This window comes from Tasmannia lanceolata, unplaced genomic scaffold, assembly GCF_043159265.1.
Source record: "Tasmannia lanceolata isolate RefF3 unplaced genomic scaffold, GAP_Taslan_0.1 ptg000044l, whole genome shotgun sequence".
NCBI lineage: Eukaryota > Viridiplantae > Streptophyta > Magnoliopsida > Canellales > Winteraceae > Tasmannia > Tasmannia lanceolata.
The window spans coordinates 20,478,341-20,545,308 of record NW_027518721.1 but is presented as its reverse complement, the minus strand read 5'-3'; the positions used below and the strand labels follow the sequence as shown (position 1 = coordinate 20,545,308).

The 66,968-nt window shown below is 38.3% G+C and overlaps 3 protein-coding genes, 1 long non-coding RNA gene and 1 pseudogene across 4 annotated transcripts; 4 read left to right on the top strand and 1 right to left on the bottom strand.

Moving 5' to 3' along the window:
* The first annotated feature begins 7,160 nt into the window (after positions 1-7,160).
* LOC143863962 (NDR1/HIN1-like protein 1 pseudogene) lies at positions 7,161-8,028 on the top strand (annotated as a pseudogene).
* A 13,097-nt stretch (positions 8,029-21,125) lies between these two features.
* On the bottom strand, positions 21,126-28,195 carry LOC143863291 (uncharacterized). Its single transcript, XR_013240862.1, has 3 exons — positions 27,981-28,195; positions 21,630-21,761; positions 21,126-21,513 (listed from the first exon to the last, which is right to left on the bottom strand). It is a non-coding gene; the product is annotated as an uncharacterized LOC143863291 (long non-coding RNA).
* A 7,056-nt stretch (positions 28,196-35,251) lies between these two features.
* LOC143863788 (NDR1/HIN1-like protein 10) lies at positions 35,252-36,145 on the top strand. The gene has a single exon (XM_077374551.1). The coding sequence runs from the start codon at positions 35,366-35,368 to the stop codon at positions 36,023-36,025; it is 660 nt and encodes a 219-aa protein (XP_077230666.1). The 5' UTR covers positions 35,252-35,365; the 3' UTR covers positions 36,026-36,145.
* Positions 36,146-40,974: 4,829 nt separating this feature from the next.
* On the top strand, positions 40,975-50,664 carry LOC143863238 (uncharacterized). Its single transcript, XM_077373908.1, has 7 exons — positions 40,975-41,298; positions 41,440-41,542; positions 42,443-42,526; positions 42,660-42,699; positions 46,148-46,216; positions 46,318-46,427; positions 50,269-50,664. The coding sequence occupies exons 1-7, from the start codon at positions 41,157-41,159 to the stop codon at positions 50,402-50,404; spliced, it is 684 nt and encodes a 227-aa protein (XP_077230023.1). The 5' UTR covers positions 40,975-41,156; the 3' UTR covers positions 50,405-50,664.
* A 5,499-nt stretch (positions 50,665-56,163) lies between these two features.
* On the top strand, positions 56,164-66,254 carry LOC143863239 (uncharacterized). Its single transcript, XM_077373909.1, has 4 exons — positions 56,164-56,756; positions 61,799-61,867; positions 61,970-62,079; positions 65,859-66,254. The coding sequence occupies exons 1-4, from the start codon at positions 56,724-56,726 to the stop codon at positions 65,992-65,994; spliced, it is 348 nt and encodes a 115-aa protein (XP_077230024.1). The 5' UTR covers positions 56,164-56,723; the 3' UTR covers positions 65,995-66,254.
* The last annotated feature ends 714 nt before the right edge of the window (positions 66,255-66,968 follow it).

Below are 66,968 nucleotides of genomic sequence, written 5' to 3'. Positions count from 1 at the left end.
TTAGCTTCTGTGGTTTGCCAACAGCCTGGCAACCTTTCTCAAAGGTTATGTATTGATGTAGAGGGTGCTGGTATAGACAGCTTTAAAATTAGGTATGGCACCCATTTCAGTCTGTCCTATATGTAAAACTTAAAAAAGGCTACAATAAATCCACCCTCTTATTTGCTTGGGCCACCCCTTTCAAAAGATTTTATAACTAGTAGTGACCATTGTTAGAACGGGAAGGATTTATCATCACCGAAAAACAAAGCAAATCAAATAAGGCAAATAGACATAGGGTGCAAAATACCTAAAATTTATAGGTGTGAATGCCAATTTCCCTTAAATAAGATTACAGATAATGGTGATTACGATAAGCATAAAAAATAGGGTTTCGTATAGACGCCCTTGAAATTAGGAATGACACCCGTGTCGGCTTGTCCTATACGAAATTTAAATTAAAAAAAAAAAAAAAAACAGAAAATCAAATAAGACAAATGGGCATGTTGACAAGTGTTTAAATTTATGGGTGTCATACTAAGAAACAAGAGCTTTATAATCCGTGTGACCCTTACATTCTAAATAATTTCTAGGACATGAGGCTTAAACTAGAAGAAACAACATATTTTTATAGAAACAATATATTTTTATACAATGCTTGCATACCTTTGCAGTAGCAGACAAATTTATTTATAATAAGTGGGAGTTGCAACAACCCTATAACCGCCCACAAAAAATATGTCACAAGTGAGTGTTATATACAACATGGATACATACAAAATTTTAAAAACAAAAAATGTGACGTTCAACATGGATGAATGGTTCATGCATGTCAATACCAAATGCTAGGTACCTTTTCAATACGCCAAAAGCCCAAGAACTTGTGGAACATGATATAGGCCCTTAAACCACTTAGGACCTTAACATTCCACCCAACAGCTCACTCTGTGATGGCTTTCCCTCTTGTTGCTCTCGTAGTCCTTTCCACGGGTCGCCTCTTCTGTGACTCAAAATTAAGATGTGGTGTTGGCTTTGATACCAAATTTGGTGCAAATGGGTTTTTGATCTTCAAGTTAATCGCGTCGATCACAATTTGACCCGCCGGAGCAAATTGGTCTCCTATAACACTGGTTATTATCAATGATCACGTTGATCACAAGTTGAGCATGTCCCTTGATATGCAAGTTTACAATATTAACTTGCAAGTTGAAGAAAATGCTTAGTGCTGACTAGCATGCCCAAGTAGTTTTGCCTGTGAAAATACACACTAAAACATGTAATAAAGTTCTATGTATTATACGTTTAGTAGTTCTGAGTTCTAGCATGTACTCATAATTTCATAAATTACACATCTTAAGCTTAGGCCTTGTTAGTTTTGGATTCTGGGAATTAATTTTGAGTCCAAAACTGATTATTGACTCAAATAGTGTTTAATTTTGAGTCCAATAATCAGTTTGGGACTCAGTTAAATCTCAAAATCCAAAGCAAACAGTGGGCTTAGAAAATGTGATCTTGACCTCCCTAAATAGGTTATAAAATTCTAGGTATATTACACGTTTAATAGTTCTAAAGCTCTAGCATATACTCAAAAGGGACGGACAATTGCTAGGCAATTTCACAGAAAACTATTTTGCGGGACAGGTTTTCAGGAGAGAACAGCCACCTCGTGGCAGAGTTTGCCTTATTCCTTTAATTCATCTGAGGTGGCTGAGCGGCCAAATGGCCCTAGCAAATCGCTACTCATAAATTACACATCTTATGATTAGAAAACATGATCTAGAGGTCCTTGTTTTGATAGCATACATCCTAACTCTTTATTTTTGAATTTTTTCATGCTGTTATGATTTAGAACGATTAAGAAAACTAAAAGACATAAGGGTGATTAGAGAGCAAGAAAGGAAAGGGTTAGTGAAACCGTGTGGAAAAGCACTAGAAGAAACTTACGTAGGTTATGAAATAATAGAGGTTAGAAAGGGGTTTTGCTTTCCGAAGTCCACAAAATCAATGGCCTCAACTTTAATTTCTAAAAGGCAAGGCATATAAAAAAGCAAAGGTTACTGTCACGCCCCATCCCTCACCACCCCAAAACCAACATTTCTACTTTCCCATCCATAATTAAACTAATGCTTAGGAAAATTACATAATCGTTTCCCCAATGACCTACCCTTTTCAAATTGTGACGAAACTGAATGGGAAAGACAACATAAGCTAACAACACATGAGGTCAAATTCTCCTACTGCTCCACCTAACACTACCTAGCAAATGCAACTTGTATATGGGCTCTCTTTCTCCCTTTGTTTATAAACCATCTCAACGATCCTAGATTGCCTAAAAAGCTAGCTAATGGGACTATTCTTCCGAGTGATAGATATCCTTGGCTACGATGTTTCTAGGATAGGTTACTCTACTTGGATAATTTTTTCTTCAATAAACCCAATTATTGTATATCCATTGGGGCTGTTCTCGACGTATTGTATATCCCTCCACGTAAACATAAGAAGACTAACCAATGATAAAATAAAGTCATGCTTGTTGTCCTCGTACTAGTTGATGGTCTAATAATTAATATTGCTGATGGCTGCATTTTATAGGTTTAAAATGTTTGATATTTATAGTTGAATACATTTTGAAGAAAGGGAGGGCTCTAGCCCGAGAAATTAATAGGGTTAAAATCCTCTAGAAAATAGAAGTCGACCGTTTGACCACATTCTTAAAAGTGTGAGTGTTCCTTTCTTTCAATATAGCACTGACAGTGGCCAACAGAACTAGCTTTCAAAGAATCATACCATTCATGTGATAGGGCACAAAGAACCAGAAGTCGAGGGATTCAGTAAGATGGGCTTGAAAGACCCAAGAAACCCTGTACATGCTAAAGATTTTAGCCCACACTGATTTAGAGTACTTTCAATGGAGAAGTATATAGTCCACCGATTCACCCGCTTCCACACAGAGGACTCAATGATATATGATGAATATGTGATGGCGGTGGGGATGGTCGACAATTTAGATTTTGTCCCGGAAAGCTATACATCCGAACGTGGAGACTCTATAGGGTCTGAATTACTCCCAACTTTAGATATTTGTTATGGAAGTTCTTTCGTCCAACTTCTCGTCCTAGCCCTGCTCATGTTTATGGTGCACCAGGTTCTATACATGTTTGTCTGGCAAATAAAAAATCCAACAACATCCTACTGCCACTGGAAGGCAGGAGTTGAGGGTGCTGCCCTACCTGCATCTGCTATTAATGTCGTTGTCGCTGGCAAGCGAGATTCCATGATTGTTGTAACTATCACAACGAATTCGATTAAAGAGACAGAAGATCAATGTTTTCTATATAACTATGCGTATTGTATGTGCTTTGAAAAGTAATATTGTTCACCAATATGTACTTTGAACAACTTTTCTTTATTAGGTACTCTTATATCATTGGATATTTTATTAAGTACATAAAAATATGAGAATATAAATTACGGATTTGCTGGTGACCATCACAGAAGGCATTTCGCAGATGGGTGTTGTATTTGAGATCAGCCACCTCAGACAAATTAAATGAATAAGACAAAATCGGAGCCTTTGTGGGTGCTCTCACATGCAACAGGCCATCCGCGAAATGCTCTACGATGGTCCCAAGGAAATCCCTATAAATTATCCTTATTTGAGCCTATGTCTAAGGTAACATGGTCAATGCATTCAATTTGGTTGAAGCCCTTCCAGCGAGTATAGAAATGTCAAAACGATGCAATCTCGATGCAGTTGGCGAAAATGAGCGGTCCAGATTTCATCGACATGCACCAACTGTACAGTTTATCATTGAGGAGTACCAATTGGTATCCCTAGAATTGAAAGCTCTGTCTCTGACTCGTAAAACACGTGGGTAATGATAATTTAAGCGAAAGTGATATTTGCACCATCACATTTTTGTATTTTCCTGAAAATGAGAAGGCAGAAAAAAGGGGTGGGGACATCAGACATATTTAAATCCCCAAAAACAAAGTAGCTGGGGGAACACTGCAATCGGTCTCTCTTTGTATATTCTCGAACCCACAAGGAGCTGTGGGTCCCACATGGCTATTAACGTATCGGCTACGATCTCTCTCTTTTCTTGCTTTCCATGACACTGGCTGGCTAGTGAAAAACAATTAATTAAAGGAAAGTTACTAATTTTAAGCATGGTTTTAAATTTCGACCAAAATATACCGAAATCGAAATAGGTAATACCCGAAACGTTATTTCGACTGAAATTTCGAAATTTCGTTTTTCCGAATTTTCGGTCCAAAATTTAAGGGAATTTCACCAAAAATCTGGCTTTTATTCAATACTATATTTGGGTAATTTCGGCTGAAATTTTGTACAAGATAAAATATTAGTTTTTTTTTTTAATTTCGTTGGATTTCGGCTGCAATTTCGGTTTCAATGAGAATCGAAACACATTCTGAAACCGAAAATTGAAGCCATGATTATAAGAGGCATGTGATATATTCGCCCCGCCTTTTTTTACTTCCGATCCCCCTTCTAGTGTATTATGAGTAATTTTTTACACTGGTGGAAGGTGTCCAAGTAGAAAAAGGGAGAATATATCATTTCCTTTCTAAGATTCAATTTTGAAAGACATCATAAAATCTCAAGAAGAAAAGCATTTTCAGCTTACCTACCAAGAAAAAAGAGAAAGCATTACGTTTTTTGACGCTTTTCACGACTAACTAAACTTTATTTATTTTTATTTTTTTGTAACGAAGGGCGTCCCCACCCCCTTCACGACTAGGACTATTTCCCTACGGATGCGCGAAATCACCCGGAAACCACGCGCATCGGGTAAGCAAGGGGGGATTCGAACACTCGTCACTGGGGAGCAAACCCATGACTTTACGCCAAAGAGCCACACACTAAATTTGCCTTTGATTAAAGTGAAAAACGGTTAAAAAGAAGATCACCCTCATATAATAATATAACAAAAACAAAATGCTAAGAAAGTTTAACTTTGTATTACGAATATAAAATATTATAGAAGCCCAGATATTGCATAAGGGTAATTCCATCTTTTTCTACTACCAACTTCTGTTGGGCTATTGATGTTCCCACTAGCATGTTTTGATAATTGCACTAACTCCCCTTGTTTTCACTATTTAACCAGCTATCTAAGGTTATCCCAATTTCCGAAAAAGCTCTGCAAGCAGATTAAGAAAAAAAGACAAGGGGAGTTAGTGGAATTATCATAACATACTAGTGCCAACATCAGTAGCCATTCTGTTGCTTATTTGAATGGATTGAAAAAGAAAAACTAAACGCCACATCATTTAGAAACTTACAATTTTTTTTTGAGTAATACATATACATTGAAGAGCTGAATCCATTGAATGATCCTGACCGTCTAATCAAAAGCATCATCTATGTAGCAATTGGATGGTTGAGATGAAAATTCAATGAGTTCCATTTCATTTTTATATGTAGCTATTTTAACAAAATGGAGTGTGTCAAAGTACCAGTTACATGTAGCTATTTTAACAGAATGGAGTGTGTCAAACTAGTTACTCCAAAAGCTTAAGCTGTTGGAGAAGGCGTTATTCAATCTTTTATACTTTAACACTCTCCCTCTCACGTGTGGTGTGGCCCGCCCCTCTTTCTAAGGTTGGCATACACGTGTCACATGTGGCCCCTCTTTTGGGTTTGGCCATTGCATGTGGATTTTTACTATCAAGGAGGTCTGAGCTCTGGACCTTCGGCTTTGTTACCATGTGAAACTACTAGTTACTCCAAAAGCTTAAGCTGTTTGAGAAGGCGTTATTTAATCTTTTTTACTTTAACATAGAGGATTATGAGATGGCACTATTAAGGATTCTAATCCGGACCATCCATTTTTGTGGGGTCCATCTGATGATGGATGATCTTTTACTGTGCAAACCGAATCCTAAAAAAACAAAGGAGCAGCCTAGGTTCAGAGAAAATTCATTTATTAATAACCTAAAACTGTCTATTCCCGTAATCTGTGGACATGGAGTCAACCACATGAACGGCCAAGATCTTCACGGGGGTACCATTATTTGAAATAGCAGAAATCATTCTCCATCGAAGACAAACACTGTTTCTTTCTTATTCTTTTTTATTATTTTTTTAAAAATATTTATTTCTGCAGGAGTTTATATAGTTTAAGCCGGTATAGCACAATATTTTTCAAGAAGTACCTATGGCTTACACCACAAGATATCCAATGATCGGCCTAAATAGGTTGTGCCCAAAAAATCATTTCTATAGGAAGGTCCTAGCCCTCTGATCTATTCAGAAATTGCATATTATAGAAACCTCCATAGATCAGAGGGTTTGGATCATCCTTGTGTTTTTTTAGGGCATAACCTACGTATTGTGGCCCATCAAATGGACGGTTTGGATCATCTAATGGTGTAAGCCATACATTACATTTTGAAAATACTGGACTGTATGGGCATATACCATATAAAAACTCTTATTTATACAGCATAATTAAATCCCTCCAATTTTAACTTGTTAACTGCATTTCATTAAAATCACCTAGAGAAAAAAACAATACGAGCGACTCCAACTGGCAGTCGCGAAAAATAACACAGGCGTGTCTTCCTAGCAGCTCAAAAAGTCACTTACAAATTGACATAAAACCGAAATACGTTATTTAATCCACCCCACTTCCCATCAACACATTATCATTACACGATTACATCTTATTATAAGCCATTAAATAATGAGGAATGATAGAATGAAGAACTCTCTTGCAAAAACTCAGCTTCAAGGGTGCCCCTATTGGTTGATTTGTGCAAAGTCAATACTGTTTTTACTTTTTTAACCGGCCATCCACTTTTTTCGGCACCATTCTCCAATAAATCAACCAATAGGGGCGCCCTTGAAGGTGGTTATTGCATGGGTACCCTTTATTCTATCATTTCTCTAGATTACAATATAACACAAGCATATATATATATTTACATTGGGATTTGCAAAGCTCCATCGTAAAAGGCTTTTTGCGGCTGGTGTGTTGCACGTCATACCAGCCACCTCGTGAATGGAGACAAAAGTCGTTGTTTTCATTAACGACGTGCATGGTCTGATGTGCGACAGGCCAATCGCGAAAACCCTTTTGCGATGGACGCTAGCAATTCCCATTTACATTATTTTTTCTGCACTACAATGCCTCTCCAATACAATATAACTCCACCATCCATCTCCTCTATGTTTCAAATTTTCAACCCCCCTCTCTCTCCCAAACCACTCTCTCTTCCTCTCCCTCGCCTCCGGCAACTGCCATGTCTACCAAAGATTGCCGACACCACGACGATGATCGCCGGAGACTCTACCGGAGACTCTTCGCCATCTTCCTCACCTTCATATTCCTCGTCCTCCTCGCGATCTTCATAATATGGCTAGTCCTCCGCCCTACAAAACCTCGTTTCACCCTCCTAGACGCCATCATCTACCAATTCAACCTCACCACCCCAACTCTCCTCACCACCGTACTCCAAGTCACCATCAATTCCCATGACCCTAACAGTCGAATCGGCATTTACTATGACCAACTCGATATCTATGCCTCGTACTATAACGAACAAATAACCCTTGCTACTGTTATACCTCCTAACTATCAGGGTCATAACGGCGTTACCATTTGGTCTCCGTTTCTTAACGGCTTTAACGTTCCTGTCTCTCCCTATCTCTCTGCTACGTTAAACCAAGATCAGGCTTTGGGTTTTTTTCTGGTCAACGTTAAGATTAACGGTCGTCTCCGTTGGCAAGTTGGGTCATGGACTTCAGGTCATTACGATATCTATGTTAATTGTCCTGCTTATATTAGGGTCGATGGACCGAACGGTAACGGCCTCCGTTTGCAGTTTCCGTCAGGTTGCTCAACCGACGTTTGACGGTGACGTTTTCGGTTTTTTTTCCCCTACTGTGCTCTTTTTTTCTCCCGTCTATGTTTTTCTCTCTCCTTGACGCCGTTAGTTTTTTTTTTCTCTCTCTAAGAAAATAGTTATGTTTGTACATTTTATTTACAGAATAAAGAAGGGAAGAACAAGAGTAGGAGTGGAGCTTATGGAGTCATATTTTTCCATTTATTATTAGTATATCCGTTTACCGATATTGGCACTACCGTGTTTTGATAATTGCACAAAGTCATCTTGTCTTTTAGGGATTTGCTATGCAATTTTGCCTAAAGCCATTTTGCAGGCACAGGCACGCACCCTTTTTATGGATATTGTATTATTTATTTAATTCATTTTGAGGTGGCTGTTCTCTCCTGCAAAAGTGCGAAATGGCTTTCTATTAGCAAAATCGGGTTTTTTATTATTTAAACAGCGGTCAAAGGTTATGATGGTTCTCAGAAAGCTGTTAGCCAATTAAAAAGAAAAGACAATCTAAGTTTGTGCAATTATTAAAACAGCGTAGTGCCAGTAGCCTTATTATTTAGGAGTAATTGATGATCATTTTCATTTTCCTTTAATTAAACATAGATAATATAATCTTTGAGTGGAGAAAGGAGAAGTGGGTAGGGATTGTTGAGGCCTCTTCGTAGAGTCATACGCCCCCATCTGCACCGAGATGACCGACGTTTGTCACCCAATAAGCAACGATACTCCAGGGTTAGTTATGTACAACGATACTCCAGGGTTGAAAGGTTCCTACATTTCCCTTTCTATGTTTATTGATGATGATGATAAGCCAAAGGCTTGGGTTATTGTCAATCTCCATCTCTCTTAGTCAGAGAAGGAAATGTTATTAAAATTGCCAATGGAGGCTTACACTGAGTATTGAATGGTTCTAAAACCATTTTTTAGTTAATCAAGTGGTAGAGGTGTACATCAACCTGCCTATCACTTTCTCCACTACACATGGCACATGCATATGGGACATCACAGAGCAAACAGTCACATCCTTCAACGAATTGCAAGGGAATTTGGCCTAGTTTCCAGCCAAAGATTAGCATGATGAAACTTCTTTGTTTTCGGTATTTTGTTTTTTGTTTTTTGTTTTATTCTTATCCATATCTTTGGCTAGGATTAGTTAGTGATTAGAGATCATAGGTTATCTTGAGTTTTACTTTTGTGAGTCATTTATTAAGAGGAGTCTACTTTTGCTTTTGTTTGGAGTCTTTTATTCTGAGGTTGCTCATGTACAAATATATAAGTGGATGGTTGATAAGAAAAAATGAACTTTTGGATTTTAGAAAATTTGGATATCACGTATTGTGAGAATAATAGGCCCTGAGCCTTCTTCTTCTCTTCTTATGCTATGGTTTTGTGAAAACCATAGAACAAAGGTAAGAAATTATATTTGGCTTTGGGTTTTGCAATTTCTTATTTAATCCACCGCATTAATTTGATATCTGAGCACAAGGTTGTTAATTAGTGGCGTTCGTCGGGAAGAGGCGACTATCATGTGAAGCAATTGTGGGCGTGATCGAGGTGTATGTGCTCCTCATCAAGATCATTAAATAGACGAAGTTGAAGATTTACGGAGGCAAATATATTCATCAACTTACGAAATGTGTAGCGCGTCTTGAAATTCGTAGAGGCTATAAAAATAGTCTCGTCTCGAAAGATTTTAACCCTTTTGATCATCGTGCTCCGCAGGGAGAGCCGGGTGAAAGGCAAGTTCAAGATCAGATGGATCCTAATCAACCCAACGAAGAATTTGACGAGTGGGTTGAATAGAAGGTTCTAGATGAACAACTACAACTAGATTTGGTCAAAGAGTTTAACGAGTTGGTCAAATCAAAGGTTCTAAATGAACAACCATGTTTTTGACAACTACAATGATGATGAAGGTGGCGCGATCACTTGGAATGATCTAGGCAAGGCAGTGGTTACTTGTACTACGAATAGTCTTATGGTTGGTAGTGGGGATTATGAGGATGTGATGGCGTAAGATATATTGTGTATTATGAAACAACGAACGAAAAAGTAAAAGAAATTATATCTAACGGCATGGAAATCGAAGTGGAAGGTAAATGAAAAAATACTAATTTGATTTCTTCATCGATTTTTTCCGATTCATTTTTATTAGATTATACATTGAAGCCTACACTGGATATTTATAAATTCAAGCCAGATCAAGAAAAATTATCTTTTCGTTCTAGAGATTATGTAGAAGAGTTTGATGCTCTAGAGTTTCAGATGATTATCGTTCTTCGATACTTCAAATTTTGAGGAAGAATTTTTCTTAATCATGGGAAAATGATGCCTACAAATATTAGTGAGAAAGTGCACTCTTTGGCAGATACTTCAACGAATTGCAAGGAAATTTGGCCTAGTTTCTAGCCAAAGATTAGCATGATGAAACTTCTTTGTTTTAGGTATTTTGTTTTTTTTTATTCTTATCCTTATCTTTTAGCTAGGATTAGTTAGTGATTAGAGATCATAGGTTATCTTGAGTTTTACTTTTTGTGAGTCATTTATTAAGAGGAGTCTACTCTTGCTTCTGTTTGGAGTCTTTTATTATGACCAGTGGCGGAGCCAGGATTTATACATAAGGGGGGCAGGCTTATACATAAGAGGGTAGGCTTCAAATTTTAAAGGGGGCTGGGCCCAACTGAGTTGGGCCTATTAAGGAGTTTGGCCCAACTCAACAGTGGCAGCTGCCCTACTTATGCTACATGTAGCTCCACCCCTGATTACGAGGACTCTTTGCTCATGTACAAATATATAAGTGGACGGTTGATAAGAAGAAAACGAACTTTTGGATTTTAGAAAATTTGAATATCACGTTTTGAGAAAAAAAAGAAGGCCGTGATGGGGTATAAAAACAGTAGCCTATTAGCTGTCGACACGTGGCCAGAGGATGGCCCACCGCAGACCCTGCGTCAGCAGGGGTAGTTTGGTAATTACCGCAGAGTAGGTGAATTCGAACCTATAGCTGGCCGACACCTGTCCTGGGGCAATAACTCCCCAACTATCCCAGGTTTCCTTCTATAAAAGGGCTTCCAAAGCTCATAAACAAGGGTAATAACTTCTTACCCACCACTCTTAAACTAGCTCTGCACGCCTGCTCATACTGACTTGAGTGTCGAAGGGCCTGTCCGGAGTAAAACTTCGGGTTGGTCTTCTGACCTCGTTCGCTCCTTGTGTAGGACTCAGCCCCTTCACTTTTGTTCCTCAAGATTTAACTCATCCACTTCGGCTCCTCGGGTCCTCCAGCTCGGCTCTTACGTCGCTGTTGTATCTGTTACCGATTTTAGGCCTAACAGGCCGTGAGCCTTCTTCTTCTCTTCTTGTGTTATGGTTTTGTGAAAACTGTAGAACAAAGATGAGAAATTATATTTGGTTTTGGGTTTTGCAATTTCTTATTTCTTCTGCCGCATTAAAACCATTGGGCCCAGGTCCGGTGCCGAATGAAGATCTCATTGGCAAGATTAGATGTGGGCAAAAATTAAGTGCTTAATGATATTTTAAACACCATATTTTTTAAATAATGATCACAATGATGTTTGGTCAGTGGCCATTAACGTGGTGGCCCACCTGATCAATGATCTCAATCTCTATGGTGGAGACGGTGGGGAGGACGAGATATATCAAATTGTTGAATTCTAACTTCAAGTTAGAAGAAAATCAGCTGATAAACACTCTTAAATTACAGCTCCTGTTAATTACAAGAAATCAACCACGAAGAAAGTCACTTTTATGATCAAAGGTAAAAGACAATTTTTGAGACTTAAAGATTGCATAGGTGAGGTGTGAAACCACGACTGACGATCTTGTAGAACCACGACTGATGACTTTGCAGAAACCAACCAATAAGGGCGCCCTTGATGCTGATTTTTGCAAGCGCATCCTTCATTCTATCATTCCTCTTGTTTTGATTGGTTTTTAATAAAACTGGATGTTCAATTGGTTGAACTGGGTCAGACCGGCTGGTTCGATCCGGTTGGTATTGTAGCTCTCACTAATCCTTTTTTTTTCTTTATTTGCTTCCTCTCCGTGGAATTGATAGCGAAAAAGGACACATTAAGCGTCTTTGTTTTTTTTCCATAATTTTTCCCATTTTACATTTTACATTAAGCGTCTTTGCTTCCTTTCACGATGCCCGTGTGATTTCATCAAATTTCTTTGAGTTTTGCCTTAGTAAAGGTCATGTTTTCCTAATCACTTCTAGCTATGCTATGTTTTAACTATTTTTCCTCATCTCTGACCTCTAGGAGGTTATGTTAGGAGCGATCTGACCGTTATTTCCAGAATAAAAAAAACTCGAGATATCATCACCCCATCCGGTATTGAAAGTTTGAGTTTCCTCAAACATTCTTTACCTGTTTTGTAATCCGGTATCGAAAGTTTGAGTCTTCTCAAACATTCTTTACCCGTTTTGAAATCCGGTATTGAAAATTTGAGTCTTCTCAAATATTCTTTACCCGCTTTGTAATTCGGTATCGAAAGTTTGAGTCTTCTCAAATATTCTTTACCCGTTTTGAAATCCGGTATTGAAAGTTTGAGTCTTCTCAAACATTTTTTTTACTCATTTTGAAATTCGGTATTGAAAATTTGACTCTTCTCAAATATTCTCTACCCGTCTTGTATTCCGGTATTGAAAGTTTGAGTCTTCTCAAACATTCTTTACCCGTATTGAAATTCGGTATTGAAAGTTTGAGTCTTCTCAAACATTCTTTACCCGTTTTGAATGATCTGGCCCTCGATTCCAGGATAAAAACTCGATGTATCATCATCCTATCCGGTATTGAAAGTTTGAGTCTTCTCAAACATTTCTTTTACCCGTTTTGAAATCCGGTATTAAAAATTTGAGTCTTCTCAAATATTCTCTACCCGTCTTATATTCCGGTATTGAAAGTTTGAGTCTTCTCAAACATTCTTTACCCGTTTAGTAATCTGGTATCAAAAGTTTGAGTCTTCTCAAATATTCTTTACCCGTTTTGAATGATCTGGCTCTCGATTCTAGGATAAAAACTCGATGTATCATCATCCTATCCGGTATTGAAAGTTTGAGTCTTCTCAAACATTTTTTGTACCCATTTTGAAATCTGGTATTGAAAATTTGAGTCTTCTCAAATATTCTCTACCCGTCTTGTATTCCGGTATTGAAAGTTTGAGTCTTCTCAAACATTCTCTACTCGTTTAGTAATCCGGTATCAAAAGTTTGAGTCTTCTCAAATATTCTTTACCCGTTTTGAATGAGCTAGCTCTCGATTCCAGAATAAAAACTCGATGTATCATCATCCTATCCGGTATTGAAAGTTTGAGTCTTCTCAAACATTCTCTACCCGTTTTGTAATCCTGTATTGAAAGTTTGAGTCTTCTCAAACATTCTCTACCCGTCTTGTATTCCGGTATTGAAAGTTTGAGTCTTCTCAAACATTCTCTACCCGTCTTGTAATCCGGTATTGAAAGTTTGAGTCTCCTCAAACATTCTCTACCCATTTTGTAATCCGGTATTGAAAGTTTGAGTCTTCTCAAACATTCTCTACCCGTTTTGTAATCCGGTAATGAAAGTTTGAGTCTTCTCAAACATTCTCTACCCGTTTTGTAATCCGGTATTGAAAGTTTGAGTCTTCTCAAATATTCTCTACCCGTTTTGAAATCAAGTATTGAAAACTTGAGTCTTCTCAAATATTCTCTACCCGTTTTGTAATCCGGTATTGAAAGTTTGAGTCTTCTCAAACATTCTCTACCCGTTTTGTAATCCGGTATTGAAAGTTTGAGTCTTCTCAAACATTCTCTACCCGTTTTGAAATCCGGTATTGAAAACTTAAGTCTTCTCAAATATTCTCTACCCGTCTTGTATTCCGGTATTGATAGTTTGAGTCTCCTCGAACGCTCTCTTCCCGTCTTATATTCCGGTATTGATAGTTTGAGTCTCCTCAAACATTCTCTATCCGTCTTGTATTCCGGCATTGATAGTTTGAGTCTCCTCAAACATTCTCTACCCGTCTTGTATTCCGGCATTGATAGTTTGAGTCTCCTCAAACATTCTCTACCCGTCTTATTCCAGTATTGATAGTTTGAGTCTCATCAAACATTCTCTACCCGTCTTGTATTCCGGTATTGATAGTTTGAGTCTTCTCAAACGTTCTCTACCCGTCTTGTAGTCCGGTATTGATAGTTTGAGCCTTCTCAAACATTCTCTACCCGTCTTGTAGTTCGGTATTGAAAGTTTGAGTTTTCTCAAATACTTCTTTACCCGTTTTGGTAATTTAATAATCCGGTTTTGAGTCTTCTCAAGTATTCTTTACCCGTTTTAGCTCCCGATAATTAGCCAAGTGATTGTTGGTTTAAATTGTCAGTCAAAATCTTCATTCTTCAAAACGAGCACCGAGTTAAGTCGGTGAGGGGCTTTCACTCCAATGTTTGCCGAGTTTGAGTGTTGTTGAAAAGCCATATTACTGTTTCACCTTTGTGACTACCATTCTTAGAACCAAAAACCCAAAAATTTGTTTTGTTTTGATAATCGGGTCGGCCAAAATGTGTTGTCTTGTTAGCTTTGCCATTCGTGTGACAAGCACACTCTGCCAAAGAGGGGCATCTGTAGACACCTCATTTTGACCTGACCCAATTTCTCAATATCAAATAAAATCTTGAAATCCAGGTCCCGAAACCGAAGTCGAAGTCTACCAGAATCAATTTCCATGTTCCTGGAACCGATTCCTGAAGTGTTTGAAACCGAGTCCCGAAATTTCCAAAAAAACCGAGATCTAATTGTGAAAGAACCTGAAAAATTCGAAAATGCCCATCTGGAGCCCATTTTTTGAAATATTCTGAAAGCCCAAGTGTTCCCCGAATCACGCTAATATTCTCCATCAATTGTCCCGACCTTCTCTTTCATTTGTGCAAAATTTACAAAATTTACAAAATCTCCCAGAGTTTTGTTATTAGCACTCCTCGAGCTCCAATTCTTACCCATGACCCTATTTTGATATGTTCACTAACCCATCTTCTCTCAATACTTAAGTGCTATCAAAGGGTTATTCCATTATCTAAATACCCCTGTGAGACATTTAAAAAAGGAAAAGACAAGCGGGGTTTGTGCCCATATCAAAATGTAGTGGTGTTAATATCATTACCTTTTTAACACAAAAATTAAATAACTAGGTTATTCATCCCTTCTCTGGCTTAGATCACCTCCTCTAGAGCAAAAAGTTATTATAAATACACCATGGGTGGTCTGTCTAGGGGAGTACAAGGGGTTTTGAATATATCATTTTCCACTGGGGTTGTTTTAACTTGGGCCCCATCCTTGTGTAAAAAAAAAGTAGTTATGAGATACACTAAAGGGTGCTGTCCAAACGAAAAGAGGGGTAAAAATATCATTTCCTTCTAAACCACCGAATTAGGACATAAAAGGGAGGGGGTTTTCTTCATGAGGAAGAAAAAGAAAAAAAGGAGGGAGGAGCCTCATTGAGGACAACCACCAAGGGAGAGAGAGAGAGAGAGGGAGACCACCATCTTCTTCTTCATTTTCTTCTCCCCAACAAGTGTTTTCATTTTTGCAGCCACAAGACGGAGGAGAATATTTGCAGAGGAGGGAGCTCATGCCCATCATCATCACCACCATTCAACCACCTGCTACCACCTCTCCATCTTCTCCAAATCCCACCTTCCCATCTTCACATCTTCACAGTCACTAAATCCCTTCCATCTCTCCCATCTCTTTCTCTTCCATGGCTACCATTTTTTTAATTTTATTTTATCTTATTTTTTACCCAAAATCCACATCTACTCCCCATCGCCACCGGCGAGCCATTGACCTCATCTTCATCACCACCTCCACCATATTCATTCCACTACCATCATAGCAGCCCCTACATTTACTATCAGCCACCATCACTAAGGCCATCTACTCCATCTTCTCCGATCACCCTAAAACCATCACCAAGACCACACAAACCCCCAAATTCATCACATTCACAACCCAGATCTGATCATCTCCGGCCCCTTCCTCGCAATTTCGACCATAATCACCTCAAACCCCCTCCATGTTACGAGCCACCATCTCCCTAATCATTTTCCCAAGCCCAAACCCATCTTGTCTTCACTTGAGAAACCCAAAATCCATCGCCCATTTCATCTCCTTCTCACCCTCGATTCTCTCTGGTTTGAGGCTTCTCATTTTGCAAAAAAAGGGAAAAAAATTAGAGAGGGAAATAGAGAGCAAAAGGAAAGGGGGCTGCTCTCATTTCGTAAAAGAGAAAAACAGGGGAGAGAGGGGCGAGAAACAGTAAGGGGCGAGAGAGAAGGAGAAATTGAGGGAGGGAAGAAAAGATGGGGAGCTCGAGCTTCACCCACCATCATCTTCAACAAGCCTCGTTCCATGCCCACTTTGCCATGTCCATCACCTCCATCCACACCACCCTCTTCCATCTCAGCCATCTTGTTCTTCATCATTTTCTCCTTTGATTTCTCACCACTACCACTATCCCCACCACTATCATCTTTCCCTCTACAGCCATCTCTAACCCCTACTCCTCCCATTGCAGCCACAATCAAACCCTCTTACCTCCATTGTTGCCACTTTCTTCATTCCCCACTTCCTAAAACATTAATAGCATTTGAAAATTTAAAGCATTTTGTGACTAGTTAGGAAAGTTTGCTTTCGAACTACGTTGGCTTGATCCTCTTTCACGAGGTACGTAGTGCAGCTTGGGGTCTTTATCCGAAGTCCACCCAAACTTTGTAAATAGACTTTTTAAATCTTTCAAAAAATCATTCAAATAACTTTAAAACCTTGTTTTCAAAAGGATCTTCCTCTAGAGTTAGGAGTTTGTCATAGATAGAGAGTTTTAGAGTTAGGAGTTTGTCTTTTGTTGTGTGCTTGTTGTGTGTTTGTGTTAGAGTTAGGAGTTTGTCCTAAGTAGGAGCGCCTCCGTCCGGTCAGTTGGCGATTCACATCGCCGACTGATGACTAGGTCTTGGATACGTTAGTGATCCCATTATTTTCCTTAGGACGCGCAGCCTAGTTATACATAGGTTGTAGGAACCATCTGCATTAGTTTAAGGCTAACCTTCATTTAGTTAGGGCATATAGAGTGTCCTAAAATCCACAATCCACTGGAATTTAAATAATCGCACAAGAAGCTTTAAAAACTAGTCTGGTATTTTAGGTCGAGTCTAGGATAGAGGTCCAGGTGTCTTAGGCATCATAGCTTAGCATAGGTGCGAAGAACTACGTTGCCTTAATTCTCGTGGAGACGGGGATACGTAGGCTTCTTTGGATGAACATCAGACCATCCAAGGACTCGGGCGAAATCGTTAGTCTTAGGGTCTGTTATTAGCACTTGAGGGTTTATGTTTGCATATTGATGATGATTTTCGCATAGGATCATGATAGCGTGTGTTCATTTCCTTGCTTACTTACGTGCTTAGCTATAGCATTTACCTGCTTATGTGTTTTACCTACTTGCTTAGTTGCAACTCTTACCTGGTTGGCTGTTAGTTCTCACATGCTTAGCTGTAATTCTCTATCTTCATTAGGTTACTGATTATTATCCTTTACTATCATCTACTGACGTTTGCTCATTGCGCAGGTTTATCTTCTTAGTTGTATCGCTTTACTGCTTTACTGCTTTTTCTATCTGTCATTTATTGCTTTCTAGATGGGATGTGTTACGATTTTATACTAGGCGCTATGTATTTTCCCCAATGTAGATAGGCGCTATGTGTACGCCATATGTTTTTATTACTGTTTTTTCTATCTGTCATTTACTGCTTTCTAGATGGGATGTGTTAGGATTTTATATTAGGTGCTATGTATTCGCCCCAATGTAGATAGGCGCTATGTGTACGCCATAGGTTTTATTTCATTATTCTATTATTTGCCTGGCATTTTTGCTTGTTCCTTATTTCATTTACTATTCACGATCAACTGCTAATTTTAGATTTCCTTTCCTGTACAGACTTATACCTGTAGCTGTAGCATGCATGTGTTCGTCCACCAGAACTTAGACACCTATTAGGCATGTCACTAGTAACCTAGCTATTCTTAGGTGACATTTATTTCGGTTATTTTGTGTGTGCTTATTTTCATCTCCGAGACATGCATGATTAGATAGACATTTTCTCGAAGATGCGTGTTCCCATTTCACATGATTTTCGCCTAAAACTCTTCGAGGTTAATAATAAATGGCATAAGAGACCAAGTGTTCGCACTTGGGCGAATTGGGGGTGCTCTTCGGACCTTCTGTATCTCTGGTTGTTTGTTGCAAGCAGAGCATTTGTTTTTGGTTCCATGGCGTATCCATGGATGGCGACTCTGAGTTTATTTTAAGTACATCTTGGTTCGGGGATTTATCCTTAGGTCAAGATGTATCTCTTTCATTTTGTATCGCCACTCGTGCTATGCTGGAAGGGTGGCAACCGTTTCGAGAGTTCCTTGGCAGAGCTCTCGTTCACGTTGTGGTGATCTTAGAGGATTGCAGGAGGGATCTAGCGTCCCTCGGCACCGGTCCTCTCAGATCGGGGTCCACAAGACCGTAGGGATTTTATGCAAACATATCCTTCGCATAATGTCCTTGAAGCGTTTAAGTTGCATTCCTGAGCGATATATCCTAAATAGGTAGACAATTGGGGCAAGATTTCATATAGATCGTGGGGTGGCCATAGGCGAAGATGATAATGATGACGTAACTCCAGTTGAGAAATGGTACATACTATCAAAGTGTCAGAGAGTAGTAGAAGTACTTGAGAGCAGAAAAATTGTTTACAAGAAGATGGATGAGACTTTAGATGCGTGGCTGGAGGAATGTGAACAAGAGAAGAGAGAGAAGCAAAATGCGTTGTCAAGTAGTGGCAGCAAAGTGCAATCTAATTTTATAACTGAATCCCTTGATATATCTATTCGCGACCTTCTAGTTGTGAAAACCAAGGGTCGGCAGAAAGCTGCATCACGATTTAAGTCTCCGTTGGAGGTCTCCCAATCCTTAAAGAAACGGACGTGTAAAAAATGTGGAGGAGAAGGCCACTATTCAACAACCTGTAACAAAAAGAAAATGGTTTGGACTTCTGCTTACTTATGTATTCATTTTTAAATCACATGAGTTAACATATATCACTTATTTGTTCTTAGTGTGTGTGTGTGCGCCAATAGATGACCACACCAAAATTTGAAGGGGAAGAAGGGGAACAACAACACGAAGATGAGCGTATGGAAGATTGAAATAGGTTAGTGTATTTTCTTGATACATTCCTCACTGTACTTGTTCTTATGAAGTTTAAGTGATACTATAGCAGTTGTATGTACTTGAGTTTATGTTTCCCTTAAAATGCATCACTTGTTCAACCTTTTTGTTTTTTCGAAATTTCAGCCATGATTGTGGGTGGTTCTTGTTACTAATTTTGTCTTGTCCATGTAATGTTTTCAGGGTGCTTTTGAACTTGACTGCACTGTCTGCCCAATAGCAATCAAGTAGAATAGATTTTTTGTTGATGCTTTCTGGAATCGTAAAGAAGATGCTTTTTGGAATTGCTTTGGAATCGCAGAGGAGAGATGGTGCCATCAGAAACAATGTCATGCTCATGCTCAATTGGGAGTTGTATTTGTTGGAAACATTGTCATGGTGCCATCAGTCTTAAAGAGATTTGAGTAGATGTCATTGTTTTGTTCAAGAGATTATGTTTACCTCTAGTTCTTGTAGTTAACAACAGTTTTTTTATCCTACGGTCCATCAAGGTGTGGGTTCAGATTCCAGTATAAAAGATAAGATGTGTTTTACAATCTTTGAATGATCTTCCTCAATAATAATTTAGAATTCATTAAGAAAATCACTAAGGGGCAATAAGGGGCCCTTTGGATAGATGAATTTTATAAGCCATGATTGTAAAATCCTGGATTTTACAAGCTAAAACTAGGATTTTTGTACAGGAATTTACAATCCTGGATTATAAAATCCATCTATCCAAACGGCTAACAAGGAAAATAATTATTTTAGAAGCTTAATCAAGAGACTGGTTAAATCGACTCGTGTGGAACTGGCTCGTTTAACAACTTAATTGTGGTGCCTCCCTTATCAATGCCCATGACCAGCATGCACATGTGCCACATTTACATTGGGCCCACAAAGTCTCAGAAAAAAAAACAATGCAAGGTGAGAGTGAAACTATCAAATCCTCATCAAAGGAGATCATTGTAATTTTGCTAAGCAGAAGGACCACAACTTTATGTATCCCAGCTCAGTCTTCTTCTCATGGACTAAATAAAAGGAACAAGCATCACAAGAATCAAAGAAGACAATAAGAAAGAAACAAGGAAGTGATGCGTGGACATACTTCCTTGGATTTTCAACATCTCCCAGTGGTCTTATTTTTCATCAATGGTCAAAATAGATGGCTCCGATCTCAATGTGGACCCTACCGTTCCTAACTGAGAAAGACATGGGACCATATCTATAGCTACACAAAGTAAGAGAGATGAGGTCAATGTGACCTTTCTCAACCCCTACAGTCAACTAGATAATAACATGGTAGTAGCCCCTTTCCACCAAAAGGACATGATTCTCTGAAATTGTATTGTTTATAGATCTGGATAAAATTTAACATTTGTTCTTAATTCTTTAACATTAGTCCAAAGTTGACACCATGGAGGTTAGCTATTGTTGCGAGACAATGGGTGATAGTTATTTTTAATGATCAATGTCCATAGAATTTTACAGTTATATGTTACATGGATTCCAGTGAAAACAGCTTACATTCCAAAAAGAAAAAAAAATGAGCCTAGCATATTTATACAGGTGATGATTGAGGTGTTGAGTCCCATACAAGATGCAAATTCATAGATGTGTTTCTTAAAAAATGCCAAAAAACAACAGCTGATATATGATTCCAAAACTAATCTGATTATCTGATCCTCTTCTTCCTCTGAAAACGTGCCTCTTTTGAGATCAGGCCTCAAGTAGTTTATCCACATCAACCTGCAACTCTTACCACACCTAGGCAAACCTTCAAGATGGAAACTGTCATTTAACAAAACTAACAAAAAAAACATAACCCAAATGCAGAGACTAGTTTGTCGCCAAAAGCTGAATTGTCACCAAAAGCAGAATTAGAATAACTTGAGTTTGACTAATTTCAAAAATGGCAAAAACAATCGCCATTTTAAAACATCAGATATAAGACAATAAGTGCACTAACATCTCTGTAAACATAATTCAAAAGAAAGATACATTCAGTGCCAGATACATGCACGAGACGCTCCAAATATACATTCACTGCCAGATACACTTCTACTCTCACTTAGTACTTCGAAGGAAAAAGAAAAAAGAAGAAGAAAACCCCTACTACTACACAAACTTTAAACATGGAATTTTCATTCTTTAGCATCATAATATCATTCTTAAGTTCGTTGTTGCGGTCTTTAAGCATGGAATTTTCAGTCTTCAGCATCATAACATCATTCTTAAGTTCGTTGATGTGGTCTTTAAGCATGGAATCTTCATTCTTCAGCATCGTTACATCATTCTCAAGTACACTGATGCGGTCTTCCATCATTCTGCCTTCGCGTCTATGGTGAAAACTCAACTCCCAGCCTGGCTCGTTCCCATCAAACGGAAGGTCAGCCCAGAGGAAATATTTACACGTGTGGCCCTGCATGTTATTGACATTGTTTAGAATTTCAACAACTTACCAAAAAACTTATCAAAACAATGAAAATCTCATATGTAACTCAACTAGGTATCCAGCACATTTGAAGTATGGCCGGCCTTGGTTATTATTTATGTTGGTCCGTGTAATTTTTCGAACTGCTGGCTTATTACAAAGACAATTTATGGCTGTTGGTTGTACGCCAAGTGAGATACCACTAGTGTTGCTTGAAGATGTCATGCTTTATGCTTCTGTAATTAAACAAAAAAGATTTCAGAGAGTAAAAGAATAATTTAAGCATAAAGCAACAGAACACCAATATAAAAAAACACGAGGATTCACAAAGAGTAAATGATAAATGACTTAACTCTGTTTTTTACTCCCCTTTTACTCCCCTTTCTAGAATCACAGATAAATCCTAGACAGAACCCCAATTGATGTAATTTAAGATTTTTTTTCTCCACCTACTTCATTTTTCAGTGTTGTAAATGGGTTTTGATCAAGAGGTTGTACAAGAAGCATTGAGACATCACCTACCACACTTTAGATGGGTTTTCACCATCCACAATCCAAACTAGCAAATTAAAGGAAGCCAAACAAACCCTAGTTTCAGGTTAGGGTTTGGGGTTTAAAAATGTGGGTAATCTTTGCTCGGAACTAGGGTCTCTGAACTCAAAACCCTACTTTTGAAGCAAAAAAACCGACAGCTCTGGGAAAAAATTGGTTAAATCTGAAAATGGATCAAATGCCCTTAAAATTCAAAACCCCATCCTATTACAATGAACTTCATCAGTCAATAACCCATAAAGAAACAAAAAACAAACCCCAAAACCGTACTCTCAAAGCAAAAAAACCGACAGCTCTTGTATTACATAGCTGGGGGAAATTTTTTTAAGCAATATCTTTAACTCAAAACCCTACTTTCGAAGCAAAAAAACCGATAGCTCTTGTATTACATAGCTGGGGAAAAAAAATGGTTAAATCTGAAAATGGATCAAATGCCCTTAAAAAAACCAACCTCTCTTGTTTTCCATGGCTGGGGAGAAAAAAATCATTGCCTTGAAATTCAACATCCCATGAGAATTCAAAAAAACAAACCCCAAATCCTAGTTTCAGAATTTTCTCCCTTGTAAAAGATGTGGGTTTTCTTGGTTTTGAACAAAAAAAAAAAACAAAAAAAAAACCCACAGCTCTTACTTTCCATGGCCGGGGAGAAGAGAAAAGAAGAAGAGTAAATCAGAGTTTTTTTAGGACTCACCAGCGAGGGTCGGATTTCCGGTTCACCAGCTAGGGAGAGAATGCAGCGACGAAGAGATTTGATGCTGAAATGGAGTACGGTTCAGAAACCCAGCGAGGGAGAGAAGTGAAAAGCTGAAACCCTAGTTTTTCTCCCTGGTTCAAATCCATAAAGAGAACTCGTTTTTCACTTTTTATTTTTTTTTATCTTGGGCAATTGATTGAGAGAGAGGGAAAACATACGCCTCTTTTGTTAACGTTTTCTTTTTTTTATCTTGAACGGTTGGGATCATTCCACTTAAAATCTAAGACTAGAATCACTAACCTCATATATATATATATATATATATATATATATATATATATATATTTGGATTGGGGGGGGGGATGTGATTGGGAGCTTAAGCGCACCATAAGTTTGGTGAGCTTAAGCTCACCAACAATTTCCTCATATATATATATATATATATATATATATATATATGAGAAAAGTGTAGCTACACATACATGTAGCTAACTTAGCTACACCGACGTCTTAAAATATAGTGGGCCCCACATTGTTTGGCTGATGCAGACCATTCATTTGATGGGCCCTCATATAGATAGGGTGTGCCAACAAAATCAGCTCCATAGGATCATCCCAACCCTGCGATTTGTGGAGGCAAAAATGGACATGGAAAAACTTTCACAAATCTGTGCATTTTTGGCTCCACAGTTTGAAGGGTTGGGATCATCCAATGGAGCTGATTTTTTGGGCACACCTTATCAATGTCAGGGTCTATTAAATAAATGGTTTGGATCACCCAAACAATGTGGGCCCACTATATTTTAAGCCGTCGGTGTAGCTAAGTTAGCTACACGTATGTGTAGCTTCACTTAAATCATATATATATATATATATATATATATATATATATATATATAGAGAGAGAGAGAGAGAGAGAGAGGAAACTGTTGGTGCGCTTAAGCTCACCAAGCTTATGGTGCGCTTAAGCGCCCAATCACATGGGTCCCACATTTTCTGTGGTGATCCAAACCATTCATTTGCAAGGCCCTATCGTAGATAGGGGGTGTACCAAAAATCAGCTCCATAGGATCATCCTAACCCTCCATTTGTGGAGGACAAAAATGGGCAGATTTGTGGACAAACAAGGTCTGTCCATTTTGACCTCCACAAATGGATGGGTTAGGATGATTCTATGGAGCTGATTTTTGGTACACCCCCCATCTATGTAAGGGCCTTTCAAATGAATGCTTTGGATCATCCTAACAAAGTGGGCCCCCATGTGATTGGGCGCTTAAGCGCACCATAAGCTTGGTGAGCTTAAGCGCACCAACAGTTTCCTCATATATATATATATATATGAGGAAAATGATTGTGAGCTTGAAGCTCATATAACTTATATAATTTTGAGGGCCCAAACACATGGGTCCCACATTTTTTTGTGGTGATCCAAACCATTCATTTGCAAGGCCCCATCATTGGTAGGGTGTGTACCAAAAATCAGCTCTATTGGATCATCCTAATCCCTCCAAAGCGAAGGGCAAAAATGGGCAGATTTGTGGCAAACGGTGTTTGAGCATTTTGCTTTCCACTTTTTTATGGGTTAGGATGATCCTATGGAGCTGATTTTTTGTACACACGCTATCTATGTAAGGGCCTTTCAAATGAATGCTTTGGATCATCCTAACAATGTGGCCCCACATGTGTTTGGGCCCTCAAGCTCATATAAGCAATATGAGCTTAATCATTTTCCTCTCTCTCTCTCTCTCTCTATATATATATATATATATATATATATATATAGAGAGAGAGAGAGAGAGAGAGAGAGAGAGAACTGTTGGTGAGCTTAAGCGCACCATTTTTTTGGTGCGCTTAAGTTGTTATAACGCTTCCCATTGGTGCGCTTAAGCGGGACCCAAACATTTAAACGAATGGGAGGCGTTATAACAACTTAAGCGCACCAAAAAAATGGTGCGCTTAACTTTTCTCATATATATATATATATATATATATATATATATAGAGAGAGAGAGAGAGAGAGAGAGAGAGAGAGAGAGAGAGAGAGAGAGAGAGAGAACATTTCCTACACACTTGTGTAGGTAAGTTACCTACGCACTACCTTAAAATACAGTGGGGGCCCACATTGTTTGGGTGATCCAAACAATTCATTTGAATGGTCCTCACATAGATAGGGTGTCCACAAAAAATCAGATCCATAGGATCATCCTAACCATTCAAAATTATGGAGGCAAAAAATGGACTAATTTGTGAAGGTTTATACACGTCCATTTTACCTCCACAAATCGTAGGGTTGGGATGATCCTATGGATCTGATTTTTTGTGGACACCATATCTATGTGAGGACCATTCAAATGAATTGTTTGGATCACCCAAACAATGTGGGCCCCCACTGTATTTTAAGGTAGTGCCTAGGTAACTTACCTACACAAGTGTGTAGGAAATGTTTTCTCATATATATATATATATATATATATATATATATATATATATATATATATATATATATATATGAGAATAGAGTTCCTAAGGTGTCACCTCATATAGCTTATATGAGGTGACGCTTAAAAATATAAGGGGCCCACTTTGTTTGGATGATCCAAAGCATTCATTTGATAGGCCCTCACATAGATAGGGTGTGCCCAAAAAATCAACTTCATAGGATCATCCTAACCCTTCCATTTGTGGAGGTTGAAATGGATGGGTATAAACCTCCATAAATCTGCCCATTTTTAACCTCCATAAATGGAAGGGTTAGGATGATCCTATGGACCTGATTTTTTGTAGGCACCATATCCATCTAAGGGCCTTTCAAATGAGTGGTTTGGATTACCCCAAAAATGTGGGCCCCTTATGTTTTATGAGCGCCACCTCATATAAGCTATATGAGGTGACACCTTAGGAACTCTATTCTCTATATATATACACACACTTAGGAACTCTATTCTCTATATATATACACCTGAGGACATGAGTAATGCTGAAATTTGGGTAGACTTTATAAACAAAAACTAAATTGCATACAAACCTGTTTTTTGCTATGCTGAATTTTTTTCTTCATCTCAAACTATATTGTGTGCATGGTTCACAAAAATTAAATTGCCTCAAGATAGATTGGCATTTGTATAATTATACAACATGCCCCCTATGAATAAAACCACAAACTCAAGTTTAAGAGAAAAGTTGAGAAGAAAAGAAAAGAAAAATTCGTAATCATGTATCAGCTGAGAATGTCAAGAAAATCGGAGACAGAGAAGCAGCAGAAACCACCAGCAGAGGAAGCAAAATAATTATATATACATGATGTTAACTAAAATCATGAAGGAAGTAAAAAATAATAGCAAATAACCAAAACAGATATTAGGCATTAGGATTACAGAGCTCTTTTCCAATTCACACCATACTCCATCTATAATTTAAAGTGTGAATTTCGAAATGGAAAAAAAACAGCTCACAAAATAGCTGTTAAAACAAAAGAAGATCTAAATTACATCCTCTGGTTGGATCACTTTCTACAAATTAACTGGAATCTGAATTGGTTGTTGATTCTACTAGTGGGAAATGAGAATGCACTGATAAATTTTCAACACTTTGAATAATGCCAATGAAGATTCTAAGGAGCAGTTGCAGTTCTTATTTTTCCATCTCCTTTAGTCTATCTAGAAAACAACCCATCTATCAAGGAAAAAAGAGATCGCTAAGTTTGGATAACTGAGAAAAAATGTCATAGTGCATGATTGTGTATGCCGTTTTTTTTTTTCTTAAAAAAAATATTCCATGAAGCAAATTGAATGTCAGAGCCTTTTCGCAACCCATTTTTAGGTACCAAATTTTTTATGATAAAAATTTTCAGCAGAAAAGAACGAAAAAAAGGTCATAGCATATTTTATTTCGGTTTGCTAAGAAAGATTTTGTACGAAAAGTTTCAAGGAAAAGAATTTCAATGAAGTCATGTTACTATAGCCCAAACATGCCATAAGGTAAATATTTTCATGTAAAATCTGGACTCTGCTGACAAAGAATTGCAAACTGGATAGAGCCATCAAAAAAGGAAATTTAATATATCAGAAAAATAAATGGATGCATAGAAATTAAGTTGCTCTTCCTAAGAATATGAAATAATAATAATCGGAAAACTGGCACACGATAACAAATTCACTACCTTTGCCAGAGTATTTCGATTACAATTATTATATCAAGACCCGGGTGATATGCCCATTCATTCATAAGAAGAAATAATCTATAGCCTTGTAGAAGTTACAGGTGAAGTAATTACTCAGGCACATGGGTCCTTTGCTACACATAACCTACATCCTAATTTCGGTTGCTAATCTCTCTCTCTCTCTTAAAGTGAGGGCGAAAGGGACAGTCTGAAAATGCAGCTTATTGAGATAAACTAGAGCTATTAAAATATCTTTTGTGACTGTCCCTCTATTTTAGATAAAATTAAAAGAACTCGAAAAAACATTATTTATGAATTTTGGAACTGTCCCTTCAGTTTAGATAAAAGTAAAAGAAGTCGAAATATTATGATGAATAAAATAATGAACATACCAAATCGATCAGGAAAGCAAGTTTTTTGTTTTTATTTTTATTTTGAAAATGGAGAGGACAATGGTAAATGAGTTGTGAACTAAATATCATTTCCATAGGATGGTCCTATCCCTCCGATCTATAGAGGTTCATTATATCCGGTTCCTATATAGAATGGAGGGCTACGATCTTCCTATGGAAGTTATTTTATTAAAGGGCTTAGGGCTAGCTAGGATCATCCTATGGTAATGTTTTTTTGGAATGGACGGTCTGGATCATCCTATGGTGCAAGCCATATATGGTAGGGGTGTAAAATAGTGGGCGTCACCCATAAAAAATCGACGGGTAAGATAATGGTCCCACCACAATAAACTCGTGTCACTAACTATGCTATGCTCCCCCTCGAGCAAATTCGTGGCTCCGCCCTTGCTTCATCACAAAGAAATTTTCTAGAATTCAACACTAATTTACTAATGTATATGGCAAAATATGATCAGATTAACATCACTTCACTCACTCTATTCAAAAGGGATCAGATCAGCTATCTTACATGATGACATGAAGAATCTTACACCTCAGTACGAAGAAACAATACAATGAGTACACAGGTCATAAAAAATGCTATCTGCTCATATTAAGGCACAAACACAGGTAGAGAAATAGAAGAATAAGAACTTACCATTGTAGAGATGTGCAGTTTGTGAGAAGAACCTAACCATTGTTGAAAACAGTTGGTGCTCGTTCGTTGTACTAATCTAACATGGCGTCATACAAAGCTATAGGGTCTAATGTCTTAACCGACTCACTCATGTCGTCTCATACGCAAGAGAGAGGAGTGGCGGTGGAGAGAAATAGAAGAATAAGAAAGAGGTGGAGGTTGGTCCGGGGAGAAGATTGAGGGATTATATGAGGCGAAGAACAGCAGGTTGGGTGAATGAAACCTGAACTGAAATAATGAAGTCGATGATAGTAAGAAAGGTTGAGGTTTTGTCTAGCAGCAGCTGAAAAGTCAGAAAGATTTTGGGGTAGTTTTGGCCTAAAAGTCAAAAATTCACCAAGAAGTGGACAAGTCACATTCGAAATTTGGGATTTAAAAATCTCGTAAAGATTGGCCGAGATTTTAGCCGTGATGAGCAATATTTAAGCCGTGATTTTTGCCGAGATGAGCAATATTTTTTTGGCATCTACTCTCTCTCACTCAGTGGGCGTTAGGTTGAGTCTAGGGGTGTAAATGGATATTCAAAAATTCGATTACCGTCCGCATCCGAATCCGTTTAAAGCGAATATTATCCGGATCTATTTCAAGCGAATATTATCCGAATCCGTTTATGAGATATCCGGCTCTTAGCGGATGCGAATCTGGTAAATAGTATATCCGATCCGTTTAACATCCGAATCCGAGAAGTAAATCCTTTTTATTTATTATTAATAATATCATTAATATTTATTTTTAGTAATGACAAACTATCTTTTGTTTCTAAAAGAAAAGTGAATTTTCTTTTTAGAAAAAAAAAATAAAAAGTGTTTTGGGTAGGAAATGAAGTAATCTCTCATTTTAAGGGTATTCTTGGAGTTTGACATGGCTTCTTTATGAAGCAACAAATGTGGGCTGTAGGATGAAAGAGATAAATGGATGATGATGATTGAAAGAAGATGTCATAGTTTCTAGAGAATTCTAGAGCAAAAAGGCCATAGTCATTGATGGTAAATGGACGGCTTAGATCAATTTTTCAACTTAGAGTTATATAAAAACCCAAAATGCAATTAAAAGAGGGGACTTCTAAGGTTTGCAAGGAGAAGCAAGAGAGAGGAGAAAGGAGGAGGCTGAGACACCTTCGGCATTCTTTAGTGCCTCCAATCCCACCAAAATCCACCGCCGCGCATCTCCACCTTCTCACAGCCACCTCCATCATCGCCAGTCACCTCTATCTCTAACACAATCCCCATCTCCATCCCCATTTCTCTTCATCTTCCACAATCAGCACTCCCACTTTCCATGTTCAAAATAGCCCAAACCCATTCCATCATATATGTAAAAAAAGAAAGAAAAAATCCAAAGACCACTTCCAACACCATCATCCATCCCCAGTGCCTCTCTCTCTACCTTTGTTTTAAAAGGAAGAAGAAGATCTCACATATTTTAGGGTTTGAGAGTTAATTTTGTGAAGAGAAAGTAGAGGTCTGGTTTTAGGGTTTGGAAAATTTATTCGAGGAGTAAGAAAGAGAAGAAAGATAAAGTGCTACAATAAAATGTTCGAATTTACCAGATAAACGGAGACGGATAATATCCGAATTCGAACAATATTCGAAGGATATGAATTCGGTAATAGATATTAAATATCCATCAAATTCGAATCCGAATCCGAATTCGGATAGTGCATATTGTAATCGAATTCGGACACCCCTAGCTGAGTCAGAAGATTGTAGCCGTAGGAAAACATACAAAATACCGAGATTTTAGCAGTAGCGAGCTAATTTTTTGCCGTCTATTTTCTCTCTTTGGACGTTAGGCTGACAATAAGGGTGTCAATTTTGGCTTGGGCTCGGAAGCTCGGCTCGAAAAAAGCTAGGCTCGAGTTCGGCTCGAATCCTTAAAGAGCCGAACTGAGTCGGCTCGCCAGGCTCGTTAAGCTTAACGAGCAGAGCCCGATTTAGGCCAGGCTCGGCTCGTTAAAATTTTAATATATTTAAATATATATATTATATATTAATATATACACTAAAAGGGTTGTCCAGGGAGTGAAAGGGGGAGGCAAAATATGTCACTTCATTTTTGGAACCCCATTTGTTACTTGGACCACGCCCCATAGTGTAAAAAAAGTAGTCAAATTACACTAGATAGGACTGTCCAGGGAAGATGAGGGGTGTGAACTTAATATAACCCGAGCTCGGTAAGGCTCGCGAGCCTGACCGAGCCGAGCCGAGCCCGAGCCGAGCTTTTGAGCTTAACGAGCCGAGCCTGGACAAGCTTGGCTCGGCTCGTTTACACCCCTAGCTGACAAGTAAGATTTAGACGAAGGTGAGGCCGACTAGTAAGCACAAATGAACAGTAAAATAGGCGTTCCTCTTTAATAGTATATATATATATATATATATATATATATATATATATATATATATAGAGAGAGAGAGAGAGAGAGAGAGAGAGAGAGAGAGAGAGAGAGAGAACTGTGGGTGAGCTTAAGCTCACCATTTTTTGGTGCGCTTAAGTTGTTATAACGCCTCCCATTTGTGCGCTTAAGCGGGACCCAAACATTTAAACGAATGGAAGGCGTTATAACAACTTAAGCGCACCAAAAAATGGTGAGTTTAAGCACACCAACAGTTAGGAGTGGTTATTCGGTTAAAACTGAACCGAAAAAACCGAAATGTTAAAACTGAATTTATTTCGGTTTCCCAAAATTCGAACCGAAACCGAAACCGAATTTATGAGAAACCGAACCGAAACCGAATTGTGAGAGAAAAGAGGGGAAAAAGTAAAATTTTGGCTTGGATCGGAGGGCTAGGATCATCCGATCAAAATGATTTTTTGAGCACAACCTAATTAAGTTGTGATCAATCAAATGGATGGTTTTGATCATCCCACGGAGTGCACATAAAGCAACTTTTTTGGAAAAAAAATGGTTTCATCCATTATTTCGGTTAACCGAAATTTTTTTTAGATAACCGAAACCGAATAACCGAATTTCCAAAAAAACTAACCGAAACTGAACCGAAATGGAAAAGAACCGAACTTCCAGGTTCGGTTATTCGGTTATAACCGAATAATGCTCACCCCTACCAACAGTTCTCTCTCTCTCTCTCTCTCTCTCTCTCTCTCTCTCTCTCTCTCTATATATATATATATATATATATATATATATATATATATATGAGTGAAGCTACACGTATGTGTAGCTAACTTAGCTACACCGACGGCTTAAAATACAGTGGGCCCACATTGATTGGGTGATCCAAACCATTCATTTGATAGGCCCTCACATTGATAGGGTGTGCCCAAAAAATCAGCTTCATTGGATGATCCCAACCCTCAAACTGTGCAGGCAAAAATGGACAGATTTGTGAAGGTTTTTACACGTCCATTTTTGCCTCAACAAATCGTAGGGTTGGGATGATCTCAGGGAGCTGATTTTTTGGCACACCCTATCTATGTGAGAGCCCATCAAATAAATGGTTTGCACCACCGAAACAATGTGGGGCCCACTGTATTTAAGGCATCGGTGTAGCTAAGTTAGCTACACGTATGTGTAGCTATACCTCTCTCTCTCTGTCTCTCTCTCTATATATATATATACCCCACATGGTCTTGGTCACATCCCAAACGGACATCCTATGTGTATGGTAAAGGGCTACAAAAATCAACAAATTGGCTTTACTTGGGGGAGCCCTAAACAAGGCCTGATGGGTCAAGGGCGTGGGATCATTTGATCAAGCGTTTCTCAACGGCATTTGGCTTGATTTTATGGGTTCCATTCCAATTAACCGAACCATTGATAAATGATAGAATGAAGGGCGCCCTTGCAAAAATCAGCTTCAAGGGTGCCCTTATTGGTTGATTTCTGAAAAGTGTTGCGCCCAAAAAAGTGGATGGCCCCTAAAAATGTGAAAACCGTGTTGACTTTGTAGAAATTAACCAATAAGGGCGTCCTTGAAGCTGATTTTCTCAAGGGTGCCCTTCATTCTATCATTGCTCTTGTTTTAATTGGGTTTTTAAAAATACTGGGGGTTCAATTTTTTTCTTTAAAAAAAAAAAAATTAAGCCATTTTATTCAAGTGGGACTGAAAAATGACCGGTTTAGATTGAACTGGGTCAGACCGGCTGGTTCGATCTAGTTGGTACTGTGGCTCTCACTACCTCTTGAATTGCGGGTACTATAGGATTACTCTGTTTTCTTTATTTGCTTCCTCTTCGTGGAATGGATAGCCAAAAAGGACACATTAAGCATTTTTTTTCCCATAATTTTTTCCCATTTTACTTTTTTTTCATGGAATTCTTTAGATGGAATTTTCTTTCATTATTATGGACGAAAGCTGGAATCATAAAATCAAGTTCGACACAGGGAAGCTATGGCGGTTCCCATTTGGTTAGCCACTTGGGCTCGTGGCCTTATTCAAAAAATAATTGATGCAAATAAAGAAGGGCGCTGATATCCCCCTTGACGGCTGGCTTAACGTATTCCCACTAGGGTTGCAACTCGGGTCGGGCTTTCTAGAACCCTACCCTACCCAAGAAACAACCTCGGGTCAGGTTTTTTTGGGGAAAGCCCGTGATTCTTAAACCCGGCCCTACCCGAGATAATTTCTTGGGTCGGGTTTTTCCGCATTGCCGCCTCCAACTTCATGCAATGCCCTCCTTTCTATTCCAAATTGTCCTAATTTACTCCAAACCCACTTTAAACCTGATTTTAACATGTTGATTGAAACATGCTGATAAGTGATATGATTAGACAAAGTATGATTTAAACATTTTCTAATTCTCAATGAACTCGTTAGTGGCCAGACTGATCTGTAATCTTTTAAACACTACTCACTAAATATTTATGCAAAACACAGGTTCTGAGGTTCGATAAAAAAAGAATGCAGTCATGGCCTCTGTTTGCCGATAGAGAATGACATAATTTTTTTTTTTGTGGTGGTGATATACTGTTACGTATCCTACAAACATGTACATAAATGGAAAGCATGAATAAAATGGACAATCAAATATGAGTAAAGATGCCACTGTAAACAAATTAAAGAACTACAAAGATTATTTTATGCAAGAAATAGACCTTCTTATGGCCATCAGAGCAATAGGCAATTGAGGCATAAATACGAGAAATAGACCTTCTTTCGTTCGTGTCTTACACTCTTACTGTCTTGGTGAGATGAGAAATGAGAATTACTAAATTACCCATATCAATGTTATTATTTATAACTTATAACATTAAAAAATGAATAAATGCGGGTTTTCCACCTTTAAAACCGGCCCAACCCGAGAATCACTCGGGGTTTGGAAAAGTAAACCCGGCCCAACAACTTACCCGGCCACTTTGAACCCGACCCATGCTTTTTCGGGCCGGGTAAAACCCGACCCAAGTTGCAACCCTAATTCCCACCATTTGACCGGTCTCTCTCTCTCTCTCTCTCTCTCTCTCTCTCTCTCTCTCTCTCTCTCTCTCTCCAGACACACAACAGGAACAGTTGGTGGGCCCAACAGAAACAATTGGTGGAATGGTGGGCCCATCTTTGAACAATGTAGGCCCCACCCATACCACACCATAGGATAATCCAAACCGTCCATTTGATGGGCCATAAACGTAAATAGGTTGCGTCCCAAAATATTTTTCCATAGGCGGATCCTAGTCCTCCGATCTAAATAGAAACTACATCTTATGCAACCTCTATAGATTGTAGGGTTGTGATCATCCTACGGAAATGATTTTTGGGGCACAACCTATTTACATTGTGGCCCATCAAATGGACGGCTCGGATCATCCTATGGTCTGGACGTTACACTTCATTTTCAAAAATTTGGGTGGGGCCTAAATTGGTACGACCCACACCGTAGGATGATCCAAACCATGGACGGCTTGGATCATCCTATGTTGTGGGCGGTATGCTTCAATTTGAAAAATATCGGTGGGGCCTACGATTGGGCCTTAATGTTAGCGTACAACCAACTCCATAGGATTATCCAAACCATGGACGGCTTGGATCATCCGATGTTGTGGACGGGCCTTAATGTTACTGTACGACCACAGGATGATCCAAACCATTCATTTGATGGGCCAACCCTTTTGGGGGCACAACCCATTTACGTTATGGCCCATCAAATGGACGGCTCGGATCATCCTATGGTCTGGACGGTACACTTCATTTTCAAAAACTTGAGGTGTAAAATGGTGGGCTCCACCCTATACATTTGCTAGGGTAGAGATCGTGGGACCTACCCCATTCAAACATTAGGTATAATGGTGGGCCCCTCCCGGTTTGAATTGAGTTGTTTGCTGAGCATCATAGGTATTTGGGTCTTTCTACAAGATAATTTTGGTCTTTTTACACAAGGAACCTTTCACATGTAAGACTGTTTTGGTCTTTTTAAAGGGCAATAACATCTAATATGGGCATTTTCGTCACAAATTGATGGCACAAAGAGATTTGCAAAATTCACTCAAGTTAACTATAATCATATATTATGGGATTTGCTGAAAGGCATTTCGCAAATCGTATGTTGCATCTGACAGGAGCCACCTTGTGAATGAAGACAAAATCTGCTGAAAAGCCTTATATTATTTTAGGGTGATGATATTTTCACCCCTGACCCCGCGGCATTACCCATTCGCCCCCCTTTCAACATGAAGTTACCCACTGTTCACATTATATAGGGGGGGGGCGCAAATGCGTACTGCATAGGGGTGAAAATATTATCTCTCATAAATGTTATTCTTGCAATATCCAGGGCCTTAATTTTAAAACACAGTGTGTGCGATAGGATGAAATTAAGAATAGTTGGTACAAAAGCGTGGTTGAATTGTAAAAATACTACGTGTGCGATAGGATGAATTATAAGAATAGTTGGTAAAAAAGCAAAGTTGAATTGTCAAAATACGACGCCGTTTAAAGAAGAAATTATCAAATGAAGGCTTATATTAATCTGAACCATTCAACTAGTAGGTCGGTACAAGGAAAAACCAACAACGCCTCTTTTGCTCTATCCTTCCCTGTGAAGGGAGTAACGTAGAACCTTCTCTTTCGTTTTATAGTCAAAATAAATAAATTGGAAGAAGCTTCTTATTGATCAAATCAATATCCTCTCACACGTAAACAGTCGACAAACTAGAAAGTCTCTATCTACACGGTTTGAACTTCAAACCCACGCATTCATACACGTTGTAGAAGCTCTACAAACTCATATTAAGGAAGGTTGGCTATAAATAAGGGTTCTTCTACCCCTTCTCTCATCACATCCATACTTCAAGATTCCTATATCTCTCTAAGGACCCAAAAAAAAAAAACACCCATATCTCCAATTCCTCTCTCAATCTCTTCTCATATTAATTCTCCTTTCATAGTTCCATAGCCATGTCTCAACCCAAAGAAATTCCCTTAAATGGGGCTTATTATGGCCCATCCATCCCTCCTCAGGAACCTTACCGCAGGCGCAGCGGAGGGTGTTGCTTGATTAGTACCCTTTTCAAGGTTATCATCTCCTTCATAGTTGTTCTTGGCATCGCCGCTCTAGTCCTCTGGCTCGTTCTCCGGCCGAACCATATCAAAGTTCACGTCGAGAATGCTTCTCTAACTCAATTCAATCTCACTGATAATAGAGTCCTCCAATACAATCTTTCACTAGCCATGAGTGTGAGGAACCCAAACAAGAGGATTGGTATTTACTACGATAGGCTTGAAGCTACAGCTTTATATGATGGAGAGAGGTTTAGTTATATACCTTTGCCTACTTTCTACCAAGGTCATAAGAACACCACCATGCTTTATCCAGTTTTCACAGGGGCGAATTTCATTGATTTGAGCAGTTCTGAAGTTGTGGATTTTAATGAGGCTACGGGAAGTGGGGTTTTCTATGTTGATGTTAAAATATATGCTAGGATTAGGTTTAAGGTTGGATCGGTGAAGACTCATCGAGTCAAGCCAGAGATCAAGTGCGAGCTGAGGATTCCTTTAGCAACTAATGGGAGCACAGATGGCAGTTTTACTAGGACCAAGTGCGACGTGGATTTCTAATTGTTTGAGGAATTTAATCTCTTTTTTTTTCTTTCATTCTTTGGTTATTTTTCTATATGTAGTTCTATTTTTCTATATACCTAGTTCTATTTTCCATGTTCATCATAGATTTTTTTTTCATTTGTTTCCTTGATGGCTGCCTTTTACTTCCTATGTAATAAAAATAAAGGTTGTAATCAAAATAAAGTCCCTTGGTTTTGGACACTCTCTTCTCATTAAATAGAAGTTTATAGGGAAATGATATCAGAACAACCATGTTTTTATAACAGACACACGAACTCAACTTGTCTCATATATCATCTCTCGAGAGTTTATATGGTGAAAGAGGGGACAATGCTCGTATTCATTGTACGACTGAAGTATTAATGACCTTGTTATTTGATCCAAAATTAGCATCTTAAAAATTGAGCTGGTGTTGGATCAAATACCAAGGGTGGTATGATTAAAGATGGGCATATGGTCTCATGGAAAACGATAAGTTCAAGTCCTACGTTTTGAGGTTATCATACACAACTAGGACATCTCGGCCCTTGATTTATGTTGTAGTTTTGTTGCTGTTGCAGTAAAAGTCAGAGTTTGTCACCGCGTCATAATCTAATATCTTGTAGAAACACATACACCCTACCTACTACAAGATTATATTCTCCTATGCTGAGCAAAACACAAAGTACATGAGGAAAATATAGTGGTTTGTTATGTTTGGCCTAATGTGTGATTCAAATGTGACTGCTTTCTCCCTGTGGTAAAGGGTTGTACCTGTTAAGGCCTAATGTGTGATTCAATTTCACCTTGGTCTTTACTTTCCCAGAAAATCCCCTTTTAGAAGTGTTTTTAATAATGTTTTATTTTTATTTTTTTAATGAGGAATTATAGACTGAAGGGAGCCCTTGCAAAAAAGAGGTGAAAGGGGGTGCACACCATGGTGTGCAGCCAACGGGGGAGCCCTTTCACCTCTTTTTTGCAAGGGCTCCCTTCAGTCTAGAATTCCTCTTTTTTAATTATTCTTACATATCTAATTTGGAAAATATATTCCAATTAGTCAACGAGAATCATGATCTCGACAAAAAGATTTTCTTAAAAAGCCCTTAAATGCTCAATTGGTTGGCCCGTTATGTGTAATGAAATCTAGGAATCATGGTACTACAATGCTTCATGAATTTTTTAGTCCTCGGAGAGGAGACTGCGTATGGGAAATCAAGAGCATTGATCTTGTAGAACATCCCCCAGCAGACATTTATGCCTAAGATGGACTATTGAATCAATGGTATAGTTTATGTTTGGTGAAACCCTAAAAGAGGATATATGGGTTTCTCCCATTCTCCATGCGAGAGAAATTTTTTCTGAAATACTTTGAAAATAAAAGATGTGTTGTAAATTTGATTTAGGGGAATATCTAAACTTGCCACCAAACCCGCAAAATTTTAAGGCTAGATCCATGCGTGAATCCCATTAACCAAATTTGAGCAAGCCAGTTTCTGATATAGGAGGCTCGAATGAGGATGATGAGGAATTCCTAGTTTCCCTAACAAACTCCTGCTTCTACTTCATTAAATTCTTAAATACCTACGAGTCCGAAAATGAAACATATGATGTGCGAAGTTTGAAGTTCTTGGCTTTGCCTTTGGTGTAATCCTTGGCTGCTTTAGCCTTTTGTGGCATGTGCCGCTTGTATTCTTGTGTGTGTGTGTTTGTCTATATCGTCTCTATTGGTGTTGTAAATTTGTGAAGCGTGTGTCTTTATCGTCTCTGGGGTGCTGTCAATTTGTGAAGCCTAGGGTCCCAGTCGAGCTTTCATCAAACTTGACCTTCAGAAACTGTTGGGCCTTTCCATGCCATCAACATTTTCTCTTTCCTCTCCACGTACTGGTCTTTATTACCTTCGAGTCTCTCAACAAATCCTAATTCCTCAGAATTCATTCTTGAAGGTGGCACTAGGTTCGTATCAGAATTTTATGTCGAGCAGCTTTCTCCATGGCTTATCTTTATGGTATAAACATCATGTCTTGATAGACTACCTAATCTATATCCAAGTCTCTCAAAATATTACATTTTCAATTAAAACTACCTAATCTATATCCAAGCCTCCTATTTATAGACATTTCAGTCCCTTTAAGTGTGGCCGCACACATTGGTGATCCACACTTACACTTATGGCCTACTCACAAATTTACACTTGTAAATACACAATTACAAACACATCAACCACTAAAAATCTACATCATAGCTTCTACATCCAAGCCAAATTATAGGTTCTTCATCTGTAAACCATACCAAACCAAATCTTGGTCATTGATCAACTTTCACACCATGCAAGGCTTGACCCGATCTACATCAACATTTTTTTAAATTCAAACAACTACAAAGAAATCACTTTTACAATCAATAGTAAAATTAAAATTTTGGGTTCTACAAAGGGAGTAGAGGGTGGATGTATAGACCAACCTGTCTTGTAGAACATCATGAAACATCATGAAGGTACCCACAAGGCATTGATCTCATCCTGAACAAACATCCTATAGGATAAAGTACTAAAAAAATCAACAATTTACCCTTTTTTGTGTAATTGGTAGAGAGAATAGGGATTTTGGCTACAAAAGGAAAGAGGGTGGAGATCTCAGGGTTTTGAATTCTGGTTGGTCTTTCTTCCATTTAGTGGTGGATTTAGGGGTCTCGCCTCTAAATCTAGCGAATGGACGAAGACGATAGTGCCCCCTAGAGTCACCCTCCCTCCCAGCATTATCTATAGCTCGACTCATTGGCCACAAGCTCTGTTCTGAAAACTAGAAGAACTGCTGACATCCCCATCGTCACTGCACGAAAAAAATGAATTTGCTGAAAAGGATTGGGGATGAGCTCTATACCACCTCTACTCCCTTGAACGAAATAGTACATAGCTCATCAAGGACCAAGGAAAAAAGAGTGAAAGGAAGCAATCACAAGTCAAAAGCTCTTCTTCAGCGAGATGTTGAAGAAGATGAGCTAACATACAACTCCATCAGAGAATCGCCATCAGAGCCTAAAAACCATGCTTTAGGCCAGAAATCTCCCGAGACTAACCAAAAGCTTCACAACACCATGACCATTGAGGAAAAAATTCACCAGGTTGAGGATGATACAGAAATTAGAAAAGATTAATGATCCCTTGAAGAATAAGTTTCAAACTAGAAATACGCCAGAAGCTCCAACCACGGCAAAGGAAAATTTAGAAATATGGAAGGGTGACAACCAACAGGCTATAACAGTCTTAGAAAGTTAAGGAAAATACTAGTCGACCATTAACCTGCCGAGCTGTACAAGCAAGCCTGCAACCTTGGAAGCACCAACCAAAAACAATCAAGGAGCTCTAGTCAAGAACCTCTCTTGGAGTGCCCTGTTTGAACAATCAAGGAACTCTGCCTTCTTCCAAATCTAGACCAATTCAAAGGCTATCACCCAATTTATCCAACTCTAGAACAACTATTTCATCCTTAACCAAATGGAGAAAGATGCAGATGGAGAAGATTACCCGGGCATAGTTACTAATCCTTCCCACCAAAAGCCCATGCAAAGTATGCCCGAAAAAGCTGCGGAAAGTGAATTTAAAACAGAGTACTCATTCATAGTAGAGTCGGAACATGAAGATGCTGAAGAAGAGAGCCCCCAAGAAAAGAACATGGACGAATCCCTAATGCTCTGTTTGGTTGCTGGGTTTTTTTTTGTGCCTGGGAGTTTTGTGGGAGAGTAAGTTAAATTTTCGTCCCATCCCATGTTTGGTTGCCTTTTAGCACTAGGTTTATTTTAATCCCACTCTTGTAATGATTACTTGTGGGGTGAATTTTTTAATCCCACTTTTGTAATGATAGCCTTTTCATCCCATCCCAAGATAACCCCAGGAACAAAAATAAACTCAGGAACCAAAAATAAGCTTGAGAAGAATTTTTTTCTACCCAACAGTTCAAGCAACCAAACAAAGGTTTTTTTTTTCTCTCACCATATCTCCCAGGGTATTTTTTTCTCCCACATAACCAAACATGGGATTTTTATTTTACCAGGATACTTCCAGGACTTTTTTTTTCCCACCTATCTTCCAGGGTATTTTTTTCTCCCACATAACTCCCAGGAACAAAAAAAACCCGGCAACCAAACAGAGCATAAAGGTCCAGAAGTTTAGGAAGAGCCCGAGAATACGGAAGTTTAGCCAGAAGATGATAGACCTCCTGGGTCATACTAAACACGGCTTCACCTGAATATGGGGAGGACCGGCTCTAGGGGCAACGTGCCTCCCAAGCTCCCCCCCCCGTTTGCTCAAAATACAATTCATGTATTTTATTTTCTCTTGCTTGTTTTGAATTTGTCTTCAAGAGCAACATGACCTTGGTTGTTCGGCCCTCTACCTTAGACATTGTTCATTTGTTCTAAGGATTTGCCAGTGGTCTTGCTCTTGCTATGATATCATCTTTCTTTATTTAATACAGTGGTAGGGGTCCGCCTAACCCCAGCTTACCCATTAAAAAACAAAAAACTTAAACAAGACGGAAGTGGGGGGCCAGATAAACATCTTTTAATTTTCATGAGTGTAAAAATAACTTCCTCGTAAGCAGTAATTACACCAAGATAAGAAATGGTGTTGCAATTTTGGGTTGGCCATGGTGGGGCATACACATGGTAAAGCTAAAACTGATTCCGTGGACAATCTCTAGTCGTCCAACTACTGAAATTTCTTTAGAGAGCAAGGACCCAAAGTAATAGAATCGTTCATTTGGCACAAAACCATCATATAAATTATGGGGGCAACTCCGGTCAGGTTGGATCGAGTTGAGGCCAACCCTAACCTAACCCGAGATAGCATTCTCTCAACCATAACACAATCCAACCCGAGCCTCTGGTTGAGGATGGTCGACCCTAACCCAACCCACCTCTAAATCTCTCAGCCCTAACCCAACCCATCTGCCCTAAATCGGGTCGAGTTGAGTCGGGTTGGTTCGGGTCCACCTTGGGCAAAACAGACAAAATACAGTAACCCAAAGAAGAAGACAAGGATTGAAGTATCATCAGGCAAAATAGGACCGGAGTTTTCAGGCTACAAACGGTAGTTACCAAAAAGCAGGCCTGCAAATCCATAAGCTAGCGCCACGTGTCAAGCAGATAAGACATGTTTTCAACCCAATCCCTCTCTTTCCTCTATTTGACCTCTTCTGGATTTTGCCGAGTCACACGAAACCTTTGCAGAATTTCTCTCCCACTCTATACTGAAACTGCTGTATTGAATTTCACCATGGCCACAAACCCTCTAGGTAAAGTTATTTGTTAGTTTGGGCTTTTTCTTAGTTTTATTTTTTGGGGGGGTCTTTCTTCGTTGAATTCGATTTGGGTATTTTCTTGTTCTCTGTATTGAGTGAGAGCTGTTGTTTTTGTTCTTGTTTTTCTTCCATAAGATAAGGGCATGGATCGGTTTAAAGAACAGGAAATGAAGGAATCAGTTGACATTAAAGCATCAGGACGGCTTTCTGATAGAATAATTCCACACATTCTCAAGTTGTGAGTGTACAATTCATGTTTTTGCTTTATGAAATGTTGCCTTGTTTGGTTGAATTATAGTATTTTGATAGAGATATTTAACTTGGGAATGATTGGGAGATGGGTAGCATTTGTTTTAGAGGTTTGTTGGTTCTGGCTTTAGATTTCTTTTCTAAACTTTCTTGTTTTGGCATTTATGGACTTCGTTTAATCGGCTCTAGGTTATGATCAAATGGTGTTTGATGCTGGGCTTTCTTTATTTTTCATGTATCCATATGGAGTTCTCTGTATTTCATGGTTAATTAAGCAATGGAGAAAAAAAGAAGAGGGGAAACTGTACATAGGGTGGGGTCCTTAATGATGTTAATAGAGGAAGAACCAATTTAATCACTTTAACTGAATTCCCGATGTATTGTTACATTCCGGGACTAGCATGCTTGAAATTGATCAGGTTTGGGGCCCCCACCAACTCTAGCTGGTGGTGGCCCTCCAATGTTCTAACTTACACCAAAAATTTGTTATAAATGATGCAATGGATCATACCACTTTTGTAAGCATTCTGCTGTTTTTTTACTAACAGGCAAGTGGCCGTTGAATTGTTGATTATATTTTTTAAGGACAATGACCGAAGTAACATGATAACAACTAACAAATGACAAGTTATCTTTATATATGATTTAGGCTAGGTTTACATGCTTTTTAGATCATAATCTTCTCAATTTATTAATGCTATAGGACATGCATTTCTCTGTTTAGTACTAAAAAAATACTTCAACATTAGAAGGATTCTCTCGTATGTTCTTCTACCCATTCAACAGACAAGGTTTATGTTATACCTCCTGTATATAATGAGGGTGTTGGCTGTTTCTTTTGTAGTTTGCTACAACATAATAAAAGGAGTTATTTTCTGCTTTGTTTCAGATATGCCTCATCTGCAACACCCCTTGACTTCGAAATTTATGCCCCAAACGCAACATTTGAAGACCCACTTATGTGTGCTCATGGGTAAGAAATTCTTTTGTACAAACTAAGATGAAGATAAGCCTTTTCCGGGTTGGTTTTTCTTTGACTAATCATCACGTGGTAGATACTGACTACTTCTATGCTACTGTGTCATTTGAAATCTTATTGCTCGCAGAGTGAAGCAGATCAAATCAGCTTTCTATTCACTTTCCAAGGTCTAAATTCACTGTTCATATTAGCCTTTTCAGTTTTCTTTTGTCAAGAATAACCACTTGAGTGTGTGAAACATAACTTGCTTAAGACTCCTAAGCTGTAGTAGCTCATGTTTTTTCATAGTTATTTGTCCAAGCATTGATTTCCGTGACTCTGATAGTTTATTAAGAGATAGTGATGCAGGACAATACCTAAACGAGGGAAAATCCTACACTCCTAATGGGATAATGGGTTCTAGGAAAGTTTAGGGCTAACTCTTAAGAGGCTAAAGACACCTACTGGTTAACTAGGGTTGATTTAAGGCAGAATTAATTGGCGGACAGCAGCAATATTGAGGCTTAAATTTGCATTAAATAATGAGAAAGAACACAATTAGCATGAAATAAACCTTAAACAAATTAGTTGACAGTTAAAGGGTCATTCAGGTAACTAGTTAAGGACTTAAGGGCAAAATTAGGCTAAAACAGGGTTTTAAACGTGCGACCAAGTAGAATAATTAATACAGTACCAAAACCTATGAATTAAACCTTATTTTCAAATTGATTCCGTGCAAGTGCCTTCATGAATATGCTTGCCAAAGTTGACCTTACAAATTGAGTAGATATCAATTTGTTAGTGATGTTTTCATGGGCCTAATGACAAATTACTTCAATGAGATTAGTCCTCTCATGAAATACCCGATTGCTAGCATTGTAGGTAGTTGCATGACTATCACAGAACATCTTCATTGGTCCCAACTCTTCCTTAAGTGTCTTCACCTAAATCAACTTAAACGGTGTGTGACTCATTGCTCAATACTCAACATCTACACTAGATCGTGCAGTCACATTCTGCTTCTTACTACGCCAGGTAAGTAAATTCCTCCAACAAAGGTATAATAACTCGTTGTCGAACATCTATCTGATGATTATCCAACCCAATCTGCATCTGCAAACCTTTTCACTTTCATGTGATTATTTTTCTTGAAAATAATTATTCTTTTTGGTGCACCTTTTAATATCTTAGGATACATTGAACTGCATCCCAATGATCAACAATGGACTATGCATAAACTAACTTACAGCACTTTATAGGAAAAGCTATGCTAGGATGTGTAATCAGGAGGCTAGTGAATCATCCAACTAGGCAACGATACCTAGGATTTTCATACAAATCTCACTTATCCTTTAATAATTTCGTATTTGGATCTATAGGAATTTCAATTAGCTTTGCCCTTACATACGTGTCTTTGACAAAAGATCAGTGATACACTTTCTTTGAGATAAATTGATGCCAGGTTTTGTACAACCTCAATATTAAGGAAGTAACGAAGATTTCCCTGATCTTTTCTTTGCACATGCTCTTGAAAATACTTTTTTACTGCATCAATTTTCCTTCCATCATTTTAAGTGACTACAATATTTTCCACATAGATAACTAGAATGACAATGTTGCATGCCTATCTTCATTCAGATACTGTGTGATCCGCATGATTTTGATGAAAACCATGCTTGGTAATGATGGAACTAAACTCATCAAACCAATAACAAGGAGATTATTTCCACCATAGATGGTCTTTCGTAACATACAAACCTTACTAGACTCCTTTGATCAACATACCCTAGAAAGCTGCTCCATTTAAGCTTCCTCTTGTAAGTCACCATGAAGAAAGGCATTCTTAACCTTAAGCCGCCACAATTTCCAATCTTATGGCTGCAATGGATAACCATTAGTCTGACTAAATTTAGCTTTGCAATCAATGGCCTATGAGTAGTTAACACCCAAGGTTTGTTTATAGCCTTTGTCAACCAATTGTGCTTTCAGTTGCTCAACTGTACCATCTGATAAATACTTAACCGTATAAACCCAACAACACATTTCCCTGTAGGTAATTCAGATAGTTCACACATATAATTTTGTTTAAGTGCATCCATTCCATCATCCATTGCCTTCTCCATCATGAGAAATCAAATACGATGCCTTGATCCATTTCATCATGTCTTGGCACATACGAGGCAACCGTAAAACAGTAGAGGAAAGAGACGCAATAAAACTTTTACAGGAAGGATATAGAAATCAAAGGAGACAAAGTTAGCAATGGGATACTGAGTCCAAGACCTTTTATCTTTCCGAACAGCAATAGGAACACTTACAGAAATATGGTCAACTGCCGGATCATCAGACACAGATGTAGATTGATTGACAGAGTGAGTAAAATCTTTACTTTTCCTCTTGTATAAACTTGTAGTGGCTGCTTATGAACAATACTATGTTTTGAGTAGTCATCTGAAGTAGCAATAGTCTCAGATATAGGAATCATGGTAGGTAACAGAGGTGGTGAAAAAATAGAATCAAGTTAGAAAGTTAGAAAGTTGAGTTTTGGTTGGAGTTAAAGTCTAAGTTCAATTTAGGAATAGAAATCTTATATATGGATGTATGTATGACTTGGGAGGGGAATTTTTAATTTTGAATGTTGAAATATAGTTTTCTTTAAAAAAAAAAGAAAAAGAAAGTAGTTTGAGTTTATTTTGCTGCTCGAACAGGTATCCTTCTGCACTTATGCCTCTTTCTTCATTTTTTCTACGCTATTTTTCTGAAAATATAAAGCTATGAGCTCTGGGCACAGCAGATTGTAACCAATTGCAATTTGTAGGGAGTAGTGCTGTGAGTTTTTGTTAAGTGTTGTTATAATTGCCTTGGATGGTGAATTACTCTCTCAGCATTGAGTTTTATCCTATAAAATTCAATGTACGGACACAAGTTCTCCTAAACACTTGTTTTGACAAGAATCAAAGTCATACTTATCTCAAGGAAAGTAGCATACACTTGAAGAGGCATTTCTAAAATTACACTGAAAAAACCTCACAAATCATGTACGTGCAGTGCAAGTACCATGTAAAAAGCCTGTTAATAATTGACTAACAGCTTGAACTGAAACCTGTGACATTAAAAGTTCTTTTTTTCCCGCTAATTGCTGGTCCTTGTTTTTCTTGCTGGTCTTTGTCGATAACAAGAAAATTATATACAAAGGTAGAACGAAGAGCAAACTAAAGGAGACAGAATCTGGTACACATTCTTCTTGGATATTACACATTAAACGCACATTATGGAAATTAAAGAAACCTTATACAGAGATGATTACTATTAACAATCTTGAACAGGGCTATCACCCAACCAAAAGACATCACCCTTGGGGATCCCACAAACTGCTCAAACATTTGCTTCCACATCACCCTATGAATTGCATATATGATATATGTCTAAGCTATTCCCTTCGTAAATATATATACAAGGAAAGCTCAAAAAAATATGTTGGATCAATCAGTGACGTGGTTAATTCTTGCATTTTAATAGTCGGTTCCTATTATACCGTTTCAGATTTCAAAATTCCACAATTTATTAAATAGAGGAGCTGAATTTAGAAGTTTGTACATATTCAAAAGAATGTACTGATGAATGATCATCTCTCAGGTCTTCAGTGAATCCAAAATTGTGGAATACACAATACAAGAAAATGCATTCGCACCAGGGAAAGGAGAGGTCAGAATCTCTTTTCAAGTCTCTGAGAAATTATTTCACTATCTATATATGATTGTTGTGGCTGTACAAATACAAGTCTGTTGACATCCATTTTAGTCCAGATACTAATTGACAACAAGCAACATTACAAGTTTTTGGGAAAAGACATGGATATCACATCACTTATCCGGCTACGCATTGAGGAAGGAAAGGTCATTCGCCATGAAGATTGGTATATATTACTGTTCTTGTATGCAATATAGTTCAATTTCATCAGTTTCAAAAACTTATATGTGATAGATTAGTTTGGTATATATTACTATTCTTGTTTGCATTATAGTTCAACATCACCTTCAAAAACTTACACGTGATAAATTAGTTTGTTGACAAGACACTAATATCCAACAGTTAGTTTTCTGCTTCACAGACTTTAAGTTGGGCCTCCCTTTATTTGCTTCTCTTTTACTCTCCTCTAAGGTTTGGTAATGTTTGGCCACGGTGTTTTCAATTGTAATTCATCTTGGTGATTCTTCAGATCTGATATAGTATTACTTTTAAGCCACTTAATTTAATAATCAGAAGGTGGACCATTACTTAGGCCCTGTTTGTTAAGATTATGGCCACCAATTGTGAGTGCCAAACCAATTATTGGACTCAAATTTAAACTTTATTTTGAGTCAATAATCGGTTTGGCATTCACATCGGTTGTCATAATCTTAAACGAATAGGGCCTGTTCGTTTGAGATTATGACAACCGATGGTGAACCCCCAAACGGAATATTGGGCTCAAAATTAATGTAATTTGAGTCAAATAATCAGTTTGGGGGCTCACCATCGGTTGTCATAATCTCAAATGAACAAAGCCTTAAAAGACATTAGTGTGGGTCGTGGATGGTCCTGGATTAGGGAGCTTGAGAAGATGTAGAGAGATATCAGTCTATCTGCTATGCTTCATGTAAAGGCTAAATACATGGACTGACTAACACTTATGCTACGTTTGGCTCGGAGAGTAGTGGAATAGGAAGTCAAAGGGAGGAGACAAGCATTTTGATTTTCCTAGAATTACCTCGGAAAATTGTGTAATAGTGTTCGGTTGCACGGCAAATACTCGGAGAGTAGGAGAAAAAGTAGGGGGTGTCATTACCAATATAGGGAGAGAGGAGAGAGAGAGAGAGATAGAGAGAGAACGTCATTCCCTAGAAAATTCAACCATAATTCTTTGCTTTTGGAAGAAGGGGACAAGAAAGAGAGAAGCAATTATTACATGAGAGAAATCCAAGGGAATCAATGGGAGTCCAATGCATTTTGGCAACCAAAAGTGGAATGGCATGCCAAATCCAAACCAAATTCCGACGGTGGCCGAGCTTTTGTGCAACCAAACGAAGCATTAAGTTTAGAAACTTGAAAGTGAACTTGGTTTCAATGAGGGATTGACTCCAAGTTGACTCGAAATATGGTACTGTACTCTACCAATATGTGTGGGGAAGGGGAAGTATTTTAGTCATTTTTTTCTATTTCATTTAAAGTTGATTTTTAGAAAAGGAGGCTCATTATATCTTGCAATTTTAAAAGGGGAAAAGAGCTTCAAGTCATGGGGGAGAGTTGGAGGTCTTATTTTCGTAGGTGTTTTAGGGAAACCTCTAGAAGTTTAGGGTTTTGTTTGAAAGTTCTGTCTCTTGGATTAAGTTAGGAACTTTCTAGAGTTTCTTTTTAGTCCTATATGTGTAGGCGTCCTTGGTATTATGAATTAAAAGAAGCTTTGCTTTGAAACTTTGTGGAGGATTTCTCTTCAATGAGTTTTTGGTGTGATGCTCTAATTCAATGTAAGATGTGATGCCATTGGATCCAAGGTATGATGCCCTGGAACATCTATCTTTATATTTTTCTTCTATCTTGAGGTAATATCTATATCTTTCTCTACTTATTGTCAGGAACTGGAAATCTCATATGAAATTGTATTTCTAAAAGTCATCAGTTCCTGTGATATATTGATTTAGACTCAAAACATGATAAGTAATCAAGTGATCTAATCAGATCATGGATCCCATGGCTGAATTGATTAATTAATTTAATTTAAACCATCACATATTCTGAACTTTGATTTAGTTGATTTTGAAATTTAAAGTTCCTGTGGATGTTAGTGTTTTACAGTTATCATTACCATCAGATTTATATAATAGGGTGATCTCAACATCCAACGGTCAGATTCGATTTATTTCAACTTTATTTGATAAGATCAACTCTAATAAAATATTTCTAGAAATGTAGAATGGTTTGATTTGAGCTGTTTTTTTTTTAAAGTAGCATAAACCCCAATTTGACCATATTTTGAACATAAACCCTAATTTGACCATATCAATTTTTGGCTGTTCTCTATTAGTTCTACATCATTTTATTGGTATCAGAGCAACAAGAACTAGTATTGGATACCATTCCAAAAAAAAAAAAAAAAACTAGTATTGGATATATATTATTCATCAAGAACTGGACTTCCTTACCTATCGGTTCTGCGTCCCTTGATCAAGTTTATCTGACTTTGCGGGTTCTTCCAAGTACTGGATTTATTATTTCACTACTAGACCAAACAGAAGGCTATTTCATGTGACATCAGACTATCTGGGTTCCATTTTCTTTTTGGAATCTGACGGTATGCTGAAACTCTGTCCCAATATCATGATCATTTGTTTGAATGACTTACTGGAAGTGCCAAAGTGGGTGCGAGTAAAGTGTTGTTTGTTATTTACCTTCAAGGTATTGATATTTGTAGTACAAGCATGGACCCCTCCTATATTATCCCATATGCATTGATCCGCAAATACCTTGGCTGATGTGCTGGCCAAGGAGGGCGTTGATCGGGACACGGTCCTCATCATGGAGCACGATCATCTGTAGTCTGCCGGCCTTATTTCTTATTTTTCTGGTGTATTTTGGGTTGTTTTGGGTCACGGATGTCTTGGGGACGACTTGACCCCCTTGTACTGATTTTTGATTTCTATGAATATATTCTGTTACCTCCTCAAAAAAAAAAAAAAACATGGACCCCTCCTCCCCAAGGGATACTTAAATTGAATATTGATGGATCGAGTATGGGGAACCTGGGTCCCTCAGGCATTGTAGGGCTCCTTAGAAACGAAGAAGGGATCATGGTTTGGGCATTCAGTGGCCCAATTGGGGTGGCAGACTCAAACGAGGCTGAAGGTCGAGCCATTTATCATGGTATCAGATTGCTTCAAAATCAAGATTTGGACAGGGTACAGATAGAAGGGGACTCTCTAAATGTTATTAGGTGGGTTCGAGTTTCCCATACGGCTCCATGGAGATTCGTGGATTTATTTTGACGAAATTAAGGATAGAATTGGATCCTCTTCGATATTCTTTATTCACATAAGGCAGTCTAACTAATGGAGAGGCTGACAAACTTGCTAGAGAGGGTGCTCATAGGGGGTAGGTGGAATTCTTTGACTAACTCCCGCCCTAGCTATTTTTCACTTGCTTTTTGTTTCTTTTCTGGGCTAACATGGCATCTCTTTCCTTGTATCTGATGGGACTTTCTCGGTCTCTCTCTTTTCTAATAAATTTTCCATACAATTTGAAAAAAAAAGGTAATGACATTTGTACATGGATAAGAACAGACTCCATCATTTGGTTAGAACTAAGCAAACCATATCTTAGTTTCTTGGAAGTAGCTTTCATTTCTTGTATGCATTCAATATACATACCATTATGAGATGAGATACTTACCTTCAATTTTGTCTGTTATATTTCCCACTCCCCATGTGCATTCTATAACAAAAATGAATCTTTCATTCAGAGAGGAGATTGTGTGAGGTGTGTGTGTGTGTGTGGGGGGCGGGGGGGGGGGGGGGGGGAGGAGGGGGGTTGATAATGCTCACAGTTAAAACGTGAAGATAGATGTGGTACCCTGTACTTCCCCTCCAATAGTACGGAAAAGGACTTTGGTTTTTTTTTAGTTAGTTACAAAGATGGGATTTCTTTCACTTCGTTGTCCAAGAGCATTTCAACTTAATTTGGCAGATAGTAATGCAGATTCTTTCTAAAATATGTGCATGCAGGTGGGATAGGAAGCCTCTGTGGAATAGAGAGACAGTCAATTTTCCCTTGATAGGCCGATTGGCGGAAATTTCGCGAAGGGGTTCGATGTTTGCAACTCATGCCATGATGAGGTTTGGAAAGGATCCGACCCCATAATCATTTTCCTAATCAAATGCAAACCATGCTTATAAATTACTTTTTAAACCTTTCAATTAAGTTCATTTCATAGATAGCTTCATCAGAAAATTGTGTATGATATGACGAAAGAACGGCTGATGAAGCTGAAATGCATTGGCATATGTATGTAATGAATGTGAACAGTGGGACCTGCTCATTCTAGACCGCCGGATTAGAACCCTCCGGCCGATCTTTTCCGTTCTTTTTAATTATATATGTCTTTTATATTTTTCTAATAATCATTTATTTTTACTTATATATTCATTTCATTGACATTTTTCTAATTGGTATGCTGGCATTCAACACAAGAGCTCAATGGTCTGAGTGCTTCCAGTTGAGCTAGGGGCTAAGGCCCATTGCAGTTCCCTTTTTGTTTTGAAAAATGCTAAACCTTGCACTGCTTGTGCTTGGGTTTCTAAGTCACCAGGGCACATTGACACAACACACATGTAGAAATTAGAGTCGTTGATCTACTTATTCTGCGGCAAATAGATGATCCGAACGCTTAATTAGAGTCGTTGATCTACTGTCTCCACAACAAATAGATGATCCTAACACTTGATTCAGTGGTACCTTCATGTTTGGTCTGCGATGTCAATGTTTTGAAGAACCAGATTTTATATGTTGTGCATCCAATGGGGTGCCCTAGAGCCGGTTTTGGGGATTTTGTTTGGGATTGTGAGAGCCAATGGGAGTTCAAACTTGATGATTAGACTCGATTAAACATGAATTTGAGTCCAATTACTAGTTTTGGACTTGCGATTAGGCCTTAGTGTTGACTGAAATTTTTTATGCCTCAAATATAATTGGAAAACATGGATAATTGAAAAGAAAAGTGCAAAATTCCCAATCTAAAAGCGAGAAACAACAAAGCATTATATTGAAATGTAGATATGAATGGAATTTTAGACGAATTTTCAAAAATTACAGTACCTTCAGAGTGGATCTAAAACTCCCCCACATGGAAAATCTCGAACAAAACTAGATTATTAATCAGCATTGCATTATCTATGCACGTAAAATTTTCTAAGCACAATATAACTAAATTCTGTGTGTAGAGAGATTCTAGTTTTTTTTGTTTTTTTTTTGGTAGGGTGGGGCGTAGAGAGGTTCTAGTTGTACCCATGGTTCTCTAGCTATTTCTTTTTACATTAATAAGAACATTACTGACAATAATAAATAATTCCACTGAATTCTGTAGAGGCCCACAAATCTTGTGATGGTGGAATTTTCCAAATAAAATATAGAAAAAGGAAAAGTTCTCTGATAGAGAAGAAAGTTGCATTATAATAAAAGAAAAGGGAGGCTTATCATTAGAAAGCTGCATTATAATAAAAGAAGAGGGCTGCCAGGCTTATCATTTGAAAGCACCAACTCCCACTCTCATGACATGTAGCGGCCATGGTTTTAAATTTCAGAATTCAGTCAAACACCAGAACCCAAATTGCCAATACCGGAAATGGGGATTTCGGCTGAAAATTTGAGAAATTCAACCCAAATTTTTTTTTTTTTTAAAGTGAAAAGAGTTCCTAAGCTCGAGCTCAGATAAGCTTAACTGAACTCGAGCTCAAAAACACATGTGGGCCCACATTTGTAAGGTGATCCAAAGCATTCATTTGAAAGGCTCTATCATAGATAGAGTGTCCACAAAAAATCAGAACCAAAATCATTTGAAAGGCTCTATCATAGATAGAGTGTCCACAAAAAATCAGTTCCTTTGGTTCGTCCTAACCCCTTCAAAAGTGGAGGGAAAACTGTCTATTTTACCCTCCACTTTTGGAGGGGTCAGGATGATCCTATGGATTTGATTTTTTGTACACACCACATCTATGGAAGGCCCTTCCAAATGAATGCTTTGGATCAACCCAAAACTTTGGGCCCATATGAGTTTTTGACGCTCGAGCTCAGATAAGCTATCTGAGCTTGAGCTCAGGAACTCTTTTCTATTTTTTTAATTATATACTCATTTCCCTAAAATTAGGTATTTAATAAAATATCATTTTTTAAGGGAAGTGATATATCCGCCTCTTTGGATTACCTGGGACACCACCCAACAGCAGTGTATCAATGACTGGAGAGGGTCTTATGTACCTCACGGCAGAAGGATTTGATGGGCATGATTGCCACGTACACTGCTTGTGGGTGTACCTAGTAATCAAAAGGGGCAGATATATCACTTCCCTTTTTTACTTGTGTACCCAATTTCGGCCGAAATTTTGGTTTTGGTGCGGGCCTAAACGCATAATTTAAAAGCATGGTGGCTGCTTTATATTTCAAACCACCAACTTCCACCTCATCACACGTAGCTCTCATCACTAACCCCTGTATTTAAACCCCTCCATCCTTCCCAAACAAACACTACTCTCTCTCTCTCTCTCTCTCTACTTTTTCCAGTTATTTCTTCTATGTCTGATGATTCATTAAAAAACCCAACTCATTTCAATCATGTTGGGTGCATCTGATCACGGGGTGCCTTTTATAATTTTAGAGAATAATGGGGATTATTGCATTGCTTCTCTATTATGGCAAAACCGATGGAATGAAAGTCCACCGCTTTTTTCTAAGATTATAAAAGGCAACCCCCTGTTCTTCATGGCTTCTCACCTCTATACACCATCGCCATCATTTGGTACCCTAGAGGATTCACGGTCCGATAAGCTTCCAGGTATAGGATGAAGTGCTGAAAAATAAAAATACGTGAGATTTTGAAATGAAATGCAAAAATTTTATAGTATAAACGGGATCCCATTTTAGAAGTGTTTTCTTGTTGCCTTTATTTTCCTACTACAGGACCACTCCAACCCAACACTTGTTGCAAGATTCGCATACCCCAAGCTTTTCTTGTAACCAAACACCATTTCTCTTTGTTTTTATCATTTGTTCACACGTCTTCTTACTCACCCGATCGATCTCACCACTTGCACCAAAGTCTGTCGGCATATACTTCTTGGCACACGTTGGCATGAATTCATGCTCAGTGTTACCGGGGTCGTTTCCCTCTATTGACCCGCAATTTGGATCGCACAACCCGAAACATGGTTCCTTTGTGATCTGGGTAGCAACTCCAAACACGGTTCATTTGCGATCTGGATCACTAAAAATAACGATCCGTAAGAATGAAAGAGAGATGCGCGCCAACATACGCTGAGAGAGACATCAACAATGGCTTTTCAATCTAACTATTCAGTTCACAATTTACACGCAGATATCATGCTTCATCTATTGTCTTATGCTCTTGAAATTTTGCTATTTCCCTTGTTGTTCAAGCTCACCGAACTTTTTGGTTGATTATAATTTCGTATTCGTTCCTTAATTCACTTCATTTGACAATTTTTACTAGTTTCCAATCCCATTATGCCTGTTATTTTGGTTTTCTTAGAATTGATTTTAAGTCCAAATCTCACACACATACACACCAACTAAGCCTACCCTCATCGTACCAGGTACCTTGCTACCATTGTAGTCTATACGCGTTCTCATATCGTGTACCAGAACGAACCGCGTTCCATGTAACATTTGTCATGCTCGATGAATTTAATGCCTCTCACACAATGGTACTTATCCCTTTATCTACCACATCCACATATGAATATAATTGGGCGCAAGTGGTTTTTCATACAAAACAATTATGATGGTTCCATCCAATAGATAAAGGCTTTTCGGTTGCTAACCATCTATTTTTGGGGCATAACTTTGATGAAACTTTTAGCCCCATAGTTCAGTCCCCTACAATTCGAATAATACAATTGTGGCCTCTTCGCCAACTTGACATGGGTAATGCCTTCTTACATGGAACCTTTGATACATATGTATACAAAACAACCTGCTGGTTTCATTGACCTCGCCAAGCCCAACTTTGTATTCAGTCCATAAATATCTTTACAGACTAAAGCAGGCCTATGGGCTTGGTATAGTTGCTTCAAAGATGTGTTTCTTGAGCTTATAAGTTAGGTTAACAGTGCCTACAACATATAATCTCTCTTCTATTTGCACTCCCCAACTGGATTAGATCTTTTTATTGGTATATGACGTTAACATAATTATTATGGGTGGTTTCCGTGGGTAACCCTCAAACTCATTATATCACTCTCCTTTCCATTTGATCTAAAGGATCTTGTTTCTCTTAATTCCTTTTTTCGAAATGGAAGTTATCTCACTCACCGAAAATTCGCTCTTGATCTCTTAGATTGCATTTCTATGACTGGTGCGAAATCAGTTGGAACTCCAGCCGCTAGTGGGTCCAAATTATCCAAACCTAATGGGTCCAACATATAATCGGATGTAATCCAAACATTGTATTGGAAGGTTTTCCAAAGGGTTTTTTTTCCTCATACTCGGTAAGCAGAAGAGAGGGTTGCTCTGGGTTGCATAGATTGCTTAAGACAGAGGTTTTATCGGACCGGTGTGATTTAACATTGAACTATTTTGGTTCTAAATAATGGATTGTGCATTGCCTTGTCCATGAAGTAGCCCATTATGGTTAACCACGTAATTCTTGTTTTCTTGTGGCCGTTTGTATTGCTTCCCTTTGGTCGTTATCTTTTGTTGGTATATAGATCTTGTTTGTGTAAGATTTTAGATTTTTTCGTGTGTTCGCCGGTGATAGATTGGCGGCTACATTGTGATAGAGGCGCAAGAAAACAAGTAAGCTTGAATCCCCATGAAATGTGAAAACCAATGTGGAAATGATCAAATCGTTGGTCCACGTTCGTCGTTCGGCTAGTACTGAACCATATCATTTAGCTAGGGATGGGATGAATCGAACTTCTTCCTCGTTAATTTGATATTTTCTTTTCTGGATTTGCTAGGGACCATCGCAAAAGCCATTTCACGGACCGGTTGTTGCATGAGAGAACAGCCACCTCAGAATAATTAAATAAATAAGACAAAATCTGTTGAAAAGTGAGCCTATGTAGCTGCTCTCTCATGCAACACCGGCTCCTGGAAATTCTTCCTAGGATGGTTCCTAGTGTTGTACTCATCTCTTGTCTGCCTTGTTCTTGGGATTTGCATTTTCTATCTCACCCTTTCAAAAAAAAAAAAAAAGACCAAATCGTTGGGTCAAAGGCCAATAAATGAAGAAGAGTTTGATACAGGAGAAAGGAGGGGTGTACATATCAAAACAACATGGACACAAAGAGAAAATGGTTCATACACATATGTGTAGAGAGTTCTCTACACACTAGCTTAAAATACAGTGGGGGCCCACATTGTTTGGGTGATCCAAGCCATCCATTTTAAAGGCCCTCACATAGATAGTGTGTCTACAAAAAATCAGATCCATAGGATCATCCCGACCCTATGATTTGTGGAGGTAAAATAGATATCTTGAAACCTTCACAAATTAGTCCATTTTTTGTCTCCACAGTTCTAATGGTTAGGATGATCCTATGGATCTGATTTTTTGTGGACACCCTATCTATGTGAGGGCCTTAAAAGTGAATGGTTTGGATCATCCAAATAATGTGGCCCCCACTGTATTTTAAGCTAGTGTGTAGATAATGTATCTACACATATGTGTAGGAACCGTTTTCTCGGACACAAAAAGGAAGACCAGATGAAATAAGCTTTTTCAGATGATAAAATGACTGCATCGGCGGTCACATAACAACGCGCATTTTAGCGAAACCCTGTAAAAGATGGTAATTAACAATGCTAGTGATATTCGCACTACATTTTTTTGATAATGGCACGAACTCACCTTGTCTTTTTATTTAATTAGCTACCAAATGTTTTGGTAATGGGAAATCATAGTTAAATGAAAAAAGACAACGTCAGTTTACCCCATTATCAAAAAAATGCAGTGCAAATATCAGTTGTCTTCAAAGAAACCCATATTCCCTTCATTTCCTTTCAGTCTTCAGCAACAGAAATACAAAAAGAAAACCTATCACTCTCATTGTTCTTCTCCTCCACACGTGTGGGAGATGACATAGGCGTGTAAAGTGGAGGAGAAGAACAAGGATTCACAAACGAAATCTCTTTCTCAAAATCATTAAAACTCTCATTTTGAGATTTCTCCTCTTCAGATTCCAAATCTTCTATCCCCTCTTCGATCGTGAACAAAACCCTAGATGGCCCACCCAAACCCTCCCATTTCATCCGATCTCGCAACACACACTGGCCGGAGTCCGGGAATATGACCGGAGCTCCGGTGGGATCGACTTGGGACTGGGTCTTCCAGCAGAAGAAGTAGAGTGGCTCCTTAGATGGGTTATTGTACGGTTCGCCGGAAATTTCCTCGGTTCCGGTGTTTTCTCGCCGGAATTTTCTCCGGAGAAGGTAGCAGAGTCCGGCGATGAGAGCGACGGTGAAGATGGAGAAAACAAAAGTGAGTCCGATTACGAGTTTGCTGAAACCGGTCATGGCTTTCAAAATTCAAAATTCTCTTCTCAAAACATACAGAGAAAGAAGAAACAGAGAGAGAGAGAGAGATAACAAGAAGAGTAATTCCTCTTTTTTTGTTGTATTAGTATGGTTGTTGTATTAGTCTTCCACAGTTCAGGTTACAAGAGTGCGAATTTATAAGCTCCGTTTAAGTAAGTAAACTGAACTGATTTTTGGGAAAAATACCCTTAGACCCGCTGTGGCTTATGACACATTCAACTTAACTCCGAAAGTTAAAAAAGTTACAAGTAGATCCTGTGGTATCAAAACGCCACAAGTACACCCCCTCTGTCAAAGATAACCTGACGGAAAGACTAAAACTAACCATGGTTAATATTTTGATGACAGAAATACCCTCATTTGCAGAGGGATTACGGTTACACCATTTCTCACCGCCTTCGACGCCACCACAGCCGTCGCGTCTCAGGCAACCGCCGTCACCTCCACTGCATACACTCGAACCTCACCCCATGGCTACATCAAACCAACATTTCAAGAAAAAAAACTTTGATAAAAAAAAAAAAAAAAGCCCTAAAACAGTAGGGTTTTTATTCAAATCATTATAATGATGTGAATGAAGACAAATAAAACTCCTAAATGGAAAGTTTATGTTGATAAATCAGCAAGGATTTGAATCAAACCCCAATTTTTAGTTGTCAACTATGAAAACCCTAATTTTCAGTTAGGGAAGATGAGGGCATTTTGGTATTTTCCCCCACGCCATCCCCTCCGTCCAATTAAAAAAATCCAATGAAACCACATGAGGTCTACTTGTCACTTTTAAACTTTTCGGGTTAAGTTGAATGTGTAGAAACCTATGTTCATTTTTCCCTTGATTTTTTTTTTCCAACGGTAGTTTTGGTAATAAGTAGAGCACATGAAAGATACGATTGCACCAACACCGATAGCTTCAATAAATGCATACCACATTGTGTACTTATGATAAGGGCCCACTGAAGAGACTATTTGAAAAGTGAATGTTATGCGGTGGGCCAAAAGAGTAGGCCTCCTCACTAGGGGTGGCAATGGTTCGGTTTCGGTTCGGTTCGACCCCCAAACCGAACCGAACCGAAAATTGAATCGGTTTAGTTTTACCAAACCAAAACCGAACCAAAACTAAATTTTCGGTTCGGTTTCGGTTCGGTTCCGCCAATTTTGCCACCCCTTACTCATAATAATTGGAAATATTTGGTTTCGGTTCGGTTTGATCCCCAAACCGAACCAAACCGAAATTTGAATCGGTTTGGTTTAGGCTCGGTTCAGGTTCGCTTCGGCCAATATTGCCACCCCTACTACTCACACGTCCAAGGCAAATGCTTGCAACAAATAAGATGCCTTGATCCATTTCATCATGTCTTGGCACATACGAGGCAACCGTAAAACAGTAGAGGAAAGAGACGCAATAAAACTTTTACAGGAAGGATATAGAAATCAAAGGAGACAAAGTTAGCAATGGGATACTGAGTCCAAGACCTTTTATCTTTCCGAACAGCAATAGGAACACTTACAGAAATATGGTCAACTGCCGGATCATCAGACACAGATGTAGATTGATTGACAGAGTGAGTAAAATCTTTACTTTTCCTCTTGTATAAACTTGTAGTGGCTGCTTATGAACAATACTATGTTTTGAGTAATCATCTGAAGTAGCAATAGTCTCAGATATAGGAACCATGGTAGGTAACAGGGGTGGTGAAAAAATAGAATCAAGTTAGAAAGTTAGAAAGTTGAGTTTTGGTTGGAGTTAAAGTCTAAGTTCAATTTAGGAATAGAAATCTTATATATGGATGTATGTATGACTTGGGAGGGGAATTTTTAATTTTGAATGTTGAAATATAGTTTTCTTTCAAAAAAAAGAAAAAGAAAGTAGTTTGAGTTTATTTTGCTGCTCGAACAGGTATCCTTCTGCACTTATGCTTCTTTCTTCATTTTTTTTACACTATTTTTCTGAAATATAAAGCTATGAGCTCTGGGCACAGCAGATTGTAACCAATTACAATTTGTAGGGAGTAGTGCTGTGAATTTTTGTTAAGTGTTGTCATAATTGCCTTGGATGGTGAATTACTCTCTCAGCATTGAGTTTTATCCTATAAAATTCAATGTACGGACACAAAGAGAAAACGGTTCATACACATATGTGTAGAGAGTTCCCTACACACTAGCTTAAAATACAGTGGGGGCCCACATTGTTTGGGTGATCCAAGCCATCCATTTTAAAGGCCCTCACATAGATAGTGTGTCTACAAAAAATCAGATCCATAGGATCATCCCAACCCTATGATTTGTGGAGGTAAAATGATGTCTTTAAACCTTCACAAATTAGTCCATTTTTTGTCTCCACAGTTCGAATGGTTAGGATGATCCTATGGATCTGATTTTTGTGGACACCCAATCTATGTGAGGGCCTTAAAAATGAATGGTTTGGATTACCCAAATATTATGGCCCCTACTGTATTTTAAGCTAGCGATAATGTATCTACACATATGTGTAGGAACCGTTTTCTCGGACACAAAAAGGAAGACCAGACGAAATAAGCTTTTTCAGATAATAAAATGACTGCATCGGCGGTCACATAACAACGTCTCAGGCAACCGCCGTCACCTCCACTACATACACTCGAACCTCACCCCATGGCTACATCAAACCAACATTTCAAGAAAAAAAACTTTGATAAAAATAAAAAAATAAAAGCCCTAAAACATTACGGTTTTTATTCAAATCATTATAATGATGTGAATGAAGACAAATAAAACTCCTAAATGGAAGGTTTATATTGATAAATCAGCAAGGATTTGAATCAAACCCCAATTTTTAGTTGTCAAGTATGAAAACCCTAATTTTCAGTTAGGGAAGATGAGGGCATTTTGGTATTTTCCCCCACGCCGTCCCCTCCGTCCAATTAAAAAAATCCAATGAAACCACATGAGGTCTACTTGTCACTTTTAAAACTTTTGGGGTTAAGTTGAATGTGTAGAAACCTATGTTCATTTTTCCCAAGATTTTTTTTCCAACGGTAGTTTTGGTAATAAGTAGAGCACATGAAAGGTACGATTGCACCAACACCGATAGCTTCAATAAATGCATACCACATTGTGTACTTACGATAAGGGCCCACTGAAGAGACTATTTGAAAAGTGAATGTTATGAGGTGGGCCAAAAGAGTAGGCCTCCTCACTAGGGGTGGCAATGGTTCGGTTTCGGTTCGGTATGACCCCCAACCGAATCGAACCGAAATTTGAATCGGTTTAGTTTTACCAAACCAAAACCGAACCAAAACTAAATTTTCGGTTCGGTTTCGGTTCGGTTCCGCCAATTTTGCCACCCCTTACTCATAATAATTGGAAATATTCGGTTTCGGTTCGGTTTGATCCCCAAACCGAACCAAACCGAAATTTGAATCGGTTTGGTTTAGGCTCGGTTCCGGTTCGGTTCGGCCAATTTTGCCACCCCTACTCCTCACACGTCCAAGGCAAATGCTTGCAACAAATAAGATGCCTTGATCCATTTCATCATGTCTTGGCACATACGAGGCAACCGTAAAACAGTAGAGGAAAGAGACGCAATAAAACTTTTACAGGAAGGATATAGAAATCAAAGGAGACAAAGTTAGCAATGGGATACTGAGTCCAAGACCTTTTATCTTTCCGAACAGCAATAGGAACACTTACAGAAATATGGTCAACTGCCGGATCATCAGACACAGATGTAGATTGATTGACAGAGTGAGTAAAATCTTTACTTTTCCTCTTGTATAAACTTGTAGTGGCTGCTTATGAACAATACTATGTTTTGAGTAGTCATCTGAAGTAGCAATAGTCTCAGATATAGGAACCATGGTAGGTAACAGAGGTGGTGAAAAAATAGAATCAAGTTAGAAAGTTAGAAAGTTGAGTTTTGGTTGGAGTTAAAGTCTAAGTTCAATTTAGGAATAGAAATCTTATATATGGATATATGTATGACTTGGGAGGGGAATTTTTAATTTTGAATGTTGAAATATAGTTTTCTTTAAAAAAAAAGAAAAAGAAAGTAGTTTGAGTTTATTTTGCTGCTCGAACAGGTATCCTTCTGCACTTATGCTTCTTTCTTCATTTTTTCTACACTATTTTTCTGAAAATATAAAGCTATGAGCTCTGGGCAGAGCAGATTGTAACCAATTACAATTTGTAGGGAGTAGTGCTGTGAATTTTTGTTAAGTGTTGTCATAATTGCCTTGGATGGTGAATTACTCTCTCAGCATTGAGTTTTATCCTATAAAATTCAATGTACGGACACAAGTTCTCCTAAACACTTGTTGTGACAAGAATCAAAGTCATACTTATCTCAAGGAAAGTAGCATACACTTGAAGAGGCATTTCTAAAATTACACTGAAAAAACCTCACAAATCATGTACGTGCAGTGCAAGTACCATGTAAAAAGCCTGTTAAGCATTGACTAACAGCTTGAACTGAAACCTGTGACCTTAAAAGTTCTTTTTTTCCCGATAATTGCTGGTCCTTGTTTTTCTTGCTGGTCTTTGTCGATAACAAGAAAATTATATACAAAGGTAGAACGAAGAGCAAACTAAAGGAGACAGAATCTCGTACACATTCTTCTTGGATATTACACATTAAACGCACATTATGGAAATTAAAGAAACCTTATACAGAGATGATTACTATTAACAATCTTGAACAGGGCTATCACCCAACCAAAAGACATCACCCTTGGGGATCCCACAAACTGCTCAAACATTTGCTTCCACATCACCCTATGAATTGCATATATGATATATGTCTAAGCTATTCCCTTCGTAAATATATATACAAGGAAAGCTCAAAAAAATATGTTGGATCAATCAGTGACGTGGTTAATTCTTGCATTTTAATAGTCGGTTCCTATTATACCGTTTCAGATTTCAAAATTCCACAATTTATTAAATAGAGGAGCTGAATTTAGAAGTTTGTACATATTCAAAAGAATGTACTGATGAATGATCATCTCTCAGGTCTTTAGTGAATCCAAAATTGTGGAATACACCATACAAGAAAATGCATTCGCACCAGGGAAAGGAGAGGTCAGAATGCTCTTTTCAAGTCTCTGAGAAATTATTTCACTATCTATATATGATTGTTGTGGCTGTCCAAATACAAGTCTGTTGACATCCATTTTAGTCCAGATACTAATTGACAACAAGCAACATTACAAGTTTTTGGGAAAAGACATGGATATCACATCACTTATCCGGCTACGCATTGAGGAAGGAAAGGTCATTCGCCATGAAGATTGGTATATATTACTGTTCTTGTATGCAATATAGTTCAATTTCATGACCTTCAAAAACTTATATGTGATAAATTAGTTTGGTATATATTACTATTCTTGTTTGCATTATAGTTCAACATCACCTTCAAAAACTTACACGTGATAAATTAGTTTGTTGACATAAAGACACTAATATCCAACAGTTAGTTTTTTGCTTCACAGACTTTAAGTTGGGCCTCCCTTTATTTGCTTCTCTTTTACTCTCCTCTAAGGTTTGGTAATGTTTGGCCACGGTGTTTTCAATTGTAATTCATCTTGGTGATTCTTCATATCTGATATAATATTACTTTTAAGCCACTTAATTTAATAATCAGAAGTGGACCATTACTTAGGCCCTGTTTCTTAAGATTATGGCCACCAATTGTGACTGCCAAACCAATTATTGGACTCAAATTTAAACTTTATTTTGAGTCAATAATCGGTTTTGGCATTCACATCGGTTGTCATAATCTTAAATGAACAGGGCCTGTTCGTTTGAGATTATGAGAACCGATGGTGAACCCCCAAACGGAATATTGGGCTCAAAATTAATGTAATTTGAGTCAAATAATCGGTTTGGGGGCTCACCATCGGTTGTCATAATCTCAAATGAACAAAGCCTTAAAAGACATTAGTGTGGGTTGTGGATGGTCCTGGATTAGAGAGCTTGAGAAGATGTAGAGAGATATCAGTCTATCTGCTATGCTTCATGTAAAGGCTAAATACATGGACTGACTAGCACTTATGCTACGTTTGGCTCGGAGAGTAGTGGAATAGGAAGTCAAAGGGAAAATTGTGTAATAGTGTTCGGTTGCACGGCAAATACTCGGAGAGTAGGAGAAAAAGTAGGGGGTGTTATTACCAATATAGGGAGAAAGGAGAGAGATAGAGAGAGAGCGTCATTCCCTAGAAAATTCAACCATAATTCTTTGCTTTTGGAAGAAGGGGACAAGAAAGAGAGAAGCAATTATTACATGAGAGAAATCCAAGGGAATCAATGGGAGTCCAATGCATTTTGGCAACCAAAAGTGGAATGGCATGCCAATTCCGAACCAAATTCCGACGGCTGCCGAGCTTTTGTGCAACCAAACGAAGCACTAAGTTTAGAAACTTGAAAGTGAACTTGGTTTCAATGAGGGATTGACTCCAAGTTGACTCGAAATATGGTACTGTACTCTACCAATATGTGTGGGGAAGGGGAAGTATTTTAGTCATTTTTTTCTATTTCATTTAAAGTTGATTTTTAGAGAAGGAGGCTCATTATATCTTGCAATTTTAAAAGGGGAAAAGAGCTTCAAGTCATGGGGGAGAGTTGGAGTTCTTATTTTGGTGTTTTAGGGAAACCTCTAGAAGTTTAGGGTTTTGTTTGAAAGTTCTCTCTCTTGGATTAAGTTAGGAACTTTCTAGAGTTTCTTTTTAGTCCTATATGTGTAGGCCTCAGGGTCATCCTTGGTATTATGAATTAAAAGAAGCTTTGCTTTGAAACTTTGTGGAGGATTTCTCTTCAATGAGTTTTTGGTGTGATGCTCTAATTCAATGTAAGATGTGATGCCATTGGATCCAAGGTATGATGCCCTGGAACATCTATCTTTATATTTTTCTTCTATCTTGAGGTAATATCTACATCTTTCTCTACTTATTGCCAGGAACTGGAAATCTCATATGAAATTGTATTTCTAACAGTCATCAGTTCCTGTGATATATTGATTTAGACTCAAAACATGATAAGTAATCAAGTGATCTAATCAGATCATGGATCCCATGGCTGAATTGATTAATTAATTTAATTTTAACCATCACATATTTTGAACTTTGATTTAGTTGATTTTGAAATTTAAAGTTCCTGTGGATGTTAGTGTTTTACAGTTATCATTACCATCAGATTTATATAATAGGGTGATCTCAACATCCAAGGGTCATATTCGATTTATTTCAACTTTATTTGATAAGATCAACTCTAATAAAAGATTTCTAGAAATGTAGAATGGTTTGATATGAGCTGTTTTTTTAAAAAGTAGCATAAACCCCAATTTGACCATATTTTGAACATAAACCCTAATTTGACCATATCAATTTTTGGCTGTTCTCTATTAGTTCTACATCATTTTATTGGTATCAGAGCAACAAGAAGTAGTATTGGATACCATTCGAAAAAAAAAAAAAACTAGTAGTGGATATATTATTCATCTTGAACTGGACTTCCTTACCTATCGGTTCTGCGTCCCTTGATCAAGTTTATCTGACTTTGCGGGTTCTTCCAAGTACTGGATTTATTATTTCACTACTAGACCAAACAGAAGGCTATTTCATGTGACATCAGACTATCTGGCTTCCATTTTCCTTTTGGAATCTGACGGTATACTGAAACTCTGTCCCAATATCATGATCATTTGTTTGAATGACTTACTGGAAGTGCCAAAGTGGGTGCGAGTAAAGTGTTGTTTGTTATTTACCTTCAAGGTATTGATATTTGTAGTACAAGCATGGACCCCATATGCATTGATCCTCAAATACCTTGGCTGATGTGCTGGCCAAGGAGGGCGTTGATCGGGACACGGTCCTCATCATGGAGCACGATCATCTGTAGTTTGCCGGCCTTATTTCTTGTTTTTCTGGTGTATTTTGGGTTGTTTTGGGTCACGGATGTCTTGGGGACGACTTGACCCCCTTGTACTGATTTTTTATTTCTATGAATATATTCTGTTACCTCCTCAAAAAAAAAAAAAAACATGGACCCCTCCTCCCCAAGGGATACTTAAATTGAATATTGATGGATCGAGTATGGGGAACCTGGGTCCCTCAGGCATTGTAGGGCTCCTTAGAAACGAAGAAGGGATCATGGTTTGGGCATTCAGTGGCCCAATTGGGGTGGCAGACTCAAACGAGGCTGAAGGTCGAGCCATTTATCATGGTATCAGATTGCTTCAAAATCAAGATTTGGACAGGGTATAGATAGAAGGGGACTCTCTAAATGTTATTAGGTGGGTTCGAGTTTCCCATACGGCTCCATGGACATTCGTGGATTTATTTTGACGAAATTAAGGATAGAATTGGATCCTCTTCGATATTCTTTATTCACATAAGGCAGTCTAACTAATGGAGAGGCTGACAAACTTGCTAGAGAGGGTGCTCATAGGGGGTAGGTGGAGTTCTTTGACTAACTCCCGCCCTAGCTATTTTTCACTTGCTTTTTGTTTCTTTTCTGGGCTAACATGGCATCTCTTTCCTTGTATTTGATGGGACTTTCTCGGTCTCTCTCTTTTCTAATAAATTTTCCATACAATTTGAAAAAAAACGGTAATGACATTTGTACATGGATGAGAACAGACTCCATCATTTGGTTAGAACTAAGCAAACCATATCTTAGTTTCTTGGAAGTAGCTTTCATTTCTTGTATGCATTCAATATACATACCATTATGAGATGAGATACTTACCTTCAATTTTGTCTGTTATATTTCCCACTCCCCATCTGCATTCTATAACAAAAATGAATCTTTCATTCAGAGAGGAGATTGTATGAGGTGTGTGTGTGTGTGTGGGGGGGGGGGGGGGGGGGGGGGCGGGGGGTTTGATAATACTCACAGTTAAAACGTGAAGATAGATGTGGTACCCTGTACTTCCCCTCAAATAGTACGGAAAAGGACTTTGGTTTTTTTTTAGTTAGTTACAAAGATGGGATTTCTTTCACTTCGTTGTCCAAGAGCATTTCAACTTAATTTGGCAGATAGTAATGCAGATTCTTTCTAAAATATGTGCATGCAGGTGGGATAGGAAGCCTCTGTGGAATAGAGAGACAGTCAATTTTCCCTTGATAGGCCGATTGGCGGAAATTTCGCGAAGGGGTTCGATGTTTGCAACTCATGCCATGATGAGGTTTGGAAAGGATCCGACCCCATAATCATTTTCCTAATCAAATGCAAACCATGCTTATAAATTACTTTTTAGACCTTTCAATTAAGTTCATTTCATAGATAGCTTCATCAGAAAATTGTGTATGATATGACGAAAGAACGGCTGATGAAGCTGAAATGCATTGGCATATGTATGTAATGAACGTGAAGAGTGGGACCTGCTCATTCTAGACCGCCGGATTAGAACCCTCCGGCCGATCTTTTCCGTTCTTTTTAATTATATATGTCTTTTATATTTTTCTAATAATCCTTTATTTTTACTTATATATTCATTTCATTGACATTTTTCTAATTGGTATGCTGGCATTCAACACAAGAGCTCAATGGTCTGAGTGCTTCCAGTTGAGCTAGGGGCTAAGGCCCATTGCAGTTCCCTTTTTGTTTTGAAAAATGCTAAACCTTGCACTGCTTGTGCTTGGGTTTCTAAGGCACCAGGGCACATTGACACAACACACATGTGGAAATTAGAGTCGTTGATCTACTTATACTTCGGCAAATAGATGATCCGAACGCTTAATTAGAGTCGTTGATCTACTGTCTCCACAACAAATAGATGATCCTAACACTTGATTCAGTGGTACCTTCATGTTTGGTCTGCGATGTCAATGTTTTGAAGAACCAGATTTTATATGCTGTGCAAGGATCCAATGGGGTGCCCTAGTGGCTGCTTTTGGGGATTTTGTTTGGGATTGTGAGAGCCAATGTGAGTTCAAACTTGATTATTAGACTCGATTAAACATGAATTTGAGTCCAATTACTAGTTTTGGACTTGCGATTGGGCCTTATTGAAGATAAAACTGAGGCCCTGTTTGTTTTGGATTTTGAGAACCGATTGCAAGTTCAAAACTGATTATTGGACTCAAATTCAATGATCAGTTTTGGACTCAAAATAACAAAATAAACATGGCCTTAGTGTTGACTGAAATTTTTTATACCTCAAATATAATTGGAAAACATGGAT

What these genes read in the sequence shown, in the direction of transcription:
- LOC143863788 (XM_077374551.1), top strand. Translation starts at nt 35,366, where the DNA reads ATGTCTCAACCCAAAGAAATTCCCTTAAATGGGGCTTATTATGGCCCA.
- LOC143863238 (XM_077373908.1), top strand. Translation starts at nt 41,157, where the DNA reads ATGTTTTCAACCCAATCCCTCTCTTTCCTCTATTTGACCTCTTCTGGA. An exon ending in CCACTTATGTGTGCTCATGG is followed by an intron (nt 42,527 to 42,659) that starts GTAAGAAATTCT and finishes TATTGCTCGCAG; the next exon opens with AGTGAAGCAGATCAAATCAG. An exon ending in GTCATTCGCCATGAAGATTG is followed by an intron (nt 46,428 to 50,268) that starts GTATATATTACT and finishes ATGTGCATGCAG; the next exon opens with GTGGGATAGGAAGCCTCTGT.
- LOC143863239 (XM_077373909.1), top strand. Translation starts at nt 56,724, where the DNA reads ATGAGAGCGACGGTGAAGATGGAGAAAACAAAA. An exon ending in TGAAGATGGAGAAAACAAAA is followed by an intron (nt 56,757 to 61,798) that starts GTGAGTCCGATT and finishes ATCATCTCTCAG; the next exon opens with GTCTTTAGTGAATCCAAAAT. An exon ending in TCGCACCAGGGAAAGGAGAG is followed by an intron (nt 61,868 to 61,969) that starts GTCAGAATGCTC and finishes ATTTTAGTCCAG; the next exon opens with ATACTAATTGACAACAAGCA.